Source organism: Arachis hypogaea, chromosome 18 (genome assembly GCF_003086295.3).
Source record: "Arachis hypogaea cultivar Tifrunner chromosome 18, arahy.Tifrunner.gnm2.J5K5, whole genome shotgun sequence".
NCBI lineage: Eukaryota > Viridiplantae > Streptophyta > Magnoliopsida > Fabales > Fabaceae > Arachis > Arachis hypogaea.
In genome coordinates, this window is record NC_092053.1 from 47545157 (window position 1) to 47617245 (window position 72089).

Below are 72089 nucleotides of genomic sequence, written 5' to 3' on the forward strand. Positions count from 1 at the left end.
ATGACCAAATAAAAAAAGTAAAATACTCCTATCATGTTTTCATCAAAAGTAAAACAAAAGCTCACATTTATTTGGGAAGTATGATATAGTGTTGGCCTCAACCTTGTGCTACGGTCCACTTATTGGATCTGTTCTTCTCATGTCCAAAATAAAAAGAACTGTTATTCTTGTGGGTTCCGAAAAAAAACGTATACTCCTTAGAAAGAGCAATACATCACCTGACCAAAAAATAAATAAATAAATAAAGAGCAATACATCAGAGTTAGGGTTCTTTGAATTGAACCACACCCTGTTACTAAAAGTGGTATCTATCTATGATGTTATAAAATTCCTAATCTCTCACTCTGACCCCCCAAAAACAAAGACCCATACATCAAAACCAAAAAAAAAAAAAAAAAAAAAAAAAAAGAAAGAGCCGAAAAAGAAAAATTGATTGAAAGAAATTTTATTATCTAGTTTTATACGCAGAATTTCTTTTAACATTTTTTCTACATATAACAATTTTTCCTTAAGTTCTTTTTTTTTCTCCTCCTTGTGGGAATAATAATAATAATCAAAGTGATGGTTTCATTGCATATTTTTTTATGGCATGTAAATGCTGATATACTTATTTCTTACAAGATTTGTTTTTCTCTGAGAAGTAGGGCATGATTATGTGTTCTATATACTTTAGATTGGACATGAAAACCTGTAAAATTTGTAGCTAATTGTCTCAACTATCGATATGTATATAAGTCAATGAAACATTAGTAACTATATTCAATAGAAAATATCTTAGATATAACCTAAAATATTACAAAGGATTGAGAATTTTTTACATACTAGCTTATAGGCTAATCATCCATTGGGTTGGCCTATTGCAAAAGGGCTTAAAGGAAAGGGACGTTGTCTCAACTACTACAACTCTTACTGCAAATTTCTATAAATAAACTTCAATAAATTGACTCAATAATCGTTTTTTTACCCTACAATATACTTCTTGGAATATGGTTAACTTAGGCAACAAAGTCTGTTGTAGGTACACCTAAATTTGCACTAAAGGGACTAAAACTTCTAAAAAATTGTTAGAGGTAGCCACTCATGTAAATCTAATGGAAGACGGAATTCAAATAAGTGAATAATTTAGAATTTAAATTTGATGCATTATTAGTATAAAACAATTTTATAAGTGCATCTTATGTAATTGTTCATATCCTAATTTAGAATATAAGCCAGATTCAATAAAGCTGAAATGTTCTACTAAAAAAGTGGTCTCTACAATATACTCGACCTTTTTGAAGAGATCGGAATAAACGAAAATGGGCAGCCTATACTTACCTAAGTAAGTAACTGCCTCCCAAAATCTCTCACCCACTTCTAAAAAGAGATCTCAACAAGCCCTAAAATAAAAGGACGGTTATCCACCACTAGAAGTAAAATTACTTCAACGGTGGTTATTGGCTCATCACCTATAAATATCCTGACACACTCAGGTACCTTGAAGTTCTAATACATCAAAAACCTGCTTAACCCCTTGTTGACTTAGGCATGCATTGAAGTGTCTTTCAGGTACCACTCCCTACCTTTTCAAACACACACAATTCAGACGGCGGCTCTCTGACGCAGGACAAGTCGGGGACCACTCCCTTGAGTATTTGGGCATCGCATCCGAACCCAAACATAATCTGGTTTCAAGTAACTTCCAGAACAGTAATATTATGCCAATAAAACTAAATATCTTTTATATTTACTGAGTGTGTGCATAATCATCCAAATAAATAAAACTTAAATTGTAAACCCATGACTAAAACCTCTAATTTGTTTTCCAAATTCAAAATGTTAACAATGTACTAAAGTTGATTTAACTAGCAAATTTTATTTTAAAAATTTGTATGATTGAAAATTTGTTAAGAGTGGAACAGCCGTGTTACGAAAGTTTATAGAACTTAATTAATCAAATAAGAAGTCTTCTTCTTCTTCTTCCTTTGTGATTTATATTTCTAATTGAGTGACCAATAATGCCAAATTCCCAATTCCAAGTGTCATTTTCCACAAAATTTTTCCACAACCATTAGTAATTAACAATAATAGGAATCTCCTCTCATATGGCGGTGCATTAAAAGTTGAGTCAAGGTAGGTAGGTAAATCCAAACAAAAACAAAAAGAAAGAAAGAGAGAAAACCACAAGCAAAGATAACGTCTCATTTTTTTGATAATTACATTTGATTTGATTCATGTACGCGTACCTCAATTTTTTTTGCACTATTCATAGAACATTAATATCACTATGTGAGTGCGTGCGTTGTCGCTTCATCAAATAAAGAGAAGCAAACAATAATGTGTTTCATTTCACCTTTTTGACGGTCGTTGATAGAGTCGGTGAGATCCTTTGTTTGCAGACACGTGGCGGGCCATAGGTGATTGTAACTTGTAACAAGAACATTTGACATGGTCTTACGAGAATGATTCTGATTGGTCAACGTGGCGTGCATGTGCCTAACGACTTTTTGTGACAACCCTTTAATAACGGCAGTTTTAAGTTGTGAAGTTATTTCTGTTGGGTTTTGCTTTGTGAGAATTTCGGTTCAAAATCACCACTTTCTTTGTCTCTTCTTCTCTCTCTATCTCTTGCATGGCTCTTTCTTTCTTTGCATAATAAATTTAATCTCATTACTTTAGACATGGATGTGGACACTTCATGATGTGCTCATTTTTAAATCATGGCGTAATTTTTACCACTTTCATTCGCCTTCAAATCATAACCACGATTAATATTATTAATAATGAAAAAGAATAAAATTCTAGTAGAAACAAAGTACTATGATTTTTTTTTTTTGTTTTTCCTCTTTGATTAAATATTTTGATACGTATTTATAAGTAATATTCTAATACAAATTTTACCCAAATTATAAAGTTACAGAATACAACAAAAACAAATCTACTTACATGATTACCTGATCAAAATGGTACGTGCTTAATAAATAATATAAAAATCTGAATGAATCTTTCTTATATTGACGAAATTTGGCTTAATTAACATCACAAATATAGCTGGATTTGATTTTTGGAATTTTTTAAACTAAGTCAAACCAAACTACTCCCTCTATTTTTTTTTATCTATTATTTTGGCTCAGTATTTGTTCTGCAATATCTGTTATTCTCAATTTTTTATGCAAAATCTATAGTTAAATTATCAATTATAATACCCTTAATTTATAAAATGTGAAAATTATTATACTATTCTCTCTTCATTAATAGAGTTATTTAATAATATTTATCACTAATTTCCTCTTGATTTTAAGTTTTTTAATAAGGCTTGGTTTGGTAAATTTTTTTGAAAATATACACAAATTTCTCATTTTGCGTTTGCTAAATAAAAAAGTCAATATATATGTGTTTGTAGTTTTTAAAAAATAGAGATACTTTTAAAAATATTTAAAGTGGAGCTTTTCAAAGATGATTTGTACTTACCAAAATTAAAAAGTCTAATATTTCATATATTAATATTCAAATTTAATTCTTACATTAATATTTGCTATAATATTTTTAAAATTTAAAAGTTATTTTACCAAATACATTTGTTTATTCAAGCTTATTGATAATTATTTTTAATTTAATTTACCAAACATAGATGCTATAACTTTTAAAAAACTATTTTTTAAAAGTTAACCTTTATAAGTTACTTTTGAAAAGTAAAAACTTTACCAAATCAAGCCTAAATATGCAACCAAATACGGTAAAGAAAGAAAATAACAAAAGAATAAAATGTACAAGTTTTTGTTAATTATATAAAGAGGTGTTCTAGGGGCCAGTAAATTTTATAATTTATAATCATCAATTAGTTATTATTAGTATTTTTAATGGTGTGAAATTACATCTAATGATATAGAATTGCTTACTTTCTTTTTGTTGTTAAGTGCTAGCCAAATTTTAATAAAACTGCTGGTCTCATAAATTTTCTCTTATATAAAATTATTAATTAAAATTTGGAACGAACTTATTTTTATTCATTTGGTTAAGGTGAAATTAGATACAAAATTTTTTTAATGTAATTGTGTATCTCACATAGTACATTACATCCTAAACTCTAAATTTTGGATATTATATTTTAAATCATAAACTCTAAATTTTAAATTTTAAATCTTAAATTCTAAATTCTTAATTTTTAATTTTTAAATTTTAAATATAAACTATTAATATAAAATATAATAAATAGACATCTAAAATTTGTTTATTGACTAATAAGAAGTATAATACTCCTACTTAACTAAGAGTATTTAATGATGAACCATCTCACATTATTCAGACATGAATAACCCTTTATAGTTTATATGCTTTATTTAAATAAGGGTATTATATCTCCTTAAATTTGGATCCTTTATAAATGGAGGAACTGATGGTAAGTGACAATTGTTCTTTAGAAAAAAGAGCATGTGAATAAGTAACATTTTATTTTGGTACTTAATATATACCTAAATTAATTATGAGTTATTAACAAATCAGTGCTAGATATTTCTATATACAAACACACACGCACAGAGGACATGCTTGCTTAGAAGATTCTATATTAAGGTGTGAGTCGTGTGACAATATAACAAAGCACATTATATTGCACTATACCCCACATTATGCAACTATTCATGTCTTCATATGATGTACAATTTTGTTTCCTTTCGTTCAGTTTCTCGGAGAAAACCACAAATGAAAATCGATGTTCACGTGTCCGAAGATATTATGCAATGTCATTGACCAACTTGGATGTATCATGCATCATACAAATTAATGGAAACGTAGAATGCGCTTGAATTAATGCTTATTATCTTTCGGTTAAGTGGGGTCCAATCAAAGCATATAGTTCCGATTTTAAATTAATTTTTAAATCAATTTTTTCTTCCTAATTTTCTCAAAAATTAAATACTTCAGTAATATTTTACCAAAGATGTTATTGAACAAGTGCATAAATAATTTAGTCTTTTATAAAAATAATTTTAAAAGTTTGAATAAAGCCTACTTAGCTCATTATTAGAAGGGAAAGTAAATTGAATAAATCATCTGTATAAAGGAAAAGGTTATATCGGTGTTTTTTTTTTTTTTATAATTTTAAGTCGCTAGGTATAAACTCTCAATTAAATATTTGGCGACCGAAAATTAAATTTTTTTCCATTAAAATTAATTTCTAACTTTTATTAGTGTTTTCTTTTTCTTTATATTTTTGGATGACCAATGAGTGTATTGTTGCCATATTAGGGTTTTGAGTTTGCGCTAAATGGGGTTTTTCTGAGTTGGGCTCTAGGTATTTAGCCTTGCTTCAACAGTGTAACAAACAATTTTATTTCTTTGTTATCAATATATTTTGAGTAAAGTATTAGAGTTATAATTAGGTCCTTAAAAATTTTGATTTTGGATTAAGCGTTAAGTATTGTTTTTGTCCCTAACGTCTTGGGTCAAAATCAAAATTGTCCCCGACCTTTTTTCGTTATTAAAATCATCCTCAACGTTTAAAAACGCTTTAAAATCATCCTTTCCCGAATTCTTGGACCAAAATACCCTCATCATCATCATTCTCCTCTTTACCTTCCTCACCTCCCCACCTCCACTGCCACCAACATTGCTGGCGAGAAGAAGAAGAAGGCTTCGCTGGTGAAAAACGACGCAGCGACAGCAGTGGCAACCCGCAACCCCTTCCTCCTTCGCATCGCTTCTCTCTCTTTCTTCTCCGATGAACCAGCGGCGGCAGCACCTCTTTGACATCGCTTCTCTAATATTAATTAAATAATAAGTTAAATAGGAACGAATATGGTTGGAAGATTTGGCAATTGGAATTTGATAATTTAAATATGATATTTGGATTCAGTGAATTTTTTCGAGTCGAAAAATATAGTTTTCTGCGTAAAAGCGGGTAGTGGAATTTTGACCGGTAGTACCGGCTAAGATCTGTCTGGTACTACAGCTGAGAAAATTGATTATGAGTAAATAAGATTAAGAAATGAGGAATTATAATTAGGGAAGGTAGAAATATTTAAAGTGCGATTTAGAGCGCTAATCTTAAAGGTTTTGGCCCAAAGTTGGGCCAACGGACAAAAATAAGTGAACCGGGCCTAAGTGGGCCCAAGACCCAACATATATACACATTAGTTATGAGCATTTCAGCTCATTTTACCCTAAAAAGAAGGGTTAGAGAAGAGATAAAACCTAACTCCCTTTGATCTTCAAACCACCATAACTTGAGCTACGGAGCTCCGATTGACGAGCCGTTTGCGGCCACGCGTCGCTCTTCTCATCCTCTACAATTCTATCTAATTTTTGTGGTGAGTATTTCATTCATCTCTGCCCAGTTTTCGAAATTCCCCACTGTTACATGTTCTTGGGTAGTTAGTGTTGAAATCTTGTGATTTTGGGTGTTTAGGGATACTCCAACATGGATTCTAAGCGGGTTATATCCCTACTTCATATGGGCTGAGGTAAGAAGTGCTCAAACCCTTGTGATTTGTCATTTTTATGAGCCCTAGGTTGATGTATGTATGTGATATTAGTTATGTTAGTGTATTTGGTGATGTTGGTGCACAATTGGGAGATTGGTATTACTTGAGGAGCTTTGGTGAGGCTTGGAGCTAAGGTTGGTGAAGACTTCCAAAGAAGAGGCTCAATTGGTTTGGCTACAAGAGGTACGGTTTAAGTTTCATTTAAGTACCGTATGTTGTGATGAGAATTCCTAGGCTAGATGCCCTTAGGATTAAGTTTGGATTGTGTAAATGGTTGGTGCTAATATGCATAGTTGGTATGTAAAGTGAATTAATAATTGGGCCGAAAATTGTGTAGCCTTGTATGCTTGGTGTATTGAGAATTTGATGTACTGGGTAATGAGTATTGATTTGTGGTGTATGCATTTAAATTGTGAATATTGGGCCGGAGGCCGTGAATTTTGGGCCGGAGGCTGGAAAGAGGTAAGAAAGGTAAGTCGATGTGTGCATTGTATGATGGCACAAGTGATTGGATGAATTTCAGATAATGAATATATGAATGATTAGGTTGGTTATTGAATAATAAGGTTTGAGGAGTTGAAGTGTGGAATTTGGTAATTTTGGATGAAATTATGTAGATGAGGTATGTTTGGTTTGGTTGAGATATATTATGTGATCATATATGTGATTATTATTATTGATGCCTTGATGGTATGATGATACATTAGAGATATGTATGTTGTGATATATGCTTGAGGAATGATTAAGGTTGATTTGTGGATGAAACCACGTGATAGTGAGTATGATATTGATTATGTATAATGATGGTTGATTGGAAATGGTATTATTGGAAATTGGGATGAGGAAGGATGTATGACATGATATTGTGTTTGTCCTTTAGCCATTTGATTGAGAAGTGTTAAAATGGTTGGATGTGGTTTTTGGGAATTTTGGTAAAGTGTCAATGTGTGAGTTGAGGATGGCTTGATGTTGATTTTGGTACATTTTGATTGATTTCAAAAAGGATTGAAATTGGCATGTTTTGGTTGATTTTGAAAATAGTTGAAAATGGCTTGTTTTGAAAATGGCACCTTGTGGTTTTGTATGAAAACATGGTTTTTGGGCATATTTTGATGGGACATAACTTGGACTACGGATCTTTGTTTTGTGCCAAATTTGTTTAGAAATAAAATTGGATCCGGGATGTCCATGCCGTTCGAAGAACGGGTGAAAAACGATTTAAAATGAGAGAGTTATGTCCGTCAGAAGATTGGGGGTTAAATTTGTAAATTCTTCAGCTTTTAACTTAGAAAATTTTTAGCAGAACGACCCTCCGCGCGTAGGCGCACTTGGCGCGTACGCGCTGTTCTTCAAGAAAGCACCATCCACGCGTGCGCGTGGTGTGCGCGGACGCGTCGATGCGCTGCACCAAATGCCCAGCCAATTTCCCGAGAGTTGTGCCAGTTTTGTACATGGGGCACAAAGGTATCCGCGCGTACGCGTGGTTGACGCTTGCGCGTCGTTTGGCTATTTTGCAACCCACGCGTCCGCGCGTATGACGCTTGCGCGTCGATGAGTTTTGTGGCCATCCACGCGTGCGCGTGGAGTGCGCATACACGTGGCCCTGTTTTCATGCCAAAGTTGATTTTTGAGTTTTTAAAGCCAAATCTCATACTTCTAAGCCTCCGATCTCACCCCTTATGTATTAAATCATTATGATATGCCTAGCAATGAGAAAGGAGCTAGGGGATGTGGTAACTTGCGAGTGAAGCAAGGGGAAAAGTTATGATCAATGATGATCGAAGATGATTATATGAGATATGGAGGATGACGGTGGAAGTACCGTGTATGCCATGAGCCGAAGGGCTATATTTATTGATAAATGGCTGGTTCTTGATTGAACCATGAGCCGGATGGCTGAGTTATTGCCGGGTTATGGCAAAGCCATTATTGGTTATGGCTGAGTATAAAAGCATATATGATTAATGAATGAATGTGTTAAATGGATAATAATGGAGAATGTTGAAATGTGACGTGTGACCCCGGGTAGTAGGCAGTGGCGTTGTCCACTTGCTCCGGGTATGAGACGGGAAAGGATGTTTATGATAAATGAGTTAAATTATGGAGTTTTGAATAAATGAGTATTTGTGATACCTGGGTAGTAGTAAGAGTGGTGGTTCATCACGCTTGCTCCAGGTTAATGTTTGAGATTTGATAACAATGATGATTGCTCTTAAACTGAACGAATATATGTTTGGAGATCCTAGGCAGTAGCAAGGGTTGTGGTTCGTCCCACTTGCTCCAGGTCAGAGATTGTGATGCCTGGTAGTAGCGGCAGTAGTGGTGAATCCACTCGCTCCAGGTTGAGCTTTTAGACACCCGCCTGGGTAGTAGCCGCAGTAGTGATTATTTCACTGGCTCTGGGTTGAGCGGGCAGTAGCAAGGGGTTGTAGCTCAAACCTACTTGCTCCGCAAGGGGTGTTTCTGTCCAATGGTTAGCTACCAGGACATGTCGGGTTGGCTATATAACCGACAGATGATATCATCAGCCATAGGGCAGGCATTCATCATTTGCATATGTTTGAATTGTTTGGGTTTGCCTGTTTGTTTTGGATTTCTACATCATATATGCCATGTTACCTGACTATGTGCTACTTGTTCTACTTGTACCATATTTGTGTATTACTTGCCTGTATTGCTTGTGTTTGTACAACTGAGAGGCCCCTCATGCTGGTGTCGGTGGATGTTGAGGGCTGTTCTTGATGAGATGAATTGATGATGCGATTGCATGATGATGATGATTATTGAATGAGATAATTTGAACTCCCTGGGTAGACACAGTGATGTGGTTTTACTAGCTCTAGGTGAAGGTATGATGTATTGATATAGAATTGTTGAGATAGAACAACTGGTGATTGTTTTGCTTATGATTCTGAGTCTGATTCGTGGAAGAGTCAGCGAGTTGGGAAACATGTGAAACATGAATTAAATTTAGTACTCCCTTATGACAGTTGCCTATTCATGGATTAGCGAGAACCTAGGATGAATAATTGGCGAAGAAGTTTAGGATGCTTAGCGAGTTTTTATTGCAGTACATTGAATTTATTTGGCACTTTTACCGTACTGGGAACCCATGGGCCCGGGGTTCTCATTCTGTATATATCTCTTGTTTTTCAGATACAGGTCCAAGTGCTCAGAAGTGAGTTGTGGGTCGTCTGAGAGACGGCGAAGATCTTTATTTTCTCTACTTTGTGTTTTGCTTAGAATCTCTCCACCTTTATTTCGAAAAGATTATATTATGTATTAAACTCTTTTGAATTGCCTATAGAGGCTCTCATGTTTCCTTTGGGAGAGATTAAGATATACTGTTGTCAACTACTTTCATACTGTACCCTAGCCAGCCTAAACTTCGCGGGTCGCGACTAGTGGCTATTTACTTATGTTATAAATATCTATCTGTTATTTATCTCTCAATCTCCTCTACGCCTTGTCCGTATATCGTTTTTGGCTTCACGGTTTATCTTTTGTTGTCGAAACGTGAGTGGTACATGATGACAAGTCATCTTAGCCTAGTTTCACTAGTCTTTTTCTTTTGTTTTCACTTGAATTGTGCACTTTCTTGAGCTACAAGTAAGCTAATTTGGGTAGATTTTCATGCTTCCTTTGATTGAATCAACCATGTATGAATTCATGCTATTTCATGAGGTTTTATGCTATAATTGTCACATATTATGATAAAATGAATATCTCATGATTTTAAGCATAGCTTTGATGTGTTTGGTTGATTAATGATAGGTGAAGAAAGCTTGGAGAAAGGTTGAAGCAAGAAGGAATGGCTAGGAGTAAAGAGAGGACAATGGAATAAGTGAAAATGAACCAGGAAGCAAAAAGCTGGACCAAAAGTTAGCCTCAAACTCTTGCACAAACTTTTGGGTGAAAAGTTAGCCCCAACGTTAGCCCCTAACTTTTGGGCTAACGTTGGCACATGAAAGTTACTCCCTGGGCACCAAAAGTTTGCGCCAACGTTAGCCCCTAACTTTGTGGCTAACATTGGCATGAGAAAAACACCCCCTGGCCACCAAAAGTTTGCGCTAACGTTAGCCTCTAACTTTTGGGCTAACGTTGGCACATGAACAATACAAAGGGGGAGCAAAAGTTTGCGCCAACGTTAGCCTCTAACTTTTGGGCTAACGTTGGCGCCATAAGTACACATAAGGAGGCCAACGTTGGAGCAAAAGTTAGACCCCTAACTTTTACCCCAACGTGGATAGCAGCAAAGCATGGAGGCTGATAGTAAAAGTTAGAGTAAAAGTTAGCCTCAAACTTTTACTCAAACTTTTACTCAAACTTTTGCAAAACTTCAACCCGGTTCAATTGGTTCACTTTGGTTCCTCTCCAAACTCCAAGAGCAATCAACCAAGGCCTCTCTCAACCCAATTCCACCAAGAGCAAAGGCCCAACTCAAGGCTTGAAGATCATTTGAAGAAAGTGTATAAATAGGGTAGAATTTAAGTTTTTAGGGGAGCTTCCCTTTTAGTTTTTCAGAATAGCTTTCTTTTGAATTTTGCTTAGAGCTCACTTTTATTTTTCTTAGCATTGTTGTTTTAATTCAAGAGAATTTGGGAGGAGAATTGATCTCTCTTCTTCCTTGTTCTTGCCCAGCACTCTTTATTTTTCTTGTCTTGGATTTTGGGTGGAGAATTGAAGAAATTTTGTTTCAATCTCACCTTGGGATCTTGTTTAATTTTCTGCTTAATTGAATTTCAGTTTCGGTTACTTGCTTCTTCATCTACTTTCTTTGCAATTTACAATTTCCTTTGCAATTGTTCTTGTTGGATCTAGGAAGGCATTGAGATCTAGACTTGGTTTTCTAGTCTCTTGGGTCCTGAGATCTGAATTCCAATTTTACATCCTCTGTTTACTGCTTTCCATGCTCATTTACTTTTCTGTTTAAGATCCGGTTTGATTCAAGACATCTTCTATTTCTCTGTTTGTTGCAATTTACTTTTCCTTGTTTAATTCCTGCAAATCCAACTCCCAATTCCCTTTACAATTCAAGCCATTTACATTTCTTGCACTTTAAGATTTTACAATTTACATTTCTTGCGTTCTAAGTTTTTGCCATTTAATTTCTTGCTCTTTAAGATTCAGCACTTTAAATTCCAGTTCTCTTTAATTTCATGCAATTCACCCATTTCCTTTACTTTCTATGCAATTTAAATTCTGCAAATCACAAATCTCTCAACCAAATCTTGATTCGCTTGACTAAATCAACCACTAAACAAAAATTGCTCAATCCTTCAATCCCTGTGGGATCGACCTCACTCCCGTGAGTTATTATTACTTGATGCGACCCGGTGCACTTGCCGGTTAGATTTGGGTGTTTTGGAGAAATTCGTTTTTTTTTTCCAAAATACACCATCAGTACATCTTCACGATTTTATTTCTACTCTTTTCAGGCTTCTCGATTAATACTCCTTTCGAAATTACCTATATTTATTTATTAAAAATCCACCTGAAAGTCGTACCACCATAATATCATTGACTTATGACTCGAGCATAAGGCTTTGAATATTAGGGTGTTACACACTCTCTCTCTCTCTCTCTTCTCCGAAGAACCAGCGACCCAGCGGCGGAGAACTAGCGACCCAGCGGCAGCAGCAACCCATCCCTCCCTCTCTTCGCATCACTTCTCTGTCTTCTCCAATGAACCAGCGGCGGCAGCACCTCCTTCGCATCGCTTCTCTCTCTCTCTCTCTCTCTCTCTCTCTCTCTCTATATCTCTTCTCCAATGAACCAGCGGCAGCAGCGATGACCCTGCAGCAGCAACTGCGGCCCTACAGCAGCAACACATCTCTCCTTTCTTCGCATCACTTGTCTCTCTTTCTCTTCTCCAATGAACCAGCGATGATCCAATGATGACCTTGTAGCGGCAATGGGAATCCAGTGGCAATGCTGTCGCTGCGTCATTTTTCTCCGGCGAAGCATTCTTCTTCTTCTTCTTCTCACCGGCAATGTTGGTGGCAGTGGAGGTGATGGGGTGAAGAAGGTGAAGAGGAGAATGATGATGATGAGGGTATTTTGGTCCAAGAATTCGGAAAAGGATGATTTTAAAGCGTTTTTAAACGTTGAGGATGATTTTAATAACGAAAAAAGGTTGGGAGCGATTTTGATTTTGACCCAAGACGTTAGGGACGAAAATAGTACTTAACCCTTGGATTAATTAGTCCCTAAAAAAACGTACTAATTTAATTTTGTACGATAGTAAACGGTTGACACATTATGTCATTTTATTAATTCATCACGTAAACTTTTAATAGTGGTGCTTATATATAGAGTTAACTATTGTGACATGTCTATTTATAAAAGATAGTCATGTAAATAATAACTTTTAGAATAAAATATCACCTGTTTTAATAGGATTTATAATAAATAAAGAATAATTGACAAAGATTATATACAAACTTAAAACATAATGAATATTTTCCTATCCAAGCTACATTATTTCCATGCTCATATAGCAATAACGAAATACGTAATTGATACTTTTTCTTTTAAAGGTTAAAGATCAAAATCTTCGAGAATCTAATTGTCACTCTAACAAAGATAATTTTATTGCAAGAGACTGAATAGAAAAATGATCATTAAAACCTACAATTACAGAATTTTCAAATCTAAGGGGAGAGAGATAGAATAAACAATAAAAACTACGAAAACATTTTTTTTTGTTCCCACAATATTTTTAAATTTTATCAAATCAAAAATTAATTCATCACGGATCTGAATTCTATTTAAAGATATATTTTTAGTCAATAAATTACTAATACACAAAACAAAATTTAAACTTTTGATACTTATTTAAACGGACTAGTAATTAATCACTGGAACAATCCACATTAATTAAGAAGCACAAAACTAGTTATAGAAGATTAGGGACTATTTGTGAATGGTGAAAGCCAGAAACGGATTTACATATACTAGTGTAAGGGCAATTGCCTCATTGAGATTTTAAAAAATTAATAACAAGTATATATGTGTAGATAATTGCATTGTTCCCATTGTAATAATTTATTTGCCGCACACTTAAAAAAAAAATCATGTGTAAGAAATATTTATGTTATTGGATATTAATACAATGATAAAAATTATTGTATTATATAAATTTAAAATAAATAATAATAATAACTAATAATAATCTAATTATTTAAAGTCAAGCTTAAGCTTTTAAATATAAATAGAATTATTAATATTAAATATTTTTTATAATATATATCATTTATTTATTTTTTATTGTTTCGTTTAATTTATTTTTGTTTATACTTTTAATATTATTTTTATCAAAAAAGTTTTTATCATAATATCATAAAATGTCAAATTTTTAATTAAATATCAAAAAATTATTTAAATATTTTTTAATAAAAAAAAGATATTATTTTATCTATACCTATATATAACGAAAATTGTGGTTACATTATTTGATTTGAATTTTTATTTTTCTAACAAATTTTTTATCACTCTCACATAATTTTAGTGAAAATTCAAACACTAAAATAAAAAATAGAGAACATTCTAAATTAATTCATTCGAGCTATACTCTTTATAGATTTTGTAGCTAGGTATAATTTATTTTTTGTATCATATAAAAAATAATCATTAAAAATTTAATTTGATGAATATTAGATGCTTGACTAGGGGTACTAGTATTAATAAGGGTGAAGTATGATTTTGATCTTTAAGGTATAGGTCGAAATTTTTTTTGTCTCTGATGTAAGTACGATTTTTTATATCGGTTCCGAATTTAGCACAATAATTTCATTGTGAGCATAGCCCAAACCAATAATCGATCCTCAAATAAAAGTTTAAAAAGTGTTTTGGTTGTCACAAGTCCAACCCCAATATAAAAATAACCGAAGTATTTAAACATCGGGTCGTCTTCTCAAGGAGTTGCAGTGAGGTATGCGTATTATATTGGTTATGGTATCAAAAGGGGTGGGATGGTAAGAGTGCAAGAAATGTAAATCAAACAATTAAAGAAACAATTACTAAAGAGAGACATTCATGGCAAGGGTTGAGAGTTAAGCTTTCTATCCTAGACATTAATGATCATACAATATTTATCAAGAGCTTATCTTATTTAGTCATCTCTAACAATGGAAGAAGGTACAAAATTATCTTCACATGAGAGAAAGTCAAATAAGACTAGTTAATCTCAATCCAAAAGTCCTAATTAACCTACTAATTGAATTAGCAAGAGATTAGAGTCAATAGAAATAATATTAACTAACAACCCTAAATTAAAAATCTAAATTGGGTATTAATGACTCAAGATTGCCTAATTTCTCTCCTTCCAAGCCAAGAATGCTCAAAAAGCTACTCTAACATCCAACCAAGCATTTTGTCAAACACTTGGAAAGTATAAAAGGAAAGCATTATAAATTGCAAGAATTGATGAAATCTACTACTACCCAATATAAGAAATCAACAACAACAACTAAAGGAAGCAAAATTACATGAAATATCTTAAATTGCATTAAAGGAAATTTAAATTGACAAGAGTGTTCACAACATAAAAATGGCCAAAATGAGAAATTAACAAGAAGACATAGGAAAATCAAGACACCACAACAAGGAATTGTAAAGAAAACAAGATGAAGACAAGAAATTAACCCTAGATCTAAGAGAATTTAACCTAATCCTAACCTAATTCTAGAGAGAAGAGGGAGCTTCTCTCTAGAAAACTAACTAAAGGCTCATCATAACTAATCTAAGTGCTCTCCCCTTGTCCAATCTTCAATTCTGCATGAAATAGTCTCTGGAATCAGTTGTATTTGGGCCTGAAAAGCTCAGAAATCGCCCCCAGCATTTTTACTTTAATGAGGTCACGTGCAAGCTGTGACGCGTACTCATGGGTCATGCGTACGCGTTGCTTGGCGTTTTGCTTCTCACGCGTATGTGTCATGTCACGCGTATGCGTCACTTGGCGACCTCATCTCCACGCGTGCGCGTCTGTCACGCGTGCACGTCGATGAATGCACTCTAAATCCTTGATTTTCCATGAATTCTCCACTTTGCATGCTTTTCTCTTCACTCCTTTGATCCATTCGTAGCCCTTTTCAACCTGAATTCACTAACAAAAATATCAAGGCATCTAGTGGAATCAAAGGTGAATTAAAACTAGCAAATTAAAGGCCTAAAAAGTATGTTTTTATCCTTAAGCACAAATTAAGGAAGAATTACAAAACCATGCTATTTTATTGAATAAATATGAGAAAAGTTGATAAAATCCCTTAAATTAAGCACAAGATAAACCACAAAATTGGGGTTTATCATATCTCCTCACACTTAAACCAAGCATATCCTCATGCTAAACCAAGAATGAGACAAAGGGTATCATCATTTATTGAATGCAAGCTAACTAGATGCAATCTACCTACATGCAACCTATCTAAATGGATGCAATTACTTGGTCAAAATAAATCAATTCCCAAGAGAACCAATATAAGCATAAGGGCTAAAGCAATCATAATCAAATCAAATGCACAATTGAATTGAGTTATTGAAAAGAATTTTAACAACTTGCAAGAAAAGAGATGATCATGGTGAAAACATGTAATTGAGCAATCGAACCCTCACCGGATGTGTATCCGCTCTAATCACTCAAGTGTATAGGGTTGATTCACTCAATTCTCCCCTAATAATGCTTTCCAAGATTTGTTTTTCATCTAACAATCAACAATTATTTCATGTATGCTTACAAATATCATGAGGACTTTCCCATAGGTTGTAATGGGGCTAGGGTCAAGGTAAGGATGCATATGGTCAAGTGGACTAGAATTTGAATCTTTGATTAACTTAACTTCCCACCTAACCTATATAACAACGTATAAAATTCTAACAAACCTAACTACCCATAATCCTCACTTTTTCACACACTCATGCATTCTCTTTTCAATTCACATCCTATATGCATTGATATTATTGAACTCTACTTTGGGGCATTTTGTCCCCTTTTTATTACTTTTCTTTTTCTTTCTTTTTTATATTTTTTTCTTTTTTCTTTATCATTTTTTTTCTTTTTTTCCAAACTAAAATATATACAAAAGCATCAATGCATATGGTTTAAACATTTAATGCATGAGTACGTATCCAATTCCCAAAATTTTGACAAAAATACAAAAACACTATTTTATCCTAACCAATGTTTCCATCTCTCCCAAACTTGAATGATCAGCACTCTCACAAGGCTAAACTAATCAAAGATCCAAACAAGGGAAATTTATTGTTTTTTACTTAAGGCTTGTAATGTGCTAAAATTAAGAACAAATGGGTTAAGCATAGGCTCAAAATTGGCTAACAATGGAAGATAAAAGGTAGGCTATTTGGGTAAGTAAGCTCAATGAACAATGGCCTCAATCATATAAATGTATATATACACAAAACAATGGACATATAGAATCAAACAAATCAAAGATTACAATCATAGAAAGAGAATAATGCACACAAGAATGAAAATAAGTTGTTATATGATGTTTCCATACACTTTAGGCTCAAAACTCACATGCTTGTGTTCTTAGCTCAAAAATATGATCCACAATATATGTAATTCAAGCAAGTTCTAAAATTTTTTTTCAAATCAATTGGGGGTGCCTATAAGTAAATTTCTTGAAAAAGTTCATTATTTTGACTAAGCTTATTATATGTATCCTAAATACAATGTTGTGATTGAGAAAGGTAAAAATTCCTTAGTTTAATTTCCTTTTTTCAATCAAACCAAATTCTCATATGCAAAAGGGTAAACTATGCTCAATAATCAACTAATAAACTAAAATAACTATATATATATATATATATATATATATACACACTATCAAACTAAAAGTGTAAATCAAACTAAAGTGCAAAATGCAACAAGCTAAACAGAAGTATCCAAAATAACTAATATATACAATAAAATACAAATACTAAAAATAAAACAAAATAAAGCAAGAATGTCTGAAATGGTCACCCAAAATGAGATCCTGCCGATGACGGTGACCTCCCCACACCTAGAAGAAAGCATCGTCCTCGATGCTACAACTCGGGCTGGGTGAGAGGGTCAACATCTGCATCTGGCTGAGGCTCTGGCTTCGGCTGTGGCTGTGGCTGTGGCTCTGTGGGAGCCTGAATCTATGTAGGTGCCTCTGCCTGCTGAACCTCCTCCTTCCGATCCTCCTCTTTCGCCTCAGACGGGTCAGAAAGAGTGTTGGAATCAGAGGGCATTTTGGCGCCCAGTGATGCCAGCATCCAACTCAAGCGCTCAGCTCACTCCAGTCCATGCGCTCTATGAGGTGTTGTACGAGTCGGTAAGTCGGCTGGGGTGCTGATGGTGGTGGTGACGGCCTAGTAGATGTAGATGGTGCTGTAGAAGGTCCGGCTACAGCTAAAGAAGGGGACAGCCCAGATGCCGCTGCTGTAGAAGCTTGAGCTCTATGCGGGGCTGGTGGTCTGTCACTCACCCAAGTTTCCCACGGAATAACTCTCTCCTTTCCGTGGACTACTGGTGGTGACTCATCATCTGGGAGCCATGGTACTCCAGCCGGGAGAGCCAGTTCTGTGACTAAACTCGGATAAGGTAGTGTGCCTCTGATATGGGCTCGCCATATAAACTTTCTAATGAGCCGGTGATGAGCGGATAATTTATACGCTTTTTGGCATTGTTTTTACATAATTTTTAGTATGATTTGATTAGTTTTTAGTATATTTTTATTAGTTTTTAAATAAGAATCATATTTCTGGACTTTACTATGAGTTTGTATGTTTTTCTATGATTTCAGGTAATTTCTGGTTGAAATAAATCAGATTTAGAGGCTGAAGAAGGACTGCAGATGCTGTTGGATTCTGACCTCCCTGTACTCAAAGTGGATTTTCTAGAGCTACGGGAGTCCAAATGGCGCGCTCTCAATTGCATTGGAAAGTAGACATCCAGGGCTTTCCAGCAATATATAATAGTCCATATTTTTCCCGAGTTTAGATGACACAAACTGGCATTCAACGCCAGCTCTCTGCCCTATTCTAGAGTTAAACGCCAGAAACAGGTTGCAAAGCAGAGTTAAACGCCAGAAACAGGTTACAAACTGGCGTTCAACTCCAAGGAAGACCTCTACACGTGAAAGCTTCAATGCTCAGCCCAAGCACACATCAAGTGGACTCGGAAGTGGATTTCTGCATCATTTACTCATTTCTGTAAACCCTAGTAACTAGTTTAGTATAAATAGGAATTTTTACTATTGTATTTACGTCTTTGGATCTGATCTTTGATTAGTTTTATGCTATCTTAGACCTTTATGGGGGCTGGCCATTCGGCCATGCCTGGACCTTGTTTTTATGTATTTTCAACGGTAGAGTTTCTACACACCATTGATTAAGGTGTGGAGCTCTGCTGTTCCTCATGAATTAATGCAAAGTACTATTGTTTTTCTATTCAATTCAAGCCTATTTCTTCTCTAAGATATTCATTCTCACACAAGAACATGATGAATGTGATGATTATGTGACGCTCATCATCATTCTCACTTATGAACGCGTGCCTGACAAACACTTCCGTTCTACATGCAAACAAACTTGAATGTGTATCTCTTAGCCTTCTGATCGTGAGATCAAAGTCTTCGTGGTATAGGCTAGAACTATTGGCGGACATTCTTGAGGTCCGGAAAGTCTAAACCTTGTCTGTGGTATTCCGAGTAGGATCCAGGAAGGGATGGCTGTGATGAGCTTCAAACTCGCGAGTGCTGGGCGTAGTGACAGACGCAAAAGGATTACTGAATCCTTTTCGAGTATGATCAAGAACCGACAGATGAATAGCCGTGCGGTGACAGCGCATCTTGGACCATTTTCACTGAGAGGATTGGAAGTAGCCATTGACAACGGTGATGCCCTACATACAGCTTGCCATGGAAAGGAGTATGAAGGATTGGATGAAAGCAGAGATTCAGAAGGAAATAAGCATCTCTATACGCTTATCTAAAATTCTCACCAATGAATTACATAAGTATCTCTATCTTTATTTTACGTTTTATTTATCTTTTAATTATTAAAACTCTATAACCATTTAAATCCGCCTGACTGAGATTTACAAGGTGACCATAGCTTGCTTCAAGCTGACAATCTCCGTGGGATCGACCCTTACTCACGTAAGGTTTATTACTTGGACGACCTAGTGCACTTGCTGGTTAGTTGTGCGAAGTTGTGACAAAGTGTGTGAATTACGTTCCGAGCACCAAGTTTTTGGCGCCGTTGTTAAGGATCACAATTTCGTGCACCAAGTTTTTGGCGCTGTTGCCGGGGATTATTTGAGTTTGGACAACTGACAGTTCATCTTGTTGCTCAGATTAGGTAATTTTGTTTTATGTTTAAGCTTTTTACTTTTTATTTTCGAAAAATTTCAAAAAAAAATTTCAAAAATAAATTATTCTATGGCTTCAGAATTTTTAAGAACAAATTCTAGAGTTTCACGATGATCTGTTGAATTCTGGCTGGCTGTGAAGCCATGTCTAACCCTTTGGACCGAGATTTCAACTTATCATCACAAGAGTCCGTGGATTCTCATCTAATCAGCTGTTATATGTCTGATTTATATCTGCTAAAACTTGGCTGGCCATTGGCCATGTCTAGTGTTTTGGACCAGTGCTTTCACTGGAAGCTTGGCTGGCTAGTAAGCCATGTCTAATTCCTGGACTGGAGCTTTAGACTAACATTGCATGATTCCTGGAATTCTCATTAGAAATTTTGAAATCCTTATTTTTCTTTTTCCAAATAATTTTTGAAAAATACCAAAAATTTTAATAAAATCATAAAATCCAAAATAATTTAATGTTTCTTGTTTAAGTCTTGTGTTAGTTTTTAAGTTTGGTGTCAATTGCATGTTTATCTCTTTCTTGCATTTTTCGAAAATTCATGCATTGCATTCTTCATGATCTTCAAGTTGTTCTTGGTATGTCTTCTTGTTTGATCTTTAAAATTTCTTGTTTTGTGTCTTTTCTTGTTTCTCATATGCATTTTTGAATTATTAATGTCTCAACATTGAAAATTTCTAATTTTGGTGTCTTGCATGTTTTACTTTTCTTAAAAATTTTCAAAAATAAGTTCTTAGTGTTCATCTTGACATTCAAAGTGTTCTTGGTGTTCATCTTGACACTCATAGTGTTCTTGCATGCATCTTTTATTTTAATCCAAAATTTTTATGTTTTGCATCAATTTTATGTTTTTCTCTTTCTTCATTAAAATTCAAAAATAAAAAAAATATCTTTCCCTTTTTCTCTCATAAACTTTCGAAAATTTGAGTTGACTTTTTCAAAAAGTTTTTAAATTTAATTGTTTCTTATGAGTCAAATCAAATTTCCAATTTAAAAATTCTATCTTTTTCAAATCTTTTTCAAAAATTAAATCTTTTTCATTTTTCTTTTATGATTTTCGAAAATTTCAAATTGATTTTCAAAAATATTTTTCTTATCTTGTTCATAATTTCAAAATCTTTACTAACAATTAATGTGATTGATTCAAAAATTTTTAAGTTTGTTACTTGCCTATTAAGAAAGGTTCAATCTTTAAATTTTAAAATCATATATTCAAGTTTCTTGTTAGTCAAGTAATCAACTTTGATTTCAAAAATCAAATCTTTTTAATTTCTTTTTCAAATCTTTTTCAAAATGATTTTCAATCATATCTTTTCAATCACATCTTTTTCAAAATTAATTTCAAAATCTTTTCTAACTTCTTATCTTTTCAAAATTGATTTTCAAATCTTTTTTTTCAATTAATCTTATCTTGTTTGATTCTTATCTTTTTCAAAACTACCTAACTAATTTTCTCTCTCTAATTTTCAAAAATCAGCTTCCTCTTTTTCAAAATTTCTTTTTAATTAACTAATTATTTTAAATTTTAATTTTAATTTTATTTCTTTTCTTATTTTCGAATTTTAACTTTAATTTTAAATTAAAAACAAAAATACTTTTATTTTAATTATTTAATTTTCGAAATTCTCTCCCCCTCATCTCTTTCTAATTATTTTATTTATTTACTAACACTTCTCTTCATCTCAAAATTCGAACCCTCTCTTCCTCTTGGTGTTCGAATTTCTCTTCTCCTATTCCTTTCTTCTTCTACTCACATAAAGAAATCTCTATACTGTGACATAGAGGATTCCATATTTTCTTTTCTGTTTTCTCCTTTTTCATATGAGCAGGAACAAAGATAAGTACATTCTTGTTGAAGCTGATCCTGAACCTAAAAGGACTCTGAAGAGGAAGCTAAGGGAAGCTAAAGCACAACTCTCTGGAGAAAATCTGACAGAAATTTTCGAAAAAAAAGGAGACATGGCCGAAAATAATAACAATGCAAGGAAGATGCTTGGTGACTTTACTGCACCAAATTCCAATTTACATGGAAGATGCATCTCAATCCCTGCCATTGGAGTAAACAATTTTGAGCTAAAGCCTCAATTAGTTTCTCTGATGCAACAGAATTGCAAGTTTCATGGACTTCCATCAGAAGATCCTTTTCAGTTCTTAACTGAATTCTTGCAAATCTGTGAGACTATTAAGACCAATGGGGTTGATCCCGAGGTCTACAGGCTTATGCTTTTCCCGTTTGCTATAAGAGACAGAGCTAGAATATGGTTGGACTCTCAACCTAAAGATAGCCTGAACTCTTGGGATAAGCTGGTCACGGCTTTCTTAGCCAAGTTCTTTCCCCCTCAAAAGCTTAGCAAGCTTAGAGTGGATGTTCAAACCTTCAAACAGAAAGAAGGTGAATCCCTCTATGAAGCTTGAGAGAGATATAAGCAACTGACCAAAAAGTGTCCTTCTGACATGCTTTCAGAATGGATCATCCTGGATATATTCTATGATGGTATGTCTGAATTATCAAAGATGTCATTGGACCATTCTGTAGGTGGATCCATTCACCTAAAGAAAATGCCTGTAGAAGCTCAGGAACTCATTGACATAGTTGCAAATAACTAGTTCATGTACACTTCTGAAAGGAATCCTGTGAGTAATGGGACGCCTCAGAGGAAGGGAGTTCTTGAAATTGATACTCTAAATACCATATTGGCTCAGAATAAAATATTGACTCAGCAAGTCAATATGATTTCTCAGAGTCTGAATGGATTGCAAGCTGCATCCAACAGTACTCAAGAGGCATCTTTTGAAGAAGAAGCTTATGATCCTGAGAACCCTGCAATAGCAGAGGTGAATTACATGGGGGAACCCTATGGAAATACCTATAATCCCTCATGGAGAAATCATCCAAATTTCTCATGGAAGGATCAACAAAAGCCTCAACAAGACTTTAATAATGGTGGAAGAAACAGGTTTAGCAATAGCAAGCCTTTTCCATTATCCACTCAGCAACAGACAGAGAATTCTGAGCAGAATCCATCTAGCTTAGCAAATATAGTCTCTGATCTATCTAAGGCCACTATAAGTTTCATGAATGAAACAAGGTCCTCCATTAAAAATCTGGAGGCACAAGTGGGCCAGCTGAGTAAAAGGGTCACTATAACTCCTCCTAGGGCTCTCCCAAGCAATACAGAAGAGAATCCAAAAAGAGAGTGCAAGGCCATTACCTTACTTGGTGTGGCTGAACCCAAAGAGGAGGAGGAGGACGTGAATCCTAGTGAGGAAGACTTCCTGGGACGCTCAGTAACCAATAAGGAGTTTTCCTTTGAGGAACCAAAGGAATCTGAGGCTCATCTAGAGACCATAGAGATTCCATTGAATCTCCTTCTGCCCTTAATGAGCTCTGATGAGTATTCATTCTCTGAAGAGGATAAAGACATTACTGAAGAGCAAGTTGCTAAGTACCTTGGTGCAATCATGAAGCTGAATGCCAAATTATTTGGTAATGAGACTTGGGAAGATGAACCTCCCTTGCTCACCAATGAACTAAATGCATTGGATAGGCAGAAATTACCTCAAAAGAAACATGATCCTGGTAAATTCCTAATTTCCTGTAACATAGGCACCATGACCTTTGAGAAGGCTCTGTGTGACCTGGGATCAGGAATAAACTTAATGCCACTCTCTGTAATGGAGAAACTTGGGATCTTTGAGGTGCAAGCTACCAGAATCTCATTAGAGATGGCAGACAACTCAAGAAAAGAAGCTTATGGACTAGTAGAGGACATGCTAGTAAAGGTTGAAGGCCTTTACTTCCCTGCTGATTTCATAATCCTAGACACTGAGAAGGATGAGGATGAATCCATCATCCTTGGAAGACCCTTGCTAGCCACAGCAAGAGCTGTGATTGATGTGGACAGAGGAGAATTGGTCCTTCAACTGAATGAGGACAACCTTGTGTTTAAAACTCAAGGATCTTCTTCTGTACCCATGGAGAGTAAGCATGAAAAGCTTCTCTCACTGCAGAGTCAACCAAAGCCCTCTCAGTCAAACTCTAAGTTTGGTGTTGGGAGGCCACAACCAAACTCTAAGTTTGGTGTTGAACCCCCACATTCAGACTCTAAGTTTGGTGTTGGGAGGTTCCAACAATGCTCTGAATATCTGTGAGGCTCCATGAGAGCTCACTGTCAAGCTATTGACATTAAAGAAGCGCTTGTTGGGAGGCAACCCAATGTTATTTAATTATATCTATTTATTTTTTACTATTATTTTATGTTTTTTTAGGTTGATGATCATGTGGAGTCACAAAAACTACTGAAAAATCAAAAACAGAATGAAAAATAGTATTAAAAAATAGCTCACCCTGGAGGAAGAACTTACTGGCATTTAAACGCCAGTAAGAAGCATCAAACTGGCGTTTAACGCCAGAAAGAAGCATCAAGCTGGCGTTAAGCACCAAAACAAGCACCAGACTGGCGTTTAACACCAGAACAGAGCATGGAAGTGGTGTTAAACGCCAGAAACAGGCAACATTTGGGCGTTTAACGCCAAAAACAGGCAGCAAGCTGGCATTTAACGCCAGACATGCATGCTAAGGGCGTTTTACACGCCTAATTGGAGCAGGGATGTTAAGTCCTTGACCCCACAGGATCTGTGGACCCTACAAGATCCCCTCAGGATCTGTGGACCCCACAGTATCCCCATATTTTCTTCTCTCCTCCTCACACCTTTTCATAACTCTCTTCCCCAAATACCCCTTACTAATTACCTCAATCACTCTTCCCCATCACCTCTTCACCACTCACATCTATCCTCTCTTCCCCAAAAACCCCACCTACCTCCAAAATTCAAACTCTTTTCCCTCCCAAACCCAACCCTAATGGCCGAACCCTAAACCTTCCCCCACTCCTATATAAACCCCTCTTTCCTTCTTCATTTTCACACAACACAACCCTTTCTTCTTCCCCTTGGCCGAATACACACCTCTACCCCTCTCCTCTATTTTTCTTCTTCTTCTCCTTCTTTATTTCTTCTTTTGCTTGGGGATAAGCAAACATTTTAAGTTTGGTGTGGTAAAAGCATACCTTTTTGTTTTTCCATAACCATTAATGGCACCTAAGGCCACAGAAACCTCAAGAAAGAGGAAAGGAAAGGCAATTGCTTCCACCTCTGAGTCATGGGAGATGGAGAGATTCATCTCAAAGGTCCATCAAGACCACTTCTATGAAGTTGTGGCCAAGAAGAAAGTGATCCTTGAGGTTCCTTTCAAGCTCAAAAAGAATGAGTATCCGAAGATCCGACATGAGATCCGAAGAAGAGGTTGGGAAGTTCTCACCAACCCCATTCAACAAGTCGGGATCTTAATGGTTCAAGAGTTCTATGCAAACGCATGGATCACTAGGAACCATGATCAAAGTGTGAACCCGAATCCAAAGCATTGGCTTACCATGGTTTGGGGGAATTACTTAGATTTCAGTCCAGAAAATGTAAGGTTGGCGTTCAACTTGCCAATGATGCAAGAAAACACACGCCCCTACACTAGAAGGGTCAACTTTGATCAAAGGTTGGACCAAGTCCTCATGGACATATGTGTGGAAGGAGCTCAATGGAAAGTTGACTCAAGAGGCAAGCCGGTTCAATTGAGAAGACCGGACCTTAAACCTGTAGCTAGAGGATGGTTGGAGTTCATCCAATACTCAATCATTCCTACTAGCAACCGTTCTGAAGTTACTATAGACCGGGCCATCATTATCCATAGTATCATGATTGGGGAGGAAGTAGAAGTTCATGAGATTATACCTCAAGAACTCTACAAGATGGCTGACAAGTCCTCTACTTTGGCAAGGTTAGCCTTTCCTCACCTCATTTGCCACCCCTGAAATTCAGCTGGAATTGACATAGAGGGAGACATCCTCATTGAAGAGGACAAACTCATCACTAAGAAAAGGATGGAGCAAACAAGAGATCATGAACCTCAACAAGAGCATGAGGAAATTCTTCACCATGAAATCCCTGAGATACCTCAAGGGATGCACTTCCCTCCACAAAACTATTGGGAGCAAATCAACACTTTCCTAGGAGAATTAAGCTCTAACATGGGACAACTAAGGATGGAGCACCAAGAGCACTCCATCATCCTCCATGAGATTAGAGAAGATCAAAGAGCTTTGAGGGAGGAGCAACAAAGATAAGGAAGAGACATAGAGGAGCTCAAGAGCACCATTGGTTCTTCAAGAGGAAGAAGACGCCACCCTCACTAAGGTGGACCCGTTCCTTAATCTCCTTTTTTATTTATTTTCTCTGTTTTTCGTCTACTATGCTTTATGTCTATTTATGTTTGTGTCTTATTACATGATCACTAGTGTCTAAGTGTCTATGTCTTAAAGCTATGGTGTCCTATGAATCCATCACCTTTCTTAAATGAAAAATGCTTTAATTACAAAAGAACAAGAAGTACATGGTTTTGAATTCATCCTTGAAACTAGTTTAATTATTTTGATATGGTGACAATACTTTTTGTTTTCTGAATGAATGCTTGAACAGTGCATATGTCTTTTGATATTTTGGTTTATGAATGTTAAATATGTTGGCTCTTGAAAGAATGATGAAAAGGAGAAATGTTATTGATAATATAAAAAATCATAAAAATTGATTTTTGAAGTAAGAAAAAGCAGTGAATAGAGAAGAGCTTGCGAAAAAAAATGGCGAAAAAAAAGAGAGACAGAAAGAAAAAGAAAAAGCAAGCAGAAAAAGCCAAAAGCTCTTTAAACCAAAAGGCAAGAGCAAAAAGCCAATAGCCTTAAAACCAAAAGACAAGGGTAATAAAAAGGATCCAAGGCTATGAGCATCAGTGGATAGGATGGCCTAAAGGAATAAAATCCTGGTCTAAGCGGCTAAACCAAGCTGTCCCTAACTATGTGCTTGTGGCGTGAAGGTGTCACGTGAAAACTTGAGACTGAGCGGTTAAAGTCAAGGTCCAAAGCAAAAAAAGAGTGTGCTTAAGAACCCTGGACACCTCTAATTGGGGACTTTAGCAAAGCTGAGTCACAATCTGAAAAGGTTCACCCAGTTATGTTTCTGTGGCATTTATGTATCTGGTGGTAATACTGGAAAACAAAGTGCTTAGGGCCACGACCAAGACTCATAAAGTAGCTGTGTTCAAGAATCAACATACTGAACTAGGAGAATCAATAACACTATCTAAATTCTAAGTTCCTGTAGATGCCAATCATTCTGAACTCCAATGGATAAAGTGAGATGCCAAAACTATTCAAGAGGCAAAAAGCTACTAGTCCCGCTCATCTGATTGGAGCTAAGTTTCATTGATATTTTGGAATTTATAGTATGTTCTCTTCTTTTTATCCTATTTGATTTTCAGTTGCTTGGGGACAAGCAACAATTTAAGTTTGGTGTTGTGATGAGCGGATAATTTATATGCTTTTTGGCATTGTTTTTACATAATTTTCAGTATGATTTGATTAGTTTTTAGTATATTTTTATTAGTTTTTAAAGAAAAATCGCATTTCTGGAATTTACTATGAGTTTGTGTGTTTTTTTGTGATTTTAGGTAATTTTTGGCTGAAATTGAGGGACTTGAGCAAAAATCAAATTTAGAGGCTGAAGAAGGACTGCAGATACTGTTGGATTCTGACCTCCCTGCTCTCAAAGTGGACTTTCTGGAGCTACGAGAGTCCAAATGGCGCGCTCGCAAATGCGTTGGAAAGTAGACATCCAGGGCTTTCCAGCAATATATAATAGTCCATACTTTGCCCGAGTTTAGATGATGCAAACTGGCGTTCAACGCCAGCTCTCTGCCCTATTCTGGAGTTAAATGCCAGAAACAGGTTGCAAAGTAGAGTTAAATGCCAGAAACAGGTTACAAACTGGCGTTCAACTCCAAGGAAGACCTCTACACGTGAAAGCTTCAATACTCAGCCCAAGCACACATCAAGTGGGCCCAGAAGTGGATTTCTGCATCATTTACTCATTTCTGTAAACTCTAGTAACTAGTTTAGTATAAATAGGACTTTTTACTATTGTATTTAGGTCTTTGGATCTGATCTTTGATTAGTTTTATGCTATCTTAGACCTTTATGGGGGCTGGCTATTCGGCCATGGCTGGGCCTTGTTCTTATGTATTTTCAACGGTAGAGTTTCTACACACCATAGATTAAGGTGTGGAGCTCTGCTGTTCCTCATGAATTAATGCAAAGTACTATTGTTTTTCTATTCAATTCAAGCCTATTTCTTCTCTAAGATATTCATTCGCACACAAGAACATGATGAATGTGATGATTATGTGACGCTCATCATCATTCTCACTTATGAACGCGTGCTTGACAAACGTTTCCGTTCTACATGCAAACAAGCTTGAATGTGTATCTCTTAGCCTTCTGATCGTGAGATCAGAGTCTTTGTGGTATAGGCTAGAACTATTGGCGGCCATTCTTGAGGTCCGAAAAAGTCTAAACCTTGTCTGTGGTATTCCGAGTAGGATCCGAGAAGGGATGACTGTGACGAGCTTCAAACTCGCGAGTGCTGGGCGTAGTGACAGACGCAAAAGGATTACTGAATCCTATTCCAGTATGATCGAGAACCGACAGATGAATAGCCGTGCGGTGACAGCGTATTTTGGACCATTTTCACTGAGAGGATGGGAAGTAGCCATTGACAACGGTGATGCCCTACACACAGCTTGCCATGGAAAGGAGTATGAAGGATTGGATGAAAGCAGTAGGAAAGCGGAGATTCAGAAGGAACTAAGCATCTCTATACGCTTATCTGAAATTTTCACCAATGAATTACATAAGTATCTCTATCTTTATTTTACGTTTTATTTATCTTTTAATTATTAAAACTCTATAACCATTTGAATCCGCCTGACTGAGATTTACAAGGTGACCATAGCTTGCTTCAAGCCGACAATCTCCGTGGGATCGACCCTTACTCACATAAGGTTTATTACTTGGAGGACCCAGTGCACTTGCTGGTTAGTTGTGCGAAGTTGTGACAAAGTGTGTGAATTACGTTTCGAGCACCAAGTTTTTGGCGCCGTTGTTAAGGATCACAATTTCGTGCACCAGCTGGGGAAGGTACAGCTCCTTCCCCTCAATGATGCGCCTAATCAGCACTAAAATGTCAACCGGGATCTCCGTAAAGTGAGTGCTAGGCATGACGTTGTGGGCGAGAATTTGCTGCCATACCTTAGCCTCCTTCCTTAAATACTCAAAGCTCATCCCCTTGGGTTTCAGTTTGTTGGCATCCATCTCCCAAGGGGCGTCCAGTTGGACAAGTACACTCCTCATTGCATTATAGTCATAGGCCAGGCAATGCATCTCCACCTCAGCCTACTGAAAAGCATCCTTATCACTGACCTTAGGCTAATAATGGAGGACCTTCTCAATATCTGCCTCTGTCACCGTAATCTGTCTGCCTCTCAAGTGAACCGCGTCAAGGGTCGCTCTGAAGAAGTTACAGTAAAACTTGCGAACCCAAGACTCGTTCACTCGTGCTAGCTCTCTATCCAGGAAAGACTAGCTGGTGCACGAAATTGTGATCTCAATGATGTGTATTTTTGGAAAACGAATTCCAAACACACAAATCTAACCGGCAAGTGCACCGGGTCGCATCAAGTAATAATAACTCACGGGAGTGAGGTCGATCCCACAGGGATTGAAGGATTGAGCAATTTTAGTTTAGTGGTTGATTTAGTCAAGCGAATCAAGATTTGGTTGAGAGATTTGTGATTAACAAAATTTAAATTGCATGGAAAGTAAAGGGAATGGGTAAATTGCATGAAAGTAAAGAGAACTGAAATTTAAAGTGCTGAATCTTAAAGAACAAGAAATTAAATGGCAGAAACTTAGAACGCAAGAAATGTAAATTGCAGAATCTTAAAGTGCAAGAAATGTAAATGGCTTGAATTGTAAAGGGAATATAAACTTTTTGTCCTCTCTTCCTCCTAGCCATTCCTTCTTGCTTCAACCTTTCTCCAAGCTTTCTTCACCTATCATTAATCAACCAAACACATCAAAGCTATGCTCAAAATCATGAGATATTCATTCTTTCATAATATGTGACAATTATAGCATAAAACCTCATGAAATTGCATTAATTCATCTATGGTTGATTAAATCGAAGGAAGCATGAAAATCTACCCAATTGGCTTGCTTATGGCTCAAGAAAGTGCATAATTCAAATGAAAACAAAAGAAAAAGGCTAGTGAAACTAGGCTAAGATGACTTGTCATCACAACACCAAACTTAAAGCTTGCTTGTCCCCAAGCAAGAAATGAATTATGCTCATAGGTTCTTTCAATTAAGACGGATTGAAGAACAACTTGTAAAGTCCTGTGAGTGAAGTGATCAAGTAACAGTGGGGTGAACTCTAAATTATATATTCATACAAGGGCTTCAGTGCTTACTAGTCCTCACATATTGGGAGTCTTAGGTCTTAGGATTTTCATCCAAATGGTATCATGGAGATCTCTTTATATGTAGTCACCTTGAAGCAGCTTATAGTTTCTGTGCTTTGGCCTCGACTCTAAGTGTCATGTCTCAAAGCGGCTCTTTAGGTAAGCATTCAATCAATACTCCTAAACCAGTTGGTTTTAAGGTATTAGGTGTTAAAGCACCCCTAAGGATTTACTTGCTCAAGCCTCTTTCTTTGACACAACTCAACCACAAGCATTTACTAGGCTAACAACTCTTTGAGTTTTGTTTCTTCTTTCTTTTTCTGCCTAGTAATTGATGCTCAGAGCCTTGGGCCATGTTCTTTTTGCTTTTGTATTTTCTTTATTATCTATTGTTTTGTTTGCTGCTTCTTGGATCAATAGATTTTTGAGAATCTCCACAATACTTCTTTGAACTTCATGTCCTGCCTATGAGCTCCCATGCAAGTTTTCATAAGCATGCAACCTCAATACATTATCATACAACTAGAACCGCCACTTCTCCTAATCTTTTGCTTGCCTCAAAATTGTTTGATTCCTCAATCCTTCTTTTCAAAGAACTTTCATGTGATGCATTTTTTTTTTGAAATATTGAGTGCAAACAAGTTTTGGAGAGTATAGTGTTGTAAATGATCAAGCATCTTGCTTATTGAATTACAGAAAAACTATGCTATGCAGGCAGGCAGGGGTATTATGTAACTTTCAATTTAGCAGCATCTGATACAAAATAATCACTGAACAATACAACCTTTTGGAGTTCGCTTGATTTCCTCTTCCTCATCATCATTGCCGATCTTTACATTCCTCTCTCTTCCTTTTGGTAGATGATGCTAAATCTTTCCAAAAGTTTGTATGGTACCCTGCAGTGATATTGAAAGTTGCTTGTTCCCCAAGTACTTAGAGACAATGGTTAGTCTGCATGATTTATTTGTAGGCCTTTGAACTTACTTTGGTGTGGGAACACCAAACTTAGTACCTTGCCAATGGTTTTCATGCATCAAATTAACCATATGTGATAATTTTTTTTCTCTTTTTTTTTCTCTTTTTCAAAAGCCATGGAACTGAAAACTAGGAAACAGCAAAATAGCTAACTAGTTCATCCAATATGCTTGAAGCCAACATTATGCAGAAAGTGAGAATGTGTTTTATAATGGGATTTTGGTGAAACACCAAACTTAGAATCCTTCATTCTCCTTTATATTGTTTTGGTGTGTAACACCAAACTTAGCTTCTAGCAATATAGATAAAACTAATTAACCTTTTTATTAAAATAGATATGAAAAGATGGTTACCTCCGATTGGATTGCCTCCCAACAAGCGCTCTTTTATTGTCACTAGCTTGACATCCTTCATTCTGTGCTCATGGAAGTTGAGGCTTCTGCTGCCTTAGGTTTCCTCCTCTTGCTATGGGCTTCCTTCCCTCTGTTTCTCTTTCTATAGCCTTCTTACTTTCCTCCATGACTCCCTTCTCTTTCAACCCAGCATCCTTTTCATGGCTCTTTGGGTTCAGAGTCCCCTTCTTCTCACCCAATTCAGCAAGGTTTTGAACCAGTTGTTCCATATGCCTTTCAAGTCTTCTGAGTGAGGCCTCTTGGTTCTTGCTTATCATCTCTTGATGTTTCTTTATTTCTTCCTGTTCTATTGCCATCATTTCTTGAATTTTCATGAACCTCTCCATCAGCATTTCTAGAATATAGATTCTTTGAAAGGTTGGAAGTGGTTGTGGCTGTGTCAATTGTGGTGGTCGATGAAGGTCATTTTGGGCGAATGGTGAGGTAGGACGGGGTTGGAAGTGTGTGTGATTGTTGTTGTGGGGGTGTGTTTTATGTTGATTTTTGAAGCTGGGATTGTTGCAGTTGAAGTCCCTTGGTCTTTGGTTTTGGTTCTCAACCCCCCTCCCATTAGAATGAGTTCTCCAAGGTGGATTGTACACATCATTCTGAGGCCTGTGTTGGAGCACGCTAGAGTGATTGCTTGGAGATTGTAGTTGCTCATAACTTTGTTGCTCATGGTTAATGACCCCAAAACTGTGTTCAGCTTGATTACACCCATATGAGCTTTGAGTCAGGTTGTATGTATGTACTACAACATGTCTCAACTCAGTGATTTTTCTGGCCATCATGTCTAGTTGTTGTAGAGTCTGCTGATGCATCTGCTTGTTTTGGCTTATGACTGCACGAGCACCTTCAATTTCTTTCTATTGTGTGAATGGATGCACTTTTGCCTCTGGCTTAACAACTCTCTGTGATGGGTTCAACTTGACTAGGAGTTCACTCATCAGTTCTTCCCATCCGATAATGCTTCCTTGTGGAAAAGCTTCAAACCATTGGGCAACATCATTCATGGCTATGGATAGTTGCTTCGAACTATGGGTTACATTATCATCCAAGGTGGGGATATTACTCTCATGATTGCTAGAATTTGTTGAGTTCCCCTCCATGATCTGCACAGTCACAAACAATTCAAGTGATGATTGAATATTTTCAAGCTCAGAATGTGATTCAGAAGGTTAGCTGGCACAAAGTATCAAACAGTTGATGGACTTGGGAGATTAGTGGCAGAAATTGCTTCTCTTGTGTAAGCAAGAGCATTGCATAGAGCCAGAAATTTCCAGGAAAACTTCACTTTGTTGCTAAAGCAAAGTTTCAGTTATCTCAGGCAAAAATTCAAACAGTTAGTGGGTTAATTGAAAATTAAAGGACAAAAAAGAAAAAATGCTTGATCTAGATCTCCACTTTACTTAGTCATTGTCAATCTAATCAATCCCCGGCAACGGCGCCAAAAACTTGATGTGTATTTTTGGAAAACGAATTCCAAACACACAAATCTAACCGGCAAGTGCACCGGATCGCATCAAGTAATAATAACTCACGGGAGTGAGGTCGATCCCACAGGGATTGAAGGATTGAGCAATTTTAGTTTAGTGGTTGATTTAGTCAAGCGAATCAAGATTTGGTTGAGAGATTTGTGATTAACAAAATTTAAATTGCATGGAAAGTAAAGGGAATGGGTAAATTGCATGAAAGTAAAGAGAACTGAAATTTAAAGTGCTGAATCTTAAAGAACAAGAAATTAAATGGCAGAAACTTAGAATGCAAGAAATGTAAATTGCAGAATCTTAAAGTGCAAGAAATGTAAATGGCTTGAATTGTAAAGGAAATCGGGAATTGGATTTGCAGAAATTAAACAAGGAAAAGTAAAATTTCAACAAGCAGAGAAGTAGAAGATCACTTGGATTGAATCGGATCTATAAACAGAAATGTAAATGAGATTGAAAAACATTAAACAGAGGATGTAAAATTGGAATTCAGATCTCAGGACCCAAGAGACTAGATAATCAAGTCTAGATCTCAATGCCTTCCTAGATCCAACAAGAACAATTGCAAAGGAAATGTAAATTGCAGAGAAAGTAGATGAAGAAGCAATTAACAGAAATTTAAATTCAATTGTGCAGTCTCAGGATGAGATTGAAACAGATTTCCTTCAATTCTCCAACCCAAGATCCAAGACAATTGTAATTGAAATTAAAAGCAAGAAAACTAAGAGGAAGGGAATTCAATTCTCCTTCCCCGAGACTTAGAAATTAAAATTCACTCAACACCAAAAGCTCTCCGAAAACTCTCTATGAAAACTAAAAGGGAAAGCTCCCCGAAAAACTTAAATCCTATACTATTTATACACTTTCTTCAAATGGTCTTCAAGCCTTCAATTGGGTTTTTGCTCTTGATGGAATTGGGTTGATAGAAGCCTTGGTTGATTGCTCTTGGAGTTTGGAGAAGAACCGAAGTGAACCGGGTTTGGAATCATGAAAGCTTGAGTAAAAGTTTGAGTAAAAGTTTGAGGCAAACTTTTACTCAAACTTTTCACATCAGCCACCCTATTTTGCTGCTACCAATGTTTGGGCAAAAGTTTGGGGTCAAACTTTTGCTCAAACGTTGGCCTCCCCTTGCACACTCATGGCGCCAACGTTTGCCAAAAAGTTAGAGGCAAACGTTGGCGCAAACTTTTGCTCTCCAGGGTGTGTTGTTCATGCGCCAACGTTTGCCAAAAAGTTTGAGGCAAACGTTGGCGCAAACTTTTGCTCTCCAGGGTGTTGATTTGTGATGCCAAAAGTTTGCCAAAAAGTTTGAGGCAAACTTTTGCTCCAGCTTTTTGCCCAAAAGTTTGCCCAAAAGTTTGAGGCAAACTTTTGGTCAAGCTTTTTGCTCCCTGGTTCGTTTTCAATTAATCCAAAAGTTTGAGCTAAAGTTTGAGGCAAACTTTTGCTCAAACTTTTTGTCCTCTCTTCCTCCTAGCCATTCCTTCTTGCTTCAACCTTTCTCCAAGCTTTCTTCACCTATCATTAATCAACCAAACACATCAAAGCTATGCTCAAAATCATGAGATATTCATTCTTTCATAATATGTGACAATTATAGCATAAAACGTCATGAAATTGCATTAATTCATCTATGGTTAATTAAATCGAAGGAAGCATGAAAATCTACCCAATTGGCTTGCTTATGGCTCAAGAAAATGCATAATTCAAATGAAAACAAAAGAAAAAGGCTAGTGAAACTAGGCTAAGATGACTTGTCATCACTCAACGGCGCTAAAAACATGGTATGCACGATTGTAATCTTAACTCCTTTTTGACAACTCCGTACAACTAACCAGCAAGTGCACTAGGTCGTCTAAGTAATAAATCTTACGTGAGCAAGGGTCGATCCCATGGAGATTGTCGGCTTGAAGCAAGCTATGGTCATCTTGTAAATCTCAGTCAGGCAGATTCAAATGGTTATGAGGTTTTGATAATTAAAATAAAATATAAAATAAGATAGTGATACTTATGTAATTCATTGATGAGAATTTCAGATAAGTGTATCGAGATGCTTTGCTCTTTCTGAATCTCTGCTTTCCTACTGCCTTCATTCAATCATTCATACTCCTTTCCATGACAAGTTGTATGTTGGGGATCACCGTTGTCAATGGCTACCGTCCATCCTCTCAGTGAAAATGGTCCAAATGCGCTGTCACCGCACGGCTAATCATCTATCGGTTCTCACTCATGTTGGAATAGGATCCATTGATCCTTTTGCATCTGTCACTACGCCCAACACTCGCGAGTTTGAAGCTCGTCACAGTCATCCCATCCCAGATCCTATTCAGAATCCACAGACAAGGTTTAGACATTCCGAATCTCAAGAATGCTGCCAATTGATTCTAGCTTATACCACGAAGACTCCGATCTTTCGGAATGGAGGCTAAGAGATACACACTCAAGCTATTGCAGATAGAACGGAAGTGGTTGTCAGGCACGCATTCATAGGTGAGAATGATGATGAGTGTCACGGATAATCACATTCATCAGGTTGAAGTGCGAGTGAATATCTTAGAATAAGAATAAGCTTGAATTGAATAGAAAAACAATAGTACTTTGCATTAATTCATGAGGAAGAACAGAGCTCCACACCTTAATCTATGGGGTGTAGAAACTCCACCGTTGAAAATACATAAGTGATGATGGTCCAGGCATGGCCGAATGGCCAGCCTCCAAACGTGAACAATGATAAAAGATGGTCTAAAAGACGACATAAAATAAATCTCTAAAAGTAGTTTTTATACTAAAAGTAGTATCTAGGGTTACAGAAATGAGTAAATGATGCATAAATCCACTTTCGGGCCCACTTGGTGTGTGCTTGGGCTGAGCATTGAAGCTTTCACATGTAGAGACTTTTCTTGGAGTTAAACGCCAGCTTGGGTGCCAGTTTGGGCGTTTAACTCCAGCTTGTAACTCAGTTCTGGCGTTTAAACGCCAGTTTGCATCATCAAAACTCGAGCAAAGTATGGACTATTATATATTGCTGGAAAGCCCAGGATGTCTACTTTCTAACGCAGTTAAGAGTGCGCCAATTGGGTTTCTGTAGCTCTAGAAAATCTACTTCGAGTGCAGGGAGGTTAGAATCCAACAGCATCTGCAGTCCTTTTTCAGCCTCTGAATCAGATTTTTGCTCAGGTCCCTCTATTTCAGCCAAAAAATACCTGAAATCACAGAAAAATACACAAAATCATAGTAAAGTCCAGAAATGTGATTTTTATTTAAAAACTAATAAAAATATAGTAAAAACTAACTAAATCATACTAAAAACTACCTAAAAATAATGCCAAAAAGCGTATAAATTATCCGCTCATCACAACACCAAACTTAAATTGTTGCTTGTCCCCAAGCAACTGAAAATCAAATAGGATAAAAAGAAGAGAATATACTATAAATTCCAAAATATCAATGAAACTTAGCTCCAATTAGATGAGCGGGACTAGTAGCTTTTTGCCTCTAAACAGTTTTGGAATCTCACTTTATCCTTTGATGTTCAGAATGATTGGCATCTATAGGAACTCAGAATTTAGATAGTGTTATTGATTCTCCTAGTTCAGTATGTTGATTCTTGAACACAGCTACTTTATGAGTCTTGGCCGTGGCCCTAAGCACTTTGATTTCCAGTATTACCACCGGATACATAAATGCCACAGACACATAACTGGGTGAACCTTTTCAGATTGTGACTCAGCTTTGTTAGAGTCCCCAATTAGAGGTGTCTAGGGTTCTTAAGAACACTCTTTTTGCTTTGGATCATGACTTTAATCGCTCAATCTGAAGCTTTTCACTTGACACTTTTACTCCACAAGCACATGGTTAGGGACAGCTTGGTTTAGACGCTTAGGCCAGGATTTTATTCCTTTGGGCCCTCCTATCCATTAATGCTCAAAGCCTTGGATCCTTTTTACCCTTGCCTTTTAGTTTAAAGGGTTACTGGCTTTTTGCTCTTGCCTTTTGGTTTAAAGAGCTCTTGGCTTTTTTTGCTTGCTTTTTCTTTTTCTTCTTTTTTTTTTCTTTTATTTTTGTCATTTTTTTACAAGCCTTGTTTTTCACTGCTTTTTCTTGCTTCAAGAATCAATTTTATGATTTTTCAGATTATCAATAATATTTTTCTTTTTTCATCATTCTTCAAGAGCCAACAAATTTAACATTCATAAACTTCACTATAAAAAATATGCACTGTTCAATCATTCATTCAGAAAACAAAAAGTATTGTCACCACATCAAAATAATTAAACTAATTCCAAGGATGAATTCGAAATCATGTACTTCTTGTTCTTTTGTAATTAAAAACATTTTTTTATTTAAGAAAGGTGATGGATTCATAGGACATTCATAGCTTTAAGACATAGACACTTAGACACTAGTGATCATGTAATAAGACACAAACATGAATAAAACATAAAGCATAGAGAACGAAAACATAAAAATTAAATAGACAAGGAGATTAAGGAACGGGTCCACCTTAGTGAGGGTGGCGTCTTCTTCCTCTTGAAGAACCAATGGTGCTCTTGAGCTCCTCTATGTCTCTTCCTTGCCATTGTTGCTCCTCCCTTATAGCTCTTTGATCTTCTCTAATCTCATGGAGAATGATGGAGTGCTCTTGGTGCTCCACCCTTAGTTGTCCCATATTGGAACTTAATTCTCCTAGGGAGGTGTTAATTTGCTCCCAATAGTTTTGTGGAGGAAAGTGCATCCCTTGAGGCATCTCAGGGATTTCATGATGAAGAATTTCCTCATGCTCTTGTTGAGGTCCATGAGTGGGCTCTCTTGTTTGCTCCATCCTCTTTTTAGTGATGGGCTTGTCCTCTTCAATGAGGTGACAAATGAGGTGAGGAAAGGCTAACTTTGCCAAAGTGGAGGACTTGTTAGCCACCTTGTAGAGTTCTTGAGGTATAATCTCATGAACTTCCACTTCTTCCCCAATCATGATACTATGGATCATGATAGCCCGATCCACAGTTGCTTTGGATCGGTTGCTAGTAGGAATGATAGAGCGTTGGATGAACTCCAACCATCCTCTAGCTACAGGCTTAAGGTCATGCCTTCTCAATTGAACCGGCTTGCCTCTTGAGTCAATTTTCCATTGAGCTCCTTCCACACCTATGTCCATGAGGACTTGGTCCAACCTTTGATCAAAGTTGACCCTTCTAATATAGGGCGTGCGTTTTCTTGTATCATTGGCAAGTTGAATGCCAACCTTACATTTTCCGGACTGAAATCTAAGTATTTTCCCTGAACCATTGTAAGTCAATTCTTTGGGTTTGGGTTCATACTTTGATCATGGTTCCTAGTGATCCATGCGTTTGCATAGAACTCTTGAACCATTAAGATTCCGACTTGTTGAATAGGATTGGAGAGAACTTCCCATCCTCTTCTTCTAATCTTTTGTCGGATCTTCAGATATTCGCCCTTTTTGAGCTTGAAAGGGACCTCAGGGATCACCTTCTTCTTGGCCACAACTTCATAGAAGTGGTCTTGATGGACCTTTGAGATGAATCTCTCCATCTCCTATGACTCAGAGGTGGAAGCAATTGCCTTCCCTTTCCTCTTTCTTGAGGTTTTTCTGGCCTTAGGTGCCATTAATGGTTATGGAAAAACAAAAAGCAATGCTTTTACCACACCAAACTTAAAAGGTTTGCTTGTCCTCGAGCAAAAAAAAAAAAAAAAAGAAAGTAGTAGAAGAAGAAGAAAATGGAGGAGATGGAGGGAGATATGTGGTTCAGCCAAGAGGTAGAAGTGGTGGTTGTAATATGTGAAAATGAAAGAGTGGTGAGGGGTTTATATAGGGGTATGGGGAGGGTTAGGTTTCGTGTATTAGGGTTGGGTTTGGGAGGGAAAGGATTTTGAATTTGGAGGTAGGTGGGGTTTTTGGGTAGAGTGAATGAGGTGATTGGTGAAGGGTATTTGGGAAAGAGTGTTGTGGAAGGGTGTGAAGAGGAGAGAAGAAAAGGTGGGGTAGGTGGGGCACAGATCCTGAGGGGTCAAGGACTCATCAACCCTGCTCCATTTAGGCGTGTAAATGCCCTTAGAGTGCAATCCTGGCGTTTAACGCCAGACTGCTGCTTGTTTTTGGTGTTTAACGCCAGCTTTTCTTCCTTTCTTGGTGTTTAACGCCAACTTGATGCTCTGTTCTGGCGTTAAATGCCAGTCTGGTGCTTGTTTCTGGCATTAAATGCCAGCTTGATGCTTCTTTCTGGCGTTAAACGCCAGTCTGATGCTTCTTACTGGCGTTTAAATGCCAGTAAGCTTATCCTCTAGGATGTGCTATTTTTAATGCTGTTTTTCATTTTGTTTTTGATTTTTCAGTTGTTTTTGTGACTTCACATGATCATCAACCTAAAGAAGACATAAAATAACAATGGAAAATAAATAGATATAATTAGATAACATTGGGTTGCTTCCCAATAAGCGCTTCTTTAATGTCAATAGCTTGACAGTGAGCTCTCATGGAGCCTCACAGATAATCAGAGCAAGGTTGGAGCCTCTCAACACCAAACTTAGAGTTTGGTTGTGGCCTCCTAACACTAAACTTAAAGTTTGAATGTGGAAGGTTTTGTTTGACTCTGTATTGAGAGAAGCTTTTCATGCTTCCTCTCCATGGTTACAGAAGGAGAACCTTGAGTCTTAAATACAAGGTAGTCCTCATTCAACTGAAGGACCAACTCTCTTCTGTCAACATCAATCACAGCTTTTGCTGTGGCTAGGAAGGGTTTGCCAAGGATGATGGATTCATCCTCATCCTTTCCAATGTCTAGGATTATGAAATCAGCAGGAATGTAAAGGCCTTCAACCTTCACTAGCACGTCCTCTACTAGTCCATAAGCCTGTTTCATTGATTTGTCTGCCATCTCTAGTGAGATTCTTGCAGCTTATACCTCAAAGATTCTCAGTTTCTCCATTACAGAGAGTGGCATGAGCTTTATCCCTGACCCCAGGTCACACAGAGCCTTCTCAAAGGTCATGGTGCCTATGGTACAAGGTGTGAAGAATTTTTCGGGATCCAGTTTCTTCTGAGGTAATGTCTGCCTCATTAATGCATTCAGTTCATTGGTGAACAAGGGGGTTCATCCTCCCAAGTCTCATTACCAAATAACTTGGCATTCAACTTCATGATTGCTGCAAGATACTTAGCAACTTGCTCTTCAGTGATGTTATCATCCTTTTCAGAGGAAGAATATTCATCAGAGCTCATGCATGACAGAAAGAAGTTCAATGGAATCTCTATGGTCTCTGTATGAGCCTCAGATTCCTTTGGTTCCTCAAAAGGAAACTCCTTTCTATCCAGAGGACGTCCCATGAGGCTTTTATCAATGGGACTCACGTCCTCCTCACTCTCTCTAGGTTCGGCCATGTTTGTCATGGTTAGGGCCTTGCACTATCTCTTGAGATTTTCTTCTATATTGCTTGGGAGAGTACTGGGAGGAGTTTCAGTAATCTTCTTACTCAGCTGACCCACCTGTACCTCCAAATTTCTAATGGAGGACCTTATTTCATTCATAAAACTTAGTGTGGTCTTGGATAGATCAGAGACTATGGTTGCCAGGCCAGAATGGCTCTGTTCAGAATTCTCTATCTGTTGTTGAGAAGATGATAGAAAAGGCTTGCTATTGCTAAACCTATTTCTTCCACCATTATTATTGAAGCCTTGTTGAGGCTTCTGTTGGTCCTTCCATGAGAAATTTGGATGATTTCTCCATGAAGGATTATAGGTGTTTCCATAGGGTTCTCCCATGTAATTCACCTCTGCCATTGCAGGGTTCTCAGGATCATAAGCTTCTTCTTCAGAAGTTACTTCTTTAGTACTGTTAGATGCAGCTTGCAATCCATTCAGACTCTGAGAAATCATATTAACTTACTGAGTCAATATTTTGTTCTGAGCCAATATGGCATTCAGAGTATCAATTTCAAGAACTCTCTTCTTCTGAGGCGTTCCATCGTTCACAGGACTCCTCTCAGAAGTGTACATGAACTGGTTATTTGCAACCATTTCAATGAGTTCCTGAGCTTCTGTAGGGGTTTTCAGATGAAGAGATCCTCCTGCAGAATGGTCCAATAACATTTTTGACAACTCAGACAGACCATTATAGAATATACATATGATGCTCCATTCTGGAAGCATGTCAGTAGGACACCTTTTGATCAATTGCTTATATCTTTCCCAAGCTTCATAGAGGAATTCACCTTCCTTCTGTCTGAAGGTTTGGATTTCCACTCTAAGCTTGCTCATCTTTTGAGGTGGAAAGTATTTGGCCAGGAAAGCACTGACCAGCTTTTCCCAAGAGTTCAGGCTTTCCTTAGGGTGTGAATCCAACCATGTTCTAGCTCTGTCTCTTACAGCAAAAGGGAAAAGCATAAGCCTGTAGACCTCGGGATTAACTCCATTAGTTTTGACAGTGTCATAGATTTGCATGAATTCAGCTAAGAACTAATGAGGATCTTCCAATGGAAGTCCATGAAACTTGCAATTCTGTTGCATTAGAGAAACTAATTGAGGCTTAAGCTCAAAGTTGTTTGCTCCAATGGCAGGAATTGAGATGCTTCTTCCATAGAAGTTAGAAGAGGGTGCAATAAAGTCACCAAGTATCTTCCTTGCATCTCCACCATTGTTATTGGGTTCGGCCATGTCTCCTTCTTTTCCGAAAATTTCTGTCAGGTCCTCTCCAGAGGGTTGTGCTTTAGCTTCTCTTAGTTTCCTCTTAAGAGTCCTTTCAGGTTCAGGATCAGCTTCAATAAGAATGTCTTTATCCCTGTTCCTGCTCATATGAAAAAGAAGAGAACAGAAAAGAAGAGGAATCCTCTATGTCACAGTATAGAGATTCCTTTATGTGAGTAGAAGAAGAGAAGAATAGAAGAAGGAGAAGAGAGAAATTCGAACACAGAGGGGGAGAGAGGTTTCGAATTTTGAGTGGAAGAGGAGTGTTAGTAGATAAATAAATAAACAGAAAGAGATGAGAGAGAGAGAATTCAAAATTTAAATTAAAATAAAAGGAAAATTTTTTTGTTTTTATTTTAATTATTGGTTAGTATTCGAAAATTAAAAGGAGAATTAAAATAAAATTTCAAAACTAGATAAATTACTTAATTGAAAAGATTTTTTAAAAAGTGGTTAGTGATTTTCGAAAATTAGAGAGAGAAAAGTAGTTATGTGGTTTTGAAAAAGATATGATTGAAATGGAAAACTTTTTTAAAATCAATCAAAAAGTTAAGTAGTTAATTGAAAAAGATTTGAAAATCAAATTTGAAAAGATAGGAAGTTAGAAAAGATAAGAGGTTAGGAAAGATTTTGAAATTAAGTTTTGAAAAATATTTGAAAAAGAAATTTAAAAAGATTTTATTTTTAAAATTAAAGTTAATTACTTGACTAACAAGAAACAAAAAGATACGATTCTAAAATTTAAAGATTGAACCTTTCTTACTAGGCAAGTAACAAACTTAAAATTTTTGAATCAATCACATTAATTGTTAGCATAAATTTAAAAAATATAAATTAAAAATAAGAAAAAGATTTTGAAAATCAATTTTTCAAAGTTTTCAAAAATATCTATAGAAAATGAAAAAGATTTGATTTTTAAAAAAGTTTTGAAAAGATAGGATTTTTAAATTGAAAATTTGACTTGACTCATAAGAAACAACTAGATTTTTAAAACTTTTGATTAAATCAAACCAAATTTTCGAAAATTATGAGCAAAATAAGGAAAAGATATTTTTTTTTTATTTTTGATTTTTAATGAGGAGAGAGAAAAAACATAAAAATGATGCAAAACATGAGAATTCAAGATCAAAACACATGATGTATGCAAGAACACTTTGAATGTCAAGATGAACACCAAGAGCTTATTTTTGAAAATTTTTAAGAAAAGGAAAACATGCATATGAAAAACAAGAAAAGACACAAAACATGAAAATGCAAAGATCAAACAAAGAAAATCATCAAGAACAACTTCAAGATTATGAAGAATGCATGCATGAATTTTCGAAAATTTTTAGGAAATTAAAAAGATGAAATTGACACCAAACTTAAAAATTGACACTAGACTCAAATAAGAAACATCAAATTTTTGGTTATTTTATAATTTTTTTAAATTTTTTGTTATTTTTCGAAAATTAATTGGAAAAAGAAAAATAAGAATTTCAAAATTTCTAATGAGAATTCCAGGAATCATGCAATGTTAGCCTAAAACTCCGATCCAGGAATTAGACATGGCTTACTAGCCAGCCAAGCTTTCAGTGAAAGCTTCGGTCCAAAACACTAGACATGGCCAATGGCTAGCCAAGCTTTAGCATACAATCAGGCATACAATAGCTGAATTGATGAGAATCAAAAAGCTCTTGTGATGATGAGTTGAAACCTCGGTCCAAAAGATTAGACATGGCTTCACAGCCAGCCAGGATTCAACATATCTCATGAAACTCTAGAATTCATTCTTAAAAATTTTGAAGACATAGAATAATTTATTTTTGAAAATTTTTCAAAAATAAAAATAATAAAAACAAAAAGCTTTAAATTAAAATAAAATTACCTAATCTGAGCAACAAGATGAACCGTTAGTTGTCCAAACTCGAACAATCCCTGGCAACGGTGCCAAAAACTTGGTGCACGAAATTGTGATCTCAACGGCGCCAAAAACTTGGTACGCACGATTATAATCTCAACTCCTTTTTCACAACTCCGCACAACTAACCAGCAAGTGCACTGGGTCGTCCAAGTAATAAACCTTACGTGAGTAAGGGTCGATCCCACGGAGATTGTCGGTTTGAAGCAAGCTATGGTCATCTTGTAAATCTCAGTCAGACATATTCAAATGGTTATGAGGTTTTGATAATTAAAATAAAATATAAAATAAGATAGAGATACTTATGTAATTCATTGAAGAGAATTTTAGATAAGCATATGGAGATGCTTTGCTCCTTCTGAATCTCTGCTTTCCTACTGCCTTCATTCAATCATTCATACTCCTTTCCATGGCAAGCTGTATGTTGGGGGATCACCATTGTCAATGGCTACCGTCCGTCCTCTCAGTGAAAATGGTCCAAATGCGCTATCACTGCACAGCTAATCATCTGTCGGTTCTCTCTCATGTTGGAATAAGATCCATTGATCCTTTTGCGTCTGTCACTACGCCCAACACTCGCGAGTTTGAAGCTCGTCACAGTCATCCCATCCCAGATCCTACTCGGAATACCACAGACATGGTTTAGACTTTTCGGATCTCAAGAATGCTTCCAATTAATTCTAGCTTATACCACGAAGACTCCGATCTTTCGGAATGGAGGCTAAGAGATTCACACTCAAGCTATTGCAGATAGAACGAAAGTGGTTATCAAGCACGCGTTTATAGGTGAGAATGATGATGAGTGTCATGGATACTCACATTCATCAGGTTGAAGTGCGAGTGAATATCTTAGAATAAGAATAAGCTTGAATTGAATAGAAAAACAATAGTACTTTGTATTAATTCATGAGGAACAGCAGAGCTCCACACCTTAATCTATGGGGTGTAGAAACTCCACCGTTGAAAATACATAAGTGATGATGGTCCGGGCATGGCCGAATGGCCAGCCTCCAAATGTGAACAATAATAAAAGATGGTCTAAAAGACGACATAAAATAAATCTCTAAAAGTAGTTTTTATACTAAAACTAGTAGCTAGGGTTACAAAAATGAGTAAATGATGCAGAAATCCACTTTCGGGCCCACTTGGTGTGTGCTTGGGCTGACCATTGAAGATTTTACATGTAGAGACTTTTTTTGGAGTTAAACGCCAGCTTGGGTGCCAGTTTGGGCGTTTAACTCCAGCTTGTAATTCAGTTCTGGCGTTTAACGCCAGAATAGGGCAGGAAGTTGGCGTTTAAACGCCAGTTTGCATCGTCAAAACTCGGACAAAGTATGGACTATTATATATTGCTGGAAAGCCCAGGATGTCTACTTTCTAACGCAATTGAGAGCGCACCAATTGGGTTTCTGTAGCTCCAGAAAATCCACTTCAAGTGCAGGGAGGTCAGAATCCAACAGCATCTGCAGTCCTTTTTCAGCCTCTGAATAAGATTTTTGCTCAGGTCCCTCAATTTCAGCCAGAAAATACTTGAAATCACAAAAAAAATACACAAACTCATAGTAAAGTCCAGAAATGTGATTTTTATTTAAAAACTAATAAAAACATTGTTAAAACTAACTAAATCATACTAAAAACTACCTAAAAATAATGCCAAAAAGCGTATAAATTATTCGCTCATCACCAACCCCTCTCCTCAATACGAGGCTCAGTAAACCGCCTCAGATCGGAGGGGATATCTACCTTCTTCTCCAAGTTGAGATGCCATCGCTGAAAGAGCAGAAACCGGAGCTCACAATAAAGATTAGGAAACCTTTCTGAGTCGGCAGGAGGCAGGAGCTGGTCCGCCTTATCCTTGTCAGAGAGATGCATCAGAGCATAACCGGAGGTCGCAGACTCAGTGAAAGACTGAGATCTCTTCCTTTTCTTAGAGGTGACCTTTGCTTTTCCCTTGCCTCTGTTAGACATCCTAAAAACAGAAATCACAGGATACATAATATTAAGCAAAGTAGAGGAGTGGAAAAACAAGGATATGAGCATAGACAAAAAACAGGCAACAAAAGGAAATTGAGATACTTTTATGAAGTGAGTCAAAGAAATGAATTCTTGGAATGCAAGAAAAATAGAATTCAGACATCAATCAGAACACAAACCAAGAATTCATGCAATGATAATGAAGATGCTTGTTCATTAAGAAACAACAATTATTATGCCTCAAAAGGAAACAAAAAGAGTTAATTTGAAAACTAAAAGAAAATTTAAAAGGTCAATCAAGTTAAAAGTCTGAAAACTGGGTTAAAGATTAGTGGCATGACAGTTGTTGACTTAACCAAGAGAAGTTCAAAGAGTATAGGAAACAAGCACACTCACATTCATGAAGATGATGCAAGTCATTGATGATAAAATATGAAATGCATAAAAGCATAGAAGAAGAATACAAGTCATCATCAATGTGGTTGGTCACTAACTTTGTAACGATTGGTGTTGAAAGAATTGGGAAAAGCACTTGGTGTAACCGAAAGAAGGTTGAAAATAATTCCTGTTTAAAATTGTTTATACTAGTGGTAAGCACCAATTATTACAAATGTAAGAACCTCAATCATAAGGAAACAGGTTTAAATCAAGTGGTAAATTATGGCAATAGCTTCATTGGTTAACTAAAGTGAAAATTGAACTTGAACTAAGAAGTCATAAAGCTTTTGACTTAATCCTGAAATATTGAAAACACAAAGAAGGTTCGCATTGACTTAGTTAATCAAGTTTCTATTTGATACAGAAATCCGTCAAATAGTTCCTTGATTCTGTCAATCACACATGCACATGAAAGGGAACCAAAGAATTGCAGAGATGCTAACAATCAACCCATGTATTGAGTTTAGTGTATGTTAAATGAGTTTCAAATCCAAAAAGTACCAATTCAATCCATAGGTTGTAAATTGAAATGGGCCAATTTCGAAAAAAATTTGGCAATCAACTTTAGAGTGCTCTAAGGGTGTTTCAGGCTCAAAGGGGTTGTCAGTACGCCTCGACGTCACAATCAACTTCAGATGTTCATAGCGTCGCTTATCGTGATGCTCAGATTGCTCATAACGCCGCTGATTGCGACGCTCCATCTGATCAAGGCACTCAAAAAGGCGGTGCACAAGATGGTAGACTGGCTGAGAAGTAGATGATGGTGTCACGGAAGCAGGTGGTGCTGCAGGTGCTGAAGGTGCTGCTGAGGATGTGGTTGCAGCAGTAGAAGTAGTTGTAGTAGGTGGTCTGTGACCTAGAGGTCCAAACCGCTTGCCGTGCGGAATAACCTTCTTGCAGTCGGCAATTGGTGGTCTCTCATCCTCTGGCTCCCAAGGCACCTCAACTCGACGAGCCATCTGGGTGATCAAATAAGGAAATGGCAGGGTGCCTCTGACATGAACTCTAGACATGTACTTTCTAATGAGCCTTGGAAGGTATAGGTCCTTCCCTTCCATGATGCACCAAAAAAGGAGGATCATAGCGGCTGGCACTTCTGACTCGTGAGTACTAGGCATCACATAATTGCTCAGTATCTGTTGCCATAGCCTTGCCTCATCATTGATATAAAAAACCTTTATACCCCGTGGAGTTATGTTTGACTTTCCCATAGCCCACGGAACATCAAGATCAATGGCTATAGTACACCGGACAGCATCCCAATCAAAACTGATGAATCTAATAGATTCCTCGGCCTTCTGAAAACCCTATATATATCATCTGTTTTAGGCTGGAAGTGGAGGATATCCTCTATCGCCTCCTCAGTGACTAAAATATGATTTCCCGTAAGCTGCACTGAATCAAGGGTCGTCCTATAATAGTTAGAATAGAACTCACGGACCCATGATGTGTTTACCTCTGCTAGATCTCTATCCAGAAATACCCAACCTCTCTGTTTGATCTGATGTTTAGTGTACTTCTTCAATTCGGTTGGTATTTTGAGCTTCCTTTCCAAGTAGAGGTTCCGTTTTTCTACAAAGACCAGAAACTTAAGTTGACAGTAAAGATTGGCAAATTTGACTGGGTTATTAGTAGGCACAAGTTGATCAGCTTTTTCTTGATCAGTAAAGTTCTTTTCACACCAAAATTCATCCGATAGAATATCTGATAGAGCAACGGATGACTGTCTTCTCTTCCTCATACTGGAGCTGGCCTTAGCCTTGCCTTTCCCTTTCTTATCAGACATCCTGAAAAACAGAATTCTCAGGGTACAGATTATCAAATTAAAGCATAGAAATAAAAGGGCAAATAATATGCAACCAAAACAAGCAGTAGATAGCCAAAAGAGGAGTTAAAGCTAACACATGGAGTGAGTCAGAAAGAGATAAATCCTTGGAATGAAAGAAAGGTAGGATTCAAAGAAATCAATCAGAAATCACAATCCAAGAATTTATATAATGAAATTTAGAATGCTTGTTTGTTAAGAAACAACAATTATCATGCCTCGAAAGAAATTAAGAGAGTTAGTTTGAAAAGGGTGAAAACGAAAAAGAAAAGTGAGAAAGTCAATTTAGTTAAAGGTTAGAGAAGTAGGTTAGAATTAGTGGCATGGTAATGTAGTTCCTAACTAAAAGAAGTTCAAAAGGGGTAAGAACAAGCAAGCTCATATTCATGCATACAATGCAAGTCATTGATGATAAAACATGTAATGAAAGAAACACAAAAAGAATTAAATTCATCGACAATGCATTTCAAATAGAAAGGTAACCAAAAGGAATGGAAATGTTAACCCATCACTGACGATTGGATTTTTGACGGTTTAGAATTTCACAAATGAAATCTCGTTGCAAGTATAGTTTCTAAACCAATCACTAATCCTTTCATACAAAAAGTTGTTTGTCACTAAAACAAACCCCTAAAATTTATAAACCGAAGTATTCAAACCTCGGGTCGTTCTCCCTAGGAATTACAATAAAGTGTCTTGTTATTGGTTATGGATTGTATTTTGGGGTTTTGGGATAAGAGACATGAAATGTAAATGACAATGAAAATAAACTAACAACTAAAAAGCACTTGGCAAGGTTGTGAGAATTAGAAGTCCTATCCTAGTTATCCTCCTCGATTGTGACCACAATTGTCCATTGCTACCACTTAGTTAACCTCTAATAATGGAGGAAAGTCAAGTGGATAAATCAACTTGATTCCACAAGTCCTAGCCAACTCCCAAGGGAAAGACTAGCTTTAGTGGTATCTAAATCAATTAGCAACTTCTAATTATCAATCAACAAAGACATTAGATAACTCAAGCGTCACTAATTACTCTACCATAGCCAAGAGGAACAAAATCTATACTAAAATCCAACCAAGCATTTCATCAAACACTTGGAAGGCATAAAAGAAAAGCAAAGTAAATTGATAACAAAAATAGAATCTAACAACAATTATGGCAATGAATTAACAACAACAATCAAAAGAAACACAATTATTATGAATTACCTCTAATTGAATTGAAAGAAAATAGAAGGAGAAAAAGTAGATCTACAACAAAACATAAGAACAACATAAAGGAAATTGCAATGTAACAACAAAGAATTGAAAGGTAGAAGTAGAAGAAAGCAAAGATTAAAACCTAGATCTAAGATTATTGAACTAAACCTAATCCTAATTCTAGAGAGAAGTGAGAGCTTCTCTCTCTAGAAACTAACTACAAAGCTAAAACTAAACTAATTGTAACTAACATCTAAAGTGATCAATGATCCTAAGTGATGAATCCCCATCCTCCCTTAATCCTTCATCCTTTTATTCCTTTCCCTTGGCAATTTGGCGCCAAAATGGGTTCAGAAAACCTCTCAAAATCGCCAGGCACGTGTTGCATTAATGAGGTCATGTGCCATCATCGGCGCGTGCGCGCATGGTACGCGTGCGCGTCCCTGGTCGATTCTGCAATGTGCGCGCGAGCGCCTTGTGCGCGTGCGCGTGCATGGCTGACTTTGCTTCTTTGACTTTTTTATGCTTCTCTCCACTTGTATGCTTCCTTCCTTGCTTCCTTCCTTGCTTCCTTTGATCCATGCCTAGTTTCAACCTGAGGTTACTAGCAAACACATCAAGGCATCGTATGGAATTAAACAGAAACTAGAATTCACCAAGACAAGGCTTAAAAAGCATGTTTTTACACTTAAGCACAATCATGGAAGAGATAACAAAACCATGCTAATTCTTAGGCTAAATGTGACAAAAGGTTATCAAAATGTTCTAAATTCAAGGCAAAATAAACCGTCAAATTGGGGTTTGTCAACCTCCCCACACTTAAGCCTTAGCATGTCCTCATGCTAAAAATAAGAAGGAACTAAGGGGTATGGCATTTATTGGATGCAACTAAACTATATGAGTCCTATCTAAATGCAACTATCTAAGGCAATTGGAAATGCTTAGTTCAAACAAATCGATTCCCAAGAGAGCATGTGTAAGTACAAGAGCTAAGTAATAAGGACCAAGTCCAAACCTCAATTGCATTGAATTTTTAAAAGGAGTTCAAACCTGCAAGGATATAGATAATATTGGTGAATGCATGTAATTGAACTTTTGAACCCTCACCGGATGTGTATCCGCTCTATTCACTCAAGTGCTTAAGGGTTAATCCACTCAATTCTCTTCTAATCATGCTTTCCAAGATTTGATTTTCTTCTAACAATCAACATTTATTCAATGCGTGCATACATTCATCATGAGGTCTTTCATTTAGGTTGTAATGGGGTTAGGGTCAAGGTAGGATCATTTATGGTCAAGTGGGCTAGGATTTGAGTCTTTGATTAGCATAGACTTTCCCACCTAACCTAATTAATGACCTATACAAATGCGAGCTATTCTAACTACCCATTCTTCACTTTTTCTTACATACTTCATGCAGTTTCTTTTCATTTCACAACACTTATGCATTGATTCCTTTTTATTGACTTCACTTCGGGGCATTTTGTCCCCTTTATTGCTTTTCTTTTTTTTTTTTCTACATACATTTTTTTTTCTTTTCTTTTCATCATTCATTTTTTTTTCTTATATATATTTTTTCTTTTTCTTCTTTCAAACTAGATACAAGAACATCAATGCATAAGGTCTCTATATTTGATTAATACATGAGTATGTGCCCAATTCCTAAACATACAAGTGTATTGCCCCTTTTTATCCCGTCCAATGTTCCCAAGCCTCACCAACTTGAATAATACACACTCTCACTAGCCTAGGCTAATCAAAGATCCAAACAAGGACTTTTCATTGGTTTTCTGCCTTAGGCTTGTAATGTGCTAAAATAAGAATAAGTTGGTTAAGCATAGGCTCAAAATTGGCTAGCAATGGAGAGTAAAAGGTTGGCTATTTGGGTAAGTGGCTAATGAAAGAATGGCCTCAATCATATAAATGCACAAACACAAGAAATAAACGGATATATAGGATCAAGCAAATTAAGGATCACAATCATGGAAAGAGAACAATTTCACACAAGAATGGAAAATAAGTGGTTATAAAATGTAACCACATCAATAGGCTCAAGTCTCACAAGCTTGTGTTCTCAATTCAATACATGCTTCAAAAGGTATGAATTTCAAGCAAGTTTCAAAAATTTTCTTTCAATCAATTGGGTTAATGCCCTATAATTAAACTTTCTTGAAAAACCTCAATGTTTGACTAAGCATTGTTGTGATTGAAAAATTCAAAAATTTTTCTTAGTTTACCCTTTTCTTTTTTTCACTCAAAACCAATTTCTTATGCAAAAAGGGGTGACTAAGTTCCACTTAAAACATGATTTCTAATCACAACTAAAAGGAGAATATACAAAGGAGATATGCGAAAATGTATAAAGAAAAATCAAACTAAAATATGGAATCTATCATCCAAAATATCTAAAAATATCCAGAAGCATCAAAATATCTAAAATCCAAAATAAGCAATAAAAGTATCCAAAGCAAACTAGAAATGCATCAAAATATATACAAAAATGTGCAAAATGAAATAACTAGGCCGAAAAAGAGTTCACCGGTTCCCAAATAATGCTACCGGTGCCCTCCCCACACTTAAAACCAAGCATCGTCCGTGATGCTAAACCGGAGGATCGGTGGGAGGTGCAACGATAGGCTCTGGCTCTGTCTGTGGCTGTGGGACCGGCTGAGGAACAGGCTGAGGAACAGGCTCCTCCTGAGTCTGAGGTGGTGCCTCCATATGTGCCGGCTCCGTAGTGTCAGGGGCATCCTGCTGAGCTGGTGCCTCCGCGTCCTCCTCCCGATGATCCTGCTCATCGGAGGCCGGAGAATCAGGAAGCGGAGGTAGCTCAGCGCCTAGAGAGATAAGTGCCTGGTCCATCTGATCCAAACAGCGTCTAACATGGCGTCGCTCTCGCTTTAGGAACCGGAAGAGACGCTGGACCAGGAGATATGTAGGCTCAGGTGCTGCCGGAGGGTCTGTAGATGGTGGAGGAGCTGCGGCTGTAGAAGATGATGGGCCAGCTGCAGGGGCTGGTGGTGAAGGTGTCCCTATGGCAGCCCGAGCCCGAGAGCGGCGGCTAGCAGGTGGCCTCTCATGCACCCAAACACCCCAGGGGATAGTAATCTCCCTGTCATCGGCATCAGCTGGTGGTGGTCGCACATCATCATCTGACCACGGGACATCGGCCAGGGCTGCCATACTCGTGACCAAGGTAGGAAACGGAAGTAGGCCACGAATATGCGCCCGCCACATGCACTGTCGGATAAGTCTAGGGAAGGAGACATCCTTCCCTTCCATAACACACCCGATCAGCAGAAGCATCTCCATGGGGACCTCAGAGAAGTGGGTGGTAGGCAGGACGTAGTGGGCAAAGATCATCTGCCAAGTCTTGGCCTCCCTAGTCAAATGATTGAACAACATCCCCTTTGGCTTGGTGTTACCCGCATCCATAACCCAAGAAGCCTCCGGTATCCCAATCACGCGCCGAAGCGCCTCATAATCAAAAGTCATGGTGTGGATGGCCATCTCAGCCTGATGATGGGCACACTGGTCATGTGGAATGTGCCGGCAATGTAGTGCCTCCCCAATGGCGGTCTCGGTGATCAGAATCTCTCTACCCCGCACCTGAACTGAATCCAAGGTCGGACGGAAAAAATTGCAGTAGAATTCCTTCACCCAAGATATGTTGATGTCACCCAAGTCCTGGTCAACAAAATCAATACCTAACTCAAGGATCCGGCCATTAATGCGCCGTCTCACATCATTAGGTAGGAGCAACTTCTTCTCAATATTCAGCTTCGTGGTTCGATATCTGGAGAACCGAAGCTCACAGTAGAGATTGGGGAATTTGTCAGGATTGGTGGAAGGCAACTACTGATTCTCTTTATCCTCGTCCTGCAAAGGATTCCTAGCATAGTTCTTGTAGATGGAAGGAATGGAGGGGGTAGAGTGTTTTCTCTTCTTGGAGGTGGTGGCTACGGCTTTGCCTTTATCCGACATCCTGAAAAGAATATGATAGAATATATAAAACATTTAGCATGTAACAAAGAAGCCATGTTCAGGATATCATTATCAAAGAGCAATCAAGATGTTGCACTGAATATGTAAAAGTGAACAAGTAAGCATAAGTGACTGAACCAAAACCGTAATCCTCATTAAAGGTAACGCCTCATATGCAAAATGCACTAATATCATCATATTCATGAAAGAATTGTTAAAGAGGGTGAAAAGTTAGTGTAAGTAAAATGGTGAAAGAAATTAGTGGGTTAGAAAAGTGGATTAGTGATATGATGATATCTAGGCTCAATTGAACGAGAAATTGCGGTTCATGTGCACGATGATTGTGCAAATCCGGGAAGTCAAAAAGGAAACGGAAATTTGCCCAAAACTAAAAATAAAATAAAAAAAATCGAAGTGAAACTAATTCTCTTGAAAATCGGGCAGCATTCCGGCTGAAAATTGGACGTTCCCGGATAGCAGAATAGCACAAACAGTAAGAAAGCAGCATCAATTAAGCACAGCAGCAGTGGTACAGCATTCAGGCAACAAGAAGTGCATAAAAAGCAGTCCAAAACCAGCATACAAATAGACAAACAGCAAGTAAGCACATACGGAGCACTTAACAGGCCTAGAATCCTCTATCCAGTCCTAGCTACCTAACCGCAAGCAGTGACGGCGGCGGTGGGGGTGACGGAGCGCTCGCCGGAGGTGTGGGGAGGAAGGTGAAGGATGGGGGAGAAGAACTGGAAAATTGGAGGGGGTGTTTGCGCGACTGCGCAGTGGCTTCGCGAGCTAGGGTTATCCCTGTTTTTGAATCGGCGCGCGCGCGCACCCTGCGCGTCCGCGCCCTTGGAGAGAATGTGGACCCTACGCGTGCGCGTACAATGTGCTTAAGCGGGGATGAGCAAAAAGAGGGAAGGACGCGTGCGCGTACCGTGCGCGCACGCGTGCATGGAGTTGGGCCAGGGGCTTAGAGTTGGCCCAACCCAGGCCTAACTCTCTGGAGGATGGCCTGGAAGTCGCGCTACGAGATTTGCGCGCACGCGGCAAGTACGCGTCCGCGTGCATTGACAGTTTATTGTAGGACGCGCAAGCGCGATGCGTGCGCTCGCGTCTTTTCCTGCTTCTGGCATATATGCGCGCACGCGGCCTGTGCGCGTCCGCGCGAGGTGAGTTGAGCTGGGGGCTTAAAGTTGGCCCAAATTTAGCGCAACTCTCTGGATATTGGCCCAGAAGTTGCATCAGCGAATCGACGCGGACGCGGCAAGTGCGCGTACGCGTGTAGTTCCCCATAGCTGTATGTGCGCGTACGCACGTAGCGCGCGTCAGCGTGGAATGAGTTGGGCTGGAGGCACAACGCTGGCTCAGGAGAGGCCCAACTCTCTGGAATGTGGCTTATGGTGCATGCGCGTCAGGACGCGTACGCGCACGTTGCGCGCGCGCGTCCATGCCCATTTCTTCATCTCTATCTCTTTTTTTTTTTTTTTTTTTTTTTTTTGAAAGAAAAACTTGCTGGGTGCTCCCCTTAGTATTCACAACTCTTATTCACTCAACCATCATACAATTCACAAAAATACAATTTTTGATATTATTCATCTACTACTAAACACAACATGCATGTGACTAAGCTAACAATTAAATTGTACAAACAAATTTGTATGAAACATCTACCTACAATGGTAACTCAAATCACTTATTAGGAAAATTTAAAAGGGAATGGAAAGAGTTTACCATGGTGGGGTGTCTCCCACCTAGCACTTTTAGTTTAAGTCCTTAAGTTGGACATTTTGAGGGGCTCATTGTCATGGTGGCTTATGTTTGTACTCGTCCCTGAATCTCCAAGGATCTTTGCTCCTCAATTGGTTGACAGAATTTCCAACCATATTCATCAAACTTGGGCAAAGTTCTACCCAAGACACGAGTCCCCATAGTTGGTCTTCATTTAGCGAACCGGGATCCCATATCTTGTCTTCACACCCATCCGTTAGTTGAGTTTCATGGTTTTGTCGGATGAGCGGTTGACATAGAGGTGATTGACTCATAGAATTCTCTTTACTCCACCAATGCTTCCTCCCAGATCCATATAAAGTAATTCTTGTCCCACCATCATCCCTATACCTTGAAGCTTTGACCTCAATGAGCCTAATTCCTAACTTGCAACCACTACACAACTCATTCTTGCTTTTAATTCCACAAAGAGCTCTAAGTTGTCCATCCGTTTCAATCAAACCATATTCAAGCGAGAAAGTAAAGCTTATGGATAAGAATTTTACCCACTTGAATGTTGTGTTGGATGGTGACTTGGGAAGAGGGTCTTCCCCACACTTAGACAATGCAAGGTCTACTTCCTTGTGCTCTTCTTTGTGTATTTCCACCTCTTCACAATTCTTCTCACTTTCAACCTCATCCTCTTTGTTACGTGGCTTGGTGTTATCTTCAAGAACTTCATCTTGTTTAATGAGAGGCGATTCAATTTTGGATAGAAATTCATTGATGAACGAGGTCATCTCTTGATCAACCTCTTCATATTCTTCAATTTCAATATACACCATGCCAACGTTCTCCTCTTGGTAGCTCTCTTTCTCATTGCTCACCAAGGGTATGGGAGGTTGTGCACACTCTTTTATACTTTCAATTCCATGTCCAATGGGAGAGGGTTCCATTGTAGAGAGAAATTCTTCCATGATTGAATCCATCTCTTGATAAGCCTCTTCCAAGTCTCCAACGATGATATGCCTTGGGGGTTGCGCACCCTCCTCAACATCAATATCAAGCTTCTTGGGAGAGTTCTCCATGATGCTACATTCCCATGGACTTTCAACATCTCCGAAATCTTCAACCACTTCTTCCCTTTCTTCAATGATCATAGGCTCCTCCAATTGTTCTAACACAAAATAGCCTCCCTTATTTTCCACCGGGTTTTCCAATCTCTCCTTCATGCTATGATCTTCAATGGATTCTTCACATGTGGCCACGGAAGCACCTTGAGTGTTCAAACATTTGTAGGCTAAAGTATGCACTACCTTGGTCAAGTTAGTCACAAACTCTAAGGTGTCCCTTTGCATATCCGCTTGTCCTTGAAGTAGCAAGGTAAGAGAATCATCTATTGGGGCTTGGGGTGGATAGGAAGGTTCATTATTTTGGAGAGAGGGTTCATGGTAGGAAGGTGGTTCTTCTTGGTAAGGGTATGGGGGTGGTAGGTATTGAGGTGGTTCATGGTAGTAATCTTGATAGGGTTGTGGTGGTTCTAAGGTTTCTTGCTCATAATGGTCATGAGAATATGGTATGGGTGATTGGTCATATGGTGGATATGGATCATAGGAAGGTGCTTGGTATGGAAAGGCTTGTGAGTATGGTTGTGGTTCATGTTGAGGATACGAGTCATAGGCATATGGTGGTGGTTGGTTGTTATAAAAGGAGCCACCATAGCCATTAAATTGGCATGCATTAGGATGGAAATTATACCTAGAAGTGTCCGGAGGTTGATGCCAATAGGAGTGATCAATTCCTTGAGGCTCCTCCCATCTTGGAGTGTTCCATCCTTGGTACATGTTAGCATTGAAGTTCACATTCCCTACAACACAATTAAAGCCAAACTCATAGCCAAAGTGAGAATTCATTATGGAAAAACAAAATAAAACTAGCAAAATCTAGTAAACAAGCAAAAGACAAACTATTTACACTATTCACATATGTACAATAACCAATAACATAACACCATTGCAAATCCCCGGCAACGGCGCCATTTTGACGATTGGATTTTTGACGGTTTAGAATTTCACAAATGAAATCTCGTTGCAAGTATAGTTTCTAAACCAATCACTAATCCTTTCATACAAAAAGTTGTTTGTCACTAAAACAAACCCCTAAAATTTATAAACCGAAGTATTCAAACCTCGGGTCGTTCTCCCTAGGAATTACAATAAAGTGTCTTGTTATTGGTTATGGATTGTATTTTGGGGTTTTGGGATAAGAGACATGAAATGTAAATGACAATGAAAATAAACTAACAACTAAAAAGCACTTGGCAAGGTTGTGAGAATTAGAAGTCCTATCCTAGTTATCCTCCTCGATTGTGACCACAATTGTCCATTGCTACCACTTAGTTAACCTCTAATGATGGAGGAAAGTCAAGTGGATAAATCAACTTGATTCCACAAGTCCTAGCCAACTCCCAAGGGAAAGACTAGCTTTAGTGGTATCTAAATCAATTAGCAACTTCTAATTATCAATCATCAAAGACATTAGATAACTCAAGCGTCACTAATTACTCTACCATAGCCAAGAGGAACAAAATCTATACTAAAATCCAACCAAGCATTTCATCAAACACTTGGAAGGCATAAAAGAAAAGCAAAGTAAATTGATAACAAAAATAGAATCTAACAACAATTATGGCAATGAATTAACAACAACAATCAAAAGAAACACAATTATTATGAATTACCTCTAATTGAATTGAAAGAAAATAGAAGGAGCAAAAGTAGATCTACAACAAAACATAAGAACAACATAAAGGAAATTGCAATGTAACAACAAAGAATTGAAAGGTAGAAGTAGAAGAAAGCAAAGATTAAAACCTAGATCTAAGATTATTGAACTAAACCTAATCCTAATTCTAGAGAGAAGTGAGAGCTTCTCTCTCTAGAAACTAACTACAAAGCTAAAACTAAACTAATTGTAACTAACATCTAAAGTGATCAATGATCCTAAGTGATGAATCCCCATCCTCCCTTAATCCTTCATCCTTTTATTCCTTTCCCTTGGCAATTTGGCGCCAAAATGGGTTCAGAAAACCTCTCAAAATCGCCAGGCACGTGTTGCATTAATGAGGTCATGTGCCATCATCGGCGCGTGCGCGCATGGTACGCGTGCGCGTCCCTGGTCGATTCTGCAATGTGCGCGCGAGCGCCTTGTGCGCGTGCGCGTGCATGGCTGACTTTGCTTCTTTGACTTTTTTATGCTTCTCTCCACTTGTATGCTTCCTTCCTTGCTTCCTTCCTTGCTTCCTTTGATCCATGCCTAGTTTCAACCTGAGGTTACTAGCAAACACATCAAGGCATCGTATGGAATTAAACAGAAACTAGAATTCACCAAGACAAGGCTTAAAAAGCATGTTTTTACACTTAAGCACAATCATGGAAGAGATAACAAAACCATGCTAATTCTTAGGCTAAATGTGACAAAAGGTTATCAAAATGTTCTAAATTCAAGGCAAAACAAACCGTCAAATTGGGGTTTGTCAATCACCCCATGAATAGGCTTTGGTTTAATCCAAATAAATCACAATTCAAAAGTACTAAAGTCAATACATGAGTGGAAGTTTAGTAAAACAGTTTTTAGAAAAATTGGGCAGCATTCCGATAGCAATGCGAGCATTCCCGGAGTAAATAAACAGTAGCAAATCAACAATTCAAAATCCGATTTCAAACAGAATCAGCAACTCATATGAATCTCAGAAAGATTCATGCAAAACCAGCAACTATAATGTCAGATAAGCAAAGGGTGTATTTTCAAACATGAGCAGAATTTTCAATCCATATAACTAAGGACAGATTTAAACGAGAGTTATACACGAACTTCATATGCATTGAGCATTACAAATCAAAATAGCAGCAAAACACTAAGTTAATCACAAGCAGGCAAGGCTGAGTTCAGATACTTAAGTGCAGAATTAAAAGAACATTTCACCAGCCCTTAATCTTAAGGAAATAACAAAATGGAAATTGAAATAGAGCAATTGATAATTCAATTTGAAGTCCAGAGAAGTGGTAACATGAATTATTCAAGAAGCTAGCAATGTCAAACTCATATGAATTTACAGTATGAAGTAGGAAAGCATCAAACAACAGTAGCAACCAAAATTAGCAATAACAGCAGCATGGCAAGCATTACAGAATACCAACATCATCATCACTGCAAACACAATTCAGAATTTCTGTATTCCAAAAAGCAGCCAGTAGCATCAATAAATCAATTAAGCACAGGGCCAAATTATCAGCACAAACAAAGAAGAATTAACCATTCCCAGGTAGCAACAACAGAGCAATTATCAAACCTAAATCCACTAACCACATCCTAGCTACCTAACCACCTAAAATCAACTAAGAACATGCATTTCTAATCTAACTAAACTAAGCAAAAATTAAATAAAGCTAACAAAATTACCTAAACAAAGTGATAAAGCAAGAAAAGAAATACAAGGGAAAACAGGGGAACCTGGGGCAAGCAGAAACAGAACTGGAAGAGGAAGTAACTGACACGGCCAACCCAAAAGTGGCACTGGGAAGGTGGTCACAGAGCAGCGAAACACAGAGCAGGGAAGCGCAGCTTCTACTCTGGTTGTAGCGATGGGAGGAAAGAGGGAGAAAAGGGGATATAGAGAAGAAGGAGAAGAAGAAAGGAAGGAGAAGAAGAAAGGAAGGAGAGGAAGGGGTGGTCGGCGGCGGCGTGGGGTCGTCGGACGAAGGACGGTGGTGGTGAGAAGCAGAGGTTGATGATGGTGTTGAAGGAGGTTTGGAGGGAAATGAGAGAAAATGGAACGTTGAGGGAGAAGGGATAGGGCACGCGAATGGGTTAGGGTTCTCACATCAGGGGTTAATGAATTCAAATCCACGTGTACGCGTGGATCACGCTTTAGCGTGGCCAAGACAAAAATGCATCGACGCGTAAGCGTCATAGACGCGAACGCGTGAATGGAGATAAATGAAGATGACGCGTACACGTGAAGCACGCGTACGCGTCGGTTGAAATTGTGCTAAACGCACAATTGCAGCGTCATTTTTGCGCAACTCTCTGTTCAAGTTGAATGGGACAGCATTTACATATGACGTGTGCGCATCGCGCTTGCCCACGCATGGTGTGCTAGAAATGAAATTAACGCGTATGCGTGGCTCGAATTGTGCCTCTAGCACGCCAGGCACACGATTCAATCACAACTCTCTATTCATTGGATGAGAGAGCCAAATTGGTATCGATGCCCACGCGTGGCCTACGCGCATGCATGGCCTACGCGCACGCGTGGGTTGCCCCTTTTTTTTTTAACCTATGAAATATGGAGCAAAATAATGGTAAACATGCAGAATTGGAATTTAACACTGACAAAAAGAAAATAAAACTAATAAAAAGGAAGATCATACCATGGTGGGTTGTCTCCCACCTAGCACTTTTAGTTAAAGTCCTTAAGTTGGACATTTGGTGAGCTCCTTATCATGGTGGCTTGTGCTTGAACTCATCTTGAAACTGCCACCAACGCTTGGACTTCCAATAAGCTTCAACATCTCTAAATAAATTCACCAAGCCTTGATGAAGTTCTCCACAAGCTTTGAGCTTCTAAAGTTGATCCTCTTGTATGCCCGGATCCCAAATCTTGTATCTACACCCATCTGTAAGTTGCTCATCATCGCTCCAACCGGGTGGCAAGCAATCCGAATTCTCAATGGAATACCAAACTCTTCTCTTAGATCCAACCAAATGTTCACTAGTCCCACCCTTGCTTCTAGCTTTTGAAGTATCAACTTTGATGAGCCTTGATTTACAACTCCAACCACTAAACATCCTTCTTTTACGCTTAATTCCACAAAGTCTCCTAAGTTGACCATCCGTTTCAAGAATACCATACTCAAGTGGGACAGTAAAGCGAATAGAGATAAGTTTTATCCACTCAAGTGAAGGACTAGATGGCAACCTAGGTAGAGAAGTCTTCAACGATCTTGACAAAGCATATTCAACTCCCGTCCACTCTTTCCAAAGGACTTCCACTTTTTGAGAAGATTCTTCACCTTCAAGCTCTTCCTCCCCAATTTCATCAACCTCTTCTTCATCACTTACATCTTAACATGAGGTTGAGAGAAATCTACCTCGATGTTACTTTCAATTTCATCGGGGAAGGTTGGCTTGATTCGTGATCATCATCAACAAAGGAACTTGCTTCTTGATCTATCCCATCCAATTCTTCATAGGGAACATGCCATGGAGGTTGTGCACTAGCCTCCTTGGCATCAGTTTTAATCTTCTTAGAGGAATACTCTACAACTCTAAATTCCCATGGAGGTTCAGCGTCTTCTAAGTCTTCAACCACTTCTTTCTCTTCAACTATTACGGCTTCAATCACTTGTTCCAATACAAAGTCATGTTCCTCATTGTCCCCCAGAGTTTCTAGTGTCTCCTTCATGCTACGCTCTTCTTTAGATTCTCCACATGAAGCCATGGGAGTTCCTTGAGTGTCCAAATATTGGGGAGCTAATTGATTTACTACCTCGGTTAAGGCAGCCGTGAATTCTAGTACCTCCCTTTGCATCTCTCTTTGCCCTTGAAGAAGAACACCAAGAGTGTCATGCATTGAAGATTGGGGTGGATATGGGTTCATTGATTGGGAGGAAGGGTTCATGATATGAGGGTGGTTCATCATAATAGGGTTGTGGCTGTTCAACACTCTCCATCTTTTTCACTTGTTGAACAACACACTTTAATCCCTTGTTCTCAGGTTTGGATTCTTTAGCCATAAGAGCTTCGTGTGGTATCTGGTTTCCCACTTGCTCTAATTGATGAAGGGTTGCTTGAAATTTATCCAGCGTTTCCTTGAGATGATCCCTTGATTCTTGTTCTGCTTGGATATCATAGGCGGAATTATAGTGCTCTTGGATTGATGGATATAGACAAGGTGTATATGGAGGTGGTGGTTCTTGGGAGTAATTGGGTTGGAATTGGGGTGGCTCTATGTATGGCTCATATGGTTCATAGGGTGGTTACTATGGTGGATAAGGGTTAGGATCATATGAGGGTGTTTGGTAGTAGAGGGCTTGTGAGTATGGTGGTTCAAAGCTATGTTGAGGAGGGGGTTCATATGCATGTGGTGGGGCTTGTTGGTAACTACAAGGGGATCCACCATATCTATTGTCTTGGTACACACCTCGAAATGGCTCTTGCTCATAGTAAATTGGTGGAGGTAGATTGTCACGAAAAGGTCCACCATAACCATTGTCTTGGGATGTATCGTAGAATGGTTGTTGCTCATGGCACATTGGAGGAGGTTATTGCCGAAAGGGTTGATCAAATTCTTGTGGCTCCTCCCATCTTTGATTGTCCCAACCTTGATGCATGTTCTCATTATAGCTTCTATTTCCTACAAAATAATTGGAACCAAACTCGTAGCCAAAGGGATGAGAATTCATAGTAGTAAGAGAAAATAAAAACAACAGCTAATAAGGAATAATGAAACTAAACTCCTAAAACTAAAAACAAGTAACAAAGAAACAAAAAGGCAAAATTATTCACAATATTCACAATAACCAATAATAAGGCACACGTTTGTAATCCCCTGGCAACGGCGCCATTTTGACGAACGGATTTTTGACGGTTTAGAATTCCTCAATGAATTCTCGTTGCAAGTATAGATCTAAACCAACAAATAATCCTTTCTTGCAAATAAATTGTTTGTCACAAGTAACAAACCCCAGTAAAAATAATAACGAAGTATTCAAACCTCGGGTCGTCTCTCAAGGAATTGCAAGGAAGTGTACTTATAATTGGTTATGAGATTTTATCTTTTTTGGGATTTTGAATAAGGAACAAGAAAATTAAATTACAAGAATAAAACTAATAGCTAATAAAGCTCTCGGCAAGGTATGAGAATTAGAAGTCATATCCTCATTATCTTCCTCAATTGTGACATCAATTGTCCATTGCTCCCATTTAGTCAACCTCTAACTCTGAAGGTAAGTCAAGTGGATAAATCAATTTGATTCCTCAAGTCCTAGTCAACTCCTAAGGAAAGACTAGCGTTAGTGGAATTCAAATTAACTAGCAACTTTCAATTATCAATCAACAAAGGAGTTTGATAACTCAAGCGTCTCCAATTACTCAACCATGGCCAAGAGGAGAAAAATCTACTCTATAATCTAACCAAGCATTTTGTCAAACACTTGGAAGGCATAACATAAAAACATAGAAATTAATAAGAGATAATAAGACCTAAGCAACCAATTGCAAGGAATCAATAACAACAATTGAGAAAAGAAGTAATAATCATGAAATACCTCAAATTGCATTAAAAAGGGAAATCAAATCTAACATGAAGAATTCATAAACTAAGTTGGCAACATAAAGTAATCAACAAGGGAAATAAATAAACTAGAATACTAGAACAAATAAAAGTAGAAGAGAAAACTAAATTAAACTAAGATAGAAATATGAAATTGAGAAGAACTAAAACTAAGAATCCTAAAACCTAGAGAGAGGAGAGAGCCTCTCTCTCTAAAAAACTACATCTAAAACCTAAAATTATGTGAATGAATGTTGTCTCGATGAATGAATGATTGATTCCCCCACTCTGCAGCCTCTATTCTGTGTTCTCAGACTTGGAACTAGGCCAAAAGAAGCCTAGAAATCGCCCCCTGTGCTTTCCGCAATTTCTGCACGTGGCGCATGTCACGCGTACGCGTGGCTTGAGAAAAATCCTTGTCACGCATACATGTCAGTCACGCGTACGCATCGCTGCCAGCTTCTCAAAACTTCATTTTCTTGCGTTCCTTCCACTTTTGCATGTTTTCTTTCCATCCTCTAAGCCATTCCTGCCCTATAAAGCCTGAAAACACTTAACACACAGATTACAACATCGAATGGTAATAAAGGGTAATTAAAATTGATAGTTTAAAGGCCCAGGAAACATGTTTTCAACTATATCACAGAATTAGGAAGGAAAATGTAAAATACACAATTTATATGCATAAGTGTGAGAATAATTGATAAAACCTGCTCAATTCAGTACAAAATAAACCGTAAAATAGCGGTTTATCAGTATTCCAAGTAAGTTTGTTTTCTTGCTTTTCTTTTCTTTTCAATTTAATTAGTTTAGTTTTTGCAATTAGCTAAGTTTTTTCAATTGTTTGTTCTTGGGTGTCACTGATATTGGGTTGGCCAGGATTGCTGTTGGTTGCAGCAGATTAGAGTGCCTCAACTTGAAGTGGTGCTTTGAGATTTCTGATCTTGGCGTTGACCTTCTTTGCAAGAAGTGCTTCTATTTGAAAGTTCTCGATGTCTCGTATCTCAAGGTTAGTTAGTTAGTTAGTTATGGAAAGGTGTTTGGCCATGACATTATTGGTAGTACTTATTTGAGAGCCACTAATTGGATATGCTGATTAGATGATCCATTTTGGTTTTGACTTTTCAGTTTTTACACTTAGTCCTTTGTCTTTGTTGAAAACAGTTATCTCAGTTCCACATTACAGCACCATGTGCAGATTGGTGAATGAAAGGGACAGAGAGATTGAGAAACAAAGCTGGACACTGTGAGGTTTTGGCCCCTAATATCAGTTCAAACATCATAAAAGGTATAACTAGATCATTGTCAAGTTTTACATTCATGCCTTGAGTTTTCAAGACTCAACAAAAACAAAGGGTATATAGTAATAAATTCTTTGTCATATTCATGCTGTTCAATTTTACTTACTTTTTACCGTAGAATGTTAGTTCATAGATTATATGAAATTAATTACAAAACCTTTTTCTCTAATCCATGTGTCAATATGAATTTTATTTTTCAATTATGTGGTTTCAAATACAGGTGTAGAGAAAATATACATAGTTGTCTTTGGAATAGGACTATTAGCTTAGCTATTTTTTTCTTAGATTTTGTACAAAATGATCAGTTTCCAAGTAAGTTAAATGGCTTAAAATGATTTTCTAATAGAGATCTGAATTTGGTATTGTGATAGAAAAATTTGGTTGTTGTGATAGAGAAGTTTGGTTGTTGCTTTGGCTTTGGATAAGGGAAGCATTCGAAGCTGGGAAGAGTTACTGTGGAAGGTTGATGAATTACAAGAAGGATGGGACGCCCTTCTGAAACCTACTTACAATTTCACCCATCAAGGACGAAGACGGCAAAGTCATCAAATTCATCGGGTAAAGATGGTGTCCTTTTTTTTTTTATCTCTTTTGAGTTTTGTCTTTCAAGTTAGTTTTTTACTTTTTTTATTCATTTTATTTTTGACTTCTTTATCATTCTTTTAATTAGAGGGCTGGTTGGAGACCAAATTGTGGCTGCATGGATTTTGATAATAATTTGATAATGACCAAACTATGTATCATTTTCTTCCCATTTAGAAACTGCCGAGTGCCACGAGGGCTATGTTTACTTGTTTAGCTGTTTCTGTTAAATTATAGATTCCTTTTGACATTTATAACATTTATTGATTCCTTTTGTAATTAAATGTGGAATGTTTGAAAATTTTGATAAATAAAAATAAGAACTAACTTCGCATATATAGGGCCTAACTAAACATTTAAGTAAAAATCCAGGGGGTGGGATCATAATTAATTATAAAACAAAGCCATTACTTTTTTAAGATTTTTAAAATTGGTTGTTGTAATTTTTTAAAATTGGCTTTGGTTTTCATATTTAAATTCTTATTCATTACTTCCTCTTCAAGCAGTTTTGACTTCATTTTTTTTATTTTAGGTTGATGTATTTAACCTTGATGGATCACAATGTTGTTGAATGTTCTTTAGCTTCTCTTGAATTTTTTGTTTTATTTTGTATACAGTATAATTTTTTTAGACTGGTAAAGATAAAAGGAGTTGACTAGTTGCTGTGGCACTGTGTATAACAACTTCATATGGCATCTCAAAATGAAGGAACTAAGCAGTAAGTTTGTATGATACTTGTCATGTAAAGTAATTTGATCTTCCATTTATTTAGGTAGTAAATGTGTATATGCTAGCTAGATTGTCACTATAATTGACCTACTAGATCATGTTTAGTAAGTTCAGGTATTTACATTGTTAGGTTTAATCGTATTCTATCAAAAGATTGGATGGATTCACCAATATTTGATAACAAGTATATAGATGGTGTTAATAATTTTTTAGAGTTTGCCTTCTCAATTGGACAACCGGTTGGAAGAGAAATCCAGTGTCCGTGTACAAAGTGTGGAAACACTTATTGGCATGAACGGGATTCTGTATATGAGCATCTTATTTGCTACGGTTTTGTCGAAGGTTATAAAAGATAGATCAATCATGGGGAACCAATAATCTCAACAGTGGTGGGACGTGACATGGATGATCGAGGCGGCTTTGATGACATTGATGGGTTGCTGCGTCATGCATTCGGAGATATGGCAAATCTTGAAGAGGGAAACAACGGGTTGAATGAAGATGCGAAGCAATTTTATAAGTTGGTAGATGAAGCAGGTCTAGAATTATGTCTGAATTGTACTACTGGATTTTCTTATCATTAGTCTCTACCACTTGAAGTGTCTACATGGCTGGAGTAACACATCTTTTACCTCCCTCTTGGAGTTATTAAAAGAAGCTATACCTGATTTGAATATTCCCACTTCTTTTAATCAAGCTAAGAATATGGTTAAAGACTTGGGTCTTGACTATGAAAAGATTGATGCATGTCCTAATGACTGCATGCTGTATCGGAATGAGTACATAAATGACTCAGTTTGTCATATCTGTGGAGAGTCTCGATATAATCTGACTCTTGCTACGGATGGCAACAAAGATGACTTTGCGCTTCCAAATAAAGTTCATAAGGTTGCTGCGAAGACCTTAATTTCAATAGCAAATAGTGAAAGACACCAACCTAATTCTTTTATTTAGTCTACTGTTTTATTCATTAGGTTAGTATTCTTGTTAATATTCTCTAGTAATGACATTAGAAATAGGTACCAAAAAGAAAAAAGCTCGTGGTCCCACCCAACTCAAGCATATTCATGCCATGGAGACACAAATAGAGTTAACATGGTACAATGGCAAACCCATAGGCCCAACAAAAACACAAGTTCAATTATTTAGTCGGTTCTTGGACACACTTGCAAGAAACTCTAATTTGGTTACCTTATTATATACTAATTGGCAAGCTGTGTCCAGTGAGACTAAAACTTCAATGTTGGATTATGCAAAGGTGAGTAGATCATTCTCCTTTTTAAATTGTTTACAAATAGGCTTAGCATGTATGGTAAAATAACATAATTCATTGTTTCTTCGTAGTCTAAATATAACATTCCTAGTGATGCTGAGCCTTGGGTGATAGATACCATTGGAGAGTCATGGAAGCAATTTAAAAAATGCATAAAAAATGTCACTATACACCGCACAGCTTATTCAAAGAGATGATGAAAAATTGTCCAATGACTGTACCTGAACTGCATTTTCAAAAATTAGTTCAATTTTGGAGGCTTGATATCAGCAAAGTAAGTTATTTTCACAACTTTCTTGGCTTTAATGATGGTTTCATTTATTTAACTAACTCTATGTATTTTTACATTGCAACAAAATGTAGGTTATTTCTGACATAAATCGTGAAAATAGATCCAAGCAAAAATGGAATCATCGAATAGGTCCAGTTAGTTTTGAGTTAGTACGCGCTGAATTGGTATTTTTTTGTGCTTTGAATTTAAGTATTTTTGCATCTTTCATGTTATCAAGAGTGTTTAAGTTAGTCACATGTTGGTGGTTTCTCTGTAGCGTGCAAAGAAGGAGGACAACAAAGATCCATCACAAGCTGAGATGTTTGTTGTAACTCGTACAAACAAAAAAGGAGAGACTCATTCGGGAACACAAGAGACGATTGTGAGTTATCCAATTTCTTAGAAAAGTACACCAAACCAGAAATGTGTTAGCTATTTTTTTATTTTGAAGCATTTAGGTGCATGAACTTATTTTAGTCCTATTTGTGTGTAATAGTATCATATTCAAAATTTGAAACAAGCAGGATACAGTGATGATGAGGCAGTTCAAACAGTTTTCGGAAAGGAAAGACATGGTAGAGTTTGTTTCTGTGGTCGATCAGTCACAAAATCCTATCTTAAAAAGGATAAGCAAATCTGACAAATGCAACAACAACATACTGAAGTGGTTTCAACTATGGAGAAAAATAAAAATAACTTAACTTCCAAGTTGGATGGTTTAACAAACTTGATTAAAACGTTGTTGCAACAAGTCAATCCTGGTATGAGTGCAGAACAAGTGCAAGTAATGATAGAAGCCACTCAACAATCTCCGCCTGATGCGAATAGTGTACCAAATAATGCGCGGTGAAGCATTTCTCCTTCACTTGGATCGAACCATGTATTAAAGGATTTCGAAGTAAGTTCTGTTCAAAATAAGTAGTTAAATTAATAGTATGGTTTTGGTACTTACTAAGCTGATTGGCTAAACCATTATATTTTTTGTTCTAAACTTTAGTTGTTTTACTTTTTATATCTTGTGCTCATCTTTATTAACTTAATTCTTTTTTATTGGTCCCTCACCACTCACAAGGAAAAAAACTTAAGATACTTTCACTAAGTGCATGCAACATTTAACCCTTAAATGATGGCATACAGTGAAGCAAATAAGCATTTTTTTTAACAAGTTGAAGGCTAACAAGTTTGGTACCACATAGAATTTAGAATTTTTTTTTCAACAATTATTATTTAGGTTTGCCACTTGTGTTATAGGTAGGTCTATATCAATTGGACTTTGTTGTTTACATAAAGAGGGACATGTATGTATAAGTTTTGGCAAAGATTTTCTTTTTATGTGGCTCATCAAAACCCTAGCAAATACTCCTTGCTATTTAGTGGTTGAAATTTTAAAGTTAATTGACTTATTAAACTTTGCTGCATATGTACTGCATTATCAAAAGTATTTTTGCTCTATTTTAACATGTTTATTTTTTTTGCTAGCAGGAAGACATGATGTGAAGAAAATATGTTCCATACAAATATGACATGGGATGGGTCTTACACTTTAGTTATCTAAATGTAATTTTTTGATGTGTTCTGTACTTTTTGAAAAGAGACTTTACTCGGTATTACATGTAATTGGACACATTACACTCTATTTTGATTTCTGTTGTTTAGACTAAAAATTAAACATATCTAGTTTATAATGAAATCTTTTATGATTTACATTTCTTGTTCTTAGATTTATTTTGTGATTATCATTATTTTGATATGTGATTATGCTTTTAAAAAAAAAATAAAGCTCATAAAACAAAACAGGCTATGGTCAGGGCCAAAACCGTGACCATAGATAAGGCTATAATCACGGTTTTAAGGACGGGTAACCATAGAGGCTATATGGCTATGGTCACGGTTTTGAGGAGGGGTGACCATAGAGGCTATGGTCATGGTTTTAAGGAGGGGTGACCATAGGCTCTATGGTCACGGCCAAAACCGTGACCATAGATAAGTCTATGGTCACGGTTTTGAGGAGGGGTGATCAAAGAGGCTATGGTCATGGTTTTAAGGAGGGGTGACCATAGAGGCTATGGTCACGGCCAAAACCGTAACCATAGATATGGCTATGGTCACAGTTTTAAGGAGGGGTGACTATAGGCTCTATGGTCACGGCCAAAACCGTGACCATAGATAAGGCTATGGTCACGGTTTTAAGGAAGGGTGACCATAGAGGCTATGGTCACGGCTAAAACCGTGACCATTGATATGGCTATGGTCACGGTTTTTATGCGTGACCATAGATTGCCCTATGGTCACGGTTAAAAACCGTGGCCTAAAGTGTCAGAATTCGAAAATTGTAACCGTGACCATAGAAACCGTGACCATAGGTAAAAAAACCGTGACCATAGACCTATGGCCACGGCAGAATAGGCCACGGTAAAAAACCGTAACCATTGGACCAAAACTGTGACCATAGATCTATGGTCACCCTTTTCACTAGCTGATAGGCCTTTTTTTGTAGTGTATACACAAAATAATGGACATATAGAATCAAACAAATCAAAGATTACAATCATAGAAAGAGAATAATGCACACAAGAATGAAAATAAGTGGTTATACGATGTAACCACACACTTTAGGCTCAAAACTCACATGCTTGTGGTCTTAGCTCAAACACATGATTCACAATATATATAATTCAAGCAAGTTTTAAATTTTTTTTTCAAATCAATTGGAGGGTGTTCTATAAGTAAATTTATTGAAAAATTTCATTATTTTGAATAAGCTTATTATATATATCCTAAATGCAATGTTGTGATTGACAAAGGTAAAATTCCTTAGTTTAATTCCCTTTTTAGTCAAACCAAATCTCATATGCAAAAAGGGTAAACTAAGCTCAATAATTCACATTTTTTCCAATCACAACTAATAAACTCAAATATATATATATATATATATATATATATATATATATATATTATCAACTAAGAATGCACATCCAATTAACAATCCAACATATATACAAACCAAAATGCAAAATGCAATAAGCTAAAAAAAAGTATCCAAAATAACTAATATATACAATAATCCCAAAAGTGCAATAAAGTAAAATGCAAATACTAAAAGTAAAGCAAGCTAAAGCAAAAATGTCTGAAATGCTCACCCAAAATGAAATCCTGCAGACGACGGCGACCTCCCCACACTTAGAAGAAAGCATCGTTCTCGATGCTACAAGAGTCTGCATCTGGCTGAGGCTGTGGCTGCGGCTGTGGCTGTGGGTCCACAAGAGTCTGCAGTGTCTTTGTGGGAGCCTGAATCTGTGTAGGTGCCTCTGCCTGCTGAGCCTCCTCCTCCTAATCCTCCTCTTCTTCCTCATACTGGTCAGAAGGAGTGTCGGAGTTAGAGGGCATGTGAGCGGCTAGTGATGCCAGCATCTGACTCAAGCGCTCATAGCGTCGCTTGTGGCGATGCTCACTCTGATCCATGTGCTCAATGAGGTGCTGTACGAGTTGGTAGGTCGGCTGTGACGCTGAGGATGGCGGTGCTAGTCAGGTAGATGTGGCTGGTGTTGTAGCAGGTCCAGCTGCAGCTGAAGAAGAGGACAGCCTAGACGTCGCTGCTGTAGAAGCTCAAAATAACTCTCTCCTTTCCAAGGACTGCTGGTGGTGACTCATCATTTGGGAGCCATGGTACTCCAGCCCGCTGAGCAAGCTCCGTTACCAAAGATGGGAATGGAAGGGTGCCCCTGATATGGGCTCGCCACATGAACTTTCGGATAGGCCGAGGAAGGTACAACTTCTTCCCCTCGAGGACGCACCCAATCAGGACCAGCATGTTAATCAGGATCTCAGTGAAGTAAGTGCTAGCCAAGACGTAGTGGGCGAGAATCTGCTGCCATACCTTAGCCTCCTTCGTCAAGTAATCAAACCACATCCCCTTGGGTCTCAATTTCGAGGCATCCATCTTCCAAGGGGCGTCCGGCTGGGTGATGCCAAGGCATCTTAGGCTAGTTTCACTAGCATTTTTCTGTTATTTTTAGTTGTTTTATGCATTTTCTTGAGCCTTAAGTAATCATTTGGGCCAAATAGTCATGCTTGTCTTAAATCATTCAAACATGAAGATTTTGATGCAAATTCCATGAGTTTTTAGTTATATTCCTTGAATGCTATGAATGAAAGATTTCTCATGAAATTTTGCAAGACTTTGATGCAGTTGTTTGGATGATTTCAGGGAAGAAGAGGCTAGGCAAGGAAGCAACAAAATCAATAAAGGAAACTTGAATATCACATGTGGAGTTTAAGTTCCAGTTTAAGCTTAAACTGGAGCTTAAACGCCAAAACCATGAGAGCTAAGGAAATGCTGAAAGTGGCGTTTAACCTCCAGTTTAACCTTAAACTGGAAGTTAAACGCCAGAATTAGAAATGCACCAGGGAGCATTTCCACGTTTAAGCTCCAGTTTAACCTTAAACTGGAGCTTAAACGTGTTCGACTATTTTTTCTCCTCCAGGGTTGCTTTCTCATTTCCACGTTTAAGCTTCAGTTTAACCTTAAACTGAAGCTTAAACGTGCTCGAGCTTGTGCCTCCAGGGAGTGCCAGCGTTTAAGCTCCAGTTTAAGCTTAAACTGGAGCTTAAACGTGTTATATGGAACAGCTTGACCATGCCTTCTTCAAACATAAATAACTTGAGCTACAAAACTCCAAATGAGGTGATTCAAAATGCATTGGAAAGAAGACATCTAGAGCTTTCCAAGCATATATGGAATGCATGGTGGATACTAAAAATTGAGGGAGAAAACAGCCCCGTAATGTGC

General features: G+C 37.5%; 1 long non-coding RNA gene and 2 other non-coding genes across 3 annotated transcripts; 2 read left to right on the top strand and 1 right to left on the bottom strand.

The window, feature by feature from the left end:
* Positions 1 to 22183: 22183 nt before the first annotated feature.
* Positions 22184 to 22291, bottom strand: LOC112774138 (small nucleolar RNA R71). The gene has a single exon (XR_003188640.1). It is a non-coding gene; the product is annotated as a small nucleolar RNA R71 (small nucleolar RNA).
* Positions 22292 to 41239: 18948 nt separating this feature from the next.
* Positions 41240 to 41347, top strand: LOC112773415 (small nucleolar RNA R71). Its single transcript, XR_003187966.1, has one exon. It is a non-coding gene; the product is annotated as a small nucleolar RNA R71 (small nucleolar RNA).
* Positions 41348 to 66781: 25434 nt separating this feature from the next.
* LOC140181639 (uncharacterized) lies at positions 66782 to 67683 on the top strand. The gene is made up of 4 exons (XR_011876625.1): positions 66782 to 67014; positions 67101 to 67303; positions 67393 to 67485; positions 67578 to 67683. It is a non-coding gene; the product is annotated as an uncharacterized lncRNA (long non-coding RNA).
* The last annotated feature ends 4406 nt before the right edge of the window (positions 67684 to 72089 follow it).